We start from the raw sequence: 72089 nt of genomic DNA, 5'->3' as shown, positions 1-72089 counted from the left end.
GACAGTAGTAATCAAGCAACTTGGTGGAAGCTTGTCTTTGTCTGGTAAATCTTCTGAGATGTATTTGATTTTCTGAGTTGTGTGGAGGATGATAGTTAACACTCAGCTCATTTTGCCCTGCATTACTCAATTCAGTAGGTTCAACAACTGTAAGTTCAACTGGTTCATCAACTGACTCAGTGGGATGCATATCCTGTCTTTCAACAACCTGATCAACAGCAGATTCTGGATTTCTGTTCTCAACACTGGTAAAATTTCCATTATGTTCCAAAATGGTTTCTGTACCTGTGGAAGTGGGGATTAATGGTAATGAAGGATTAAGAACATGACTATCAACACTTTCAAGGTCAGTTCCTAAAGCCTGCTTTCTGAAGGGATAGGTTTTCTCATAAAACTTTACATCCCTTGATATGAATACATCTTTAACAACAATATCATATAAGATATAGCCCTTCACATTGGCTGGATAGCCCAAAAATATGCATTTTCTTGCCCTAGTCTGCATTTTATTTCTTCCTTGTGAAATGGTTGCCCCAAAACATAGGCAACCAAAAGATCTCATCTGCCCATAGTCTACACATTTCCCAGTTAACATCTCAAAAGGAGTCTTTCCACCAATGACCTCATAAGGCAATCTATTAATGAGAAAAGAGGCATGCAACACACAGTGTCCCCAAAATTCAGCAGGCAACCCTGAATGAAACCTCAAGGTTCTAGCTATATTTAAGATATGCTGGTGTTTCCTCTCTGCTACTCCATTTTGTTGTGGTGTATAAGAACATGATTTCTGATGAATAACTTCATTTTCATCTAGAAAGGCTCCCATTAAAAATTCAGTTTCATTGTCTGTTCTCACCATCTTAACTTTGGTTGCAAATTGAGTAGACACATAGTTATAAAAACTTTGGAATTTGGCTTTGACTTCTGACTTACTTCTCAACAAGTGTAGCCAGGTGAACCTACTAAAATCATCAACTATGGTGAGAAAATAATGGTCTCCTCTCAAAGATGCTACACTAAAAGGTCCCCACACATCCATATGCAACAAATCAAAGCTTTTCTCAGCTCCAGAAGTACTAACTGGGAAATTGGACCTCTTATGTTTACCAAAATGACAGGCATCACAAACAAAATCAGCATTTTTATTGACAAAAACAGACTTTATTCCATTCAAAAAAGGTATTCTGTTGACAGGATACTGACCTAGTTTACTGTGCCAGACCTCAACTGTCACACTATTGCAGTGAATATCAGCATTTCTATTCATAATCTCACTCTTTCTCTTTATAGGAGGATCTTCGATCAGATACAGACCATCCTTCTGCTTAGAAAAACCATCCATTACTCCATGAGTTCCCTGAATAGCACATGAATCAACCCCCATAACAAGCTTGCAATTGGACTCTTTAGTCAGTTTACTAGCATAAACAATGTTGAAAGCAAATGATGGGATGAATAACACATTTTGAAGTATTATGTTTTCATCAAGCCTGATCTGTCCTATATGAGTAACCTTCACTGTTTCACCATTTGGGAGTTTAACAGACAATCCATGGATTTTATGGTATATTTCAAGGTAGTCTAAGGAGCATGTAATGTGATCAGTAGCACCCGAATCTAATATCCACATGGTATGGGAATTCAAAACAGCACTAACATAAGGATTATAAGTAATGCTACCTTCTCCATGTATTCCCTCAGACCCTCTGAAATCTGATATGATCCCAGGGCTAGTGACTGTTACAGCAGCACTGCTTGAAGGTTGATTTTCCTTGTTTTGGTTCTGCAAAAGAAACAGTAACGTTTGAAACTGATCAGCAGATATACCTGTTTCCCCAACTTGATTCACAAATGCATTTGAAGGCTGCTGTGTGCCTTGGTACTGCTTGTTCTTAGTTTTATAGCCTGCTATCCATCTGGGAGGGTACCCATGCTTCTTATAGCATTTCTCAATCGTGTGACCATTCATACCACAGAAGGTGCACTTAGGTACGTTTTTCCCTCCATTAGCATTGAATTTCTTCTTATTGTTAAAAGTTGCAGCTACTACAAGAGACTGTTCTTCCTATGTCTGATTCTGAACAGCATTAGATTGGGCAAGGTCATTGCCCCTTTGGTTGAGAGTTCCTCTGATTTTCCTCTCCACTTTGAGAGCCATATTTAGAACCTTCTCTATGTCCGGAATGTGATCCATCACTAGAACTCCAGACGTAATAATCTCATATTCTTCGTTCAGACCTTCTAGGAATCTGATTATCTGATCTTCCTCTCTTTGCTTCTGCATTCGGCTAACAAGAGTGCATGACAATCTCGGTACACATTCACACAATAACAGGGGCCTTAGAGAGTTCATTTCCTGCCATAGAGCATTGCTCTCTGTGAAGTATTCATTCACCGTCATGCTTCCTTGAACGACCTTGAATATCTCATTCTGGATTTCATCAATTTTATGAGGATCTGACTGAGAGTATCTCTTCTCAAGTGCTCTCCAAATATCAGATGATTTATCGAAATACATAACACTATCTGCAATTCTAGGGCTAATCGATCGAAGGATCCACGAGGAAACAATACGATTGCATCTCCTCCATGATGCTATCCTAGGATCGGCTTCATCTGGAATTGGAATCGCTTCAGTTGCGAATCCAAATTTATTCTTCACTTCCAGAGCGATCCTCATCGATCTGCTCAAGGAAGCGTAATTGAGCTCGGTTACTGGCGGAGAAACCAGACTCAAGTTCGGATTCTCCGTCATGTGAAGATATATACAAAGGATCGTCAAACTCCTCCACCCGCTGATTAGGGTTCATCGTAGTCTGATTCGAAGATCCTGCCGCATTCTCCATCGGATTATTGTTTCCAGCTTCCTCCATCATGACGGCAGTAGTGTAGGTGCGATTCCTTTCTGATACCATGATGAATTGAGCAGAAACACATCAAAGCAAACACGAAGGAGGTGAAAGAAGAGTCTGATGGATGTTCAATGTAACAGTGTTCATGCTGGGCAAAACTTACAGAGCAGAGAATAAAAAAGAACTTGAGAGGAAAAAGAGCAGTCAAAGTTGCCTTTTATTACAAAGATAACTAACTAAGGACTTGAAAGGACAAGTATGCCCCTGGTTATTTAATTAGTATACTTTATCTCTTTTATGTGATTTATGTAACTATAATGGATATGGATTCCTTCATCACTCAAAACAAAAAAAAATATATAAAAAATATAAAATATAAAATATAAAATAGATCCTTATTTTTGCATTTTTTTTTTACGGATTGAAATCATGTACATGAGCTAAAATTTGCATCCTAATAATTTGAAATATGGGTTTTAGGGCTAGCCAACCCTTGTGTAATCTTTTCTAATCCTTAGCAAATTTCAACCACACTATGTTCTAGTTCGGTTCAAAGAGAATTTATGAAAAAGGAGACTATTTAAAAATTTGAAGGAGTTTAAAGAAGAATTTTTTGATATTAAAAGTTTTACTTTTAGTTTATGTTGGGTGTATATTGACCGCGAACATGAAATTAATAAAGAAAATATTTTAAATTTTAATTTTGAGACTGAAATTAAATAAGTTCATTTATGAATTTATGCCACGTAACACTAACTGCACCAACCAAAAAAAAAGGTAGAGGTTGAACCTCTCTTGTGAGGATTCCAAAAATATGTAGTCATTGATGCATCATGAATGGTGTCTCGTTATTTCGCCGCGACAAATATTAGCTTCCATTCAATCTTTCTTAAATGATTGTGGCCGGTATATAGTTTAGACAATTAATAAGACACTTATACAAAGTTATTTTCATGGAAATAATACTAATTATATATATATATATATATATATATATATATATATATATATATATATATATATATATATATATATATATATATATATATATATATATATATATATATATATATATGGTGCGGATCCCATGAGACCCCTATATTAAATGAGATCATGAGATCACATCCCATCCATTAATACATTTGTAATGGAAGGATGATATTGAATGAGAAATATAGTGTAAATAAGGCCATATTTTAATCAGAAGGGTTTAAAAGTAATTCTATTAATGTGTTAATTTTGGCTAGAATTAGATTGGAATCTTTGACATAATAATAGACCACAAAATTAATGAAAATAAGTAGTAATCAATTTTTGTTAGTAGCTGTACCACTCTAACCGTGAACACAGTGTGGTGAAGCGCAAGAACAGTCTAGGGGTCGTGGTTGGCGAGTAATAACACGAGTATGTGTTGTTGTTTTGATTTTGAAATTGATTTTGAACGTCGGTCTGTGCATTCTGGACCTACGACGTGTGCGTAAAAACATTTTACGCATTTGTTATTGTATTTTGTTGATGTGTTCTGAGCAATTAAAATGTAACTTGAACACGAAGGAATGAGGGGTGTTTGTTTGTTATTTTTATTAAAAAAAAAAAAAAGAATGCAAAAGCAGTTGGATAATGTGTATACTATTGGTGTGTGCGTGTGTTTAAATTGGCGTGTGTAGGTTCTAGATGAAGGGGGTTTAGAATTTGTTTTTCCTTCATTTTGTATCAAACATTAATATTAGGGGTGTCCGTGAAATGATATTGTTATTTCATTTTGAATGAATTAGACGGTATGAGTATTATTTGGTTGCTTTCCTATGCAATGCAGTTTTTTTCCAGCTGGTGTGTGCGTTTATGTGTGAAGGTGTGTGCAGCGTGCTGGGATAAGGCGTGGGAATGTTTTTTTTTTTTTTTTAGCCTGGCGGTTTATCTTGTAGAAAATTATTATTAAGATGTGTGCATAAACGATGGTGTTTTTCGTTGTTTTTTTTTTAAATGGAAAAGAAGGTACGAGGGGTATTTCGTTAATTTTTTGTTGAACGTAGTTGAATATTTAGGGTGGTGTGTTCGTACATGTAGTTCAGCGTGTGCATGAAACTAGGTTCAATAATGGCATGGGAGGTGTGTACAGATGTTTATTATGTTGCTGTGTGTTTTATAACATTTAAAGTGTGTGCATTTCCGTGGTATGGTGAGTGCAAATCGTAGGGTAAAGAGGTTTGCAACTTCCGTTAATTCATTTTTGTACACAGATTTAGTAATAGGGGTGGACATGGAATGAAATTGTTAGTTTGTTTTGAATGAAATAGACGAAAAGGGTATTATTCGGATGTGTTGATAGGGGGGGGGGGTGGTTTGTTTTGTGACGCTGGTGGGTGCGTATATGTGTTAAGGTGGGTGCACCTTGTGACGGATGCACACGCCAATACCCGACTACGCACAGACTATTGTGTCATATTACTTTGAACACACACAAACCTCAGTCACAGTGAAATGCAGACGCCAACATTCAACTATGCACAAACCAGTGTTAACACATCACCGATTAAAAATATTTGCATTCCGCGAGTAAAAAAAAAAAAAAAAAAAAAAAAAAAAAAAAAAAAAAACAAACAAACAAAACATTGGATCCCTGAGATAAAATGAATATGGAAAAACGATTAAAACTCATGCTCACTGTAAGCAACAAAGATCTGTAATCAAACACAAAAACATAAACATTATTATACAATCGACACACCAAAAACACGCATTACAGTACAATGCACAAACTGATAGTATTCTAAGCACAGACCATAAACCCAGTAACATGCACACGCCAATACAGAACTACGCACCGACTATTTGGTCCTATTACTTTGCACACACCATGGTACGCACACGCATAGACCATGGTGACTTAATCCGTTGTTATACCCCATTTCTCAAAAGAAATTGACATTAAAAATAACATTTGTACCATCCAGAATTGCATCGAAAACTTTGGTTTGACATTTTTATCAAGTTCATTAAATAAATTACGGGTTGCAACAGTCAGAAGATGAGATGAGCTATCCAGATCATTTCGTCTATCCGCATGAGGGAACCTAAGAGGAAAATGCACAAAACAAAATGTAAAACATGTAATAAAATCAATTAAACAAGCAAATCTGGTTCACTTCTAATAAATAATTGATCTCTATTAATAAGAATGAGAAGAACTCACAACCTAAGAGCAGACTTCAGTTCTGAAATAGAATGAAGGCATTGAACAGTAGAATTCCTGTAACATGTATTTCCTAGATTAAATAAGCTAGCAGAATGACCCTAGCTAGGAATGAAACATTACCACCCTATTATAATGTGTGACGCAAACTAATAAATTACGTTAAAGTAAATCCATTCATCATGATTTGAAGAAAACAACACCATAGAAGAAAACAAATACAAAGTAACAAAATTAATGTTACATGTATTGTGTGACAACCAAATCAAAAGAGAGATTTCTCAACACGAGAAGAAGCAACGTGGAATCATTACAATTAGCAATAGGGAATCATGTACCTCTTTTACTGTCAGTTTTGACCAATCTGCATCATCCTAAACGATGAAAGAAGAAGCAATTTCTCAATAACAGAAATTGAATTCTCTACCCAAAAAAAAAAAAGAAAAAAAAGAAATTGGATTTAGCACTAAAAGAAGCATTACAATCATCCAAGTAAAGCAATTAAAAATTCAAGTAAATAAAAGTTTCTAATACCTTCAATAAACCACCTTTAACCACAATCTTCTGCCTTTTAGGTGGTACCCCAATCAGATCAAATAGCTGGTATTTGAAGACATATGGAGGCTAGCTAGTATCAATTTCCACGGCAGGAAACACCTCCTTTTGCCACTTTACGCTCACTGCAATGCATACCAAGTTGAATCTTGTTGAATGCTCAAAAAGAAACTCAAAAAAATTAGTCTTCATAACGAATATATTTTTATTTTTATATTTTTCGAAAAGTCAGTTCTCTAAGAATGCAGCAATTTAACAATTTTCAAGGGAACAATTCCAACTATTATATGCAAATAGATAATACTGAATTGGGTTATTAACAATTCAAAACACTTCTACAGCCTTAGCAGAACATTTTCATAATCTGAATTGGGGAATCAAATCTAATTAAAAAAAAAAAAAAAAAAAACACACACACACACACACACATAGCTTCCCGCAGAACCCCCTCCCCCACCACCAACAACAACCGTCGAAAACGCCATGCAAACCCCCCCCCCCCCCCCCCCCCAGAACAAGACCCAAGCGGGAAAACGCAATGCATATAACAACTAAAAAAAAAGAAGGGAAAACCATATAAAAAACCTGGAACAAGGAATACCTCGAAGGGAACCTGAGGAAACGCCCTTACGCCGCTTAGACTACCTAATAGAAGATCCGGCCATGAGCACCACCTAGAGGACACGGAAGCACGGCACCGAAGAGGACTGAGCACGCCAAATCAAAAGAATCCGTTGACCCCTAAACTCACTGCGTGAAGAAGATTGAAAGGCGAAGAACTAAAATGATAAGGAAGGAGAGAGAGTAAATATTGAAGAAGATTTCAGCCCAAAAACCACGCTATCATCTATAGGCAAACGACGACAACAATTAATGGAAGGAAATAAATACACGAAGCAAAGACCAAAACATCCTTGGACAGATATATTGAAATCAGCGCATAGGACAAAAAACCATCAAATCTGGAACGTTAAAACCTACAAATAAACGGCCAAGATGTCATCTCACCTTACTAGGGGTCTCATTGGATCCAATATCTATATATATATATATATATATATATATATATATATATATATATATATATATATATATATATATATATATATATTAGCGCTCAAATGCGGTAGTGGCTTTAGGTGCGGCGGTGCGGCCATATCAGCATCGTCCATTCTGCTTAATCTAACGGTAGCGCTAATTTCTGAAGATTTAAAGACTTAAGCGCATCTTGGTAAGTGGGGGTGTTATGGTAATTGTAGTGATCATTTATATCGGTTGTTTGTCAGAATACACCAACAGTGTTAACAAAAGACACCAATAGTGTTAGGAAAAAGCACCACAATAAAATGCAAAAATACACCAAAAAACACACAACACACCCAAAAAATACACCATATAACTCACCACCCCAATGATGTATTTTTGAACACTGTGTGATGCTTTTATTCATACCTAATGATGTGTTCTGGTGATGTGTATCTAATTTGTGCATGTTTTTTTTGTGTGCATTTTCTAACACCGATGGTGTATATTTGTATAACTATTAGTGCGCCCGCATTGACCGCATGAGAAGGCGCGGGCGCACCTGAACTTGGCCCCAACACGAATCCCCAAATACACCACAGTAAGGTTAATAATGCACCAATAACGAACATAAAACACACAACACTATGATTTGATCTATTCTGGTGCCCAACAACGACTTTAACCTTGCAGTTCGCGTAGTGTGAGAATGTGCGCAAAAATATTGGAAAAGCCTTGATTAATGTGATTTGTTGGATTTATCTAATCTAATGGCCTACAATTAACCGCACCTAAGTGCATTGCCGCACTTAAACCTTCATATATATATATATATATATATATATATATATATATATATATATATATATATATATATATATATATATATATATATATATATAGGGTTGCATTCACATGCAAACACCATTAAAATACAAACATGTGGACATATACAGTGCACACACCGAAATGCGGGTATGCACACAACCATGGACGACAGTGCACACATCTAATGTAGTATGCATGTGTGAATCCACAGTATTTGGGCCGGCGTGAACACATCCATGAACGGCAGTGCGCACAGGCTGGCAGCACACAAAATCATAAAAATTAAACACAACCTTAGATACCCAAAATCCAACGATCCAGAAATGTCCACACGTTTGTATTTTAAGCCTTGTTTTTACATGAATATAATTCTATATATATATATATATATATATATATATATATATATATATATATATATATATATACATATATACATTTGTATATATATATATATATATATATATATATATATATATATATATATATATATATATATATGTGTGTGTGTGTGTGTGTATATATATATATATATATGTGTGTGTATATATATATATGTGTATATATATATATATATATATATATATATATATATATATATATATATATATATATATATATATATATATATATATACACACACACATATATATATATATATACACACACACACACACATATATATATATATATATATATATATGGGCGGGGCGATCAAGTGCATCCATGTTGTTAGCTATGGTCATACTGTCAATTACAGGCAATTAGATTAGATAGATCCAATGAATCACATTAATCAAGATTCTTCTAGTATTTTCGCGCACGTTTTCCTACCCATCGAACTGTAAGGGTAAACTCGTCATAGGGTATCGGAATAAGGAAAATCACATTGTTGTGTGTTTTAGTTTATTTGTGTAATTAGTGCGTTATTAGCCTTACTCTGGTGTATTTGTAGATTGCTATTGGTGCGAAGTTCAGGTGCGGCAACGCCTTCCGTGTGGTCCGTCCGGCTGCACCAATTGTTATACAAATTAAATATACGCCATCCATGTTATGAAATGCACAACAAAAAAATATACACAAATTAGGTACGCATCACCAAAACGCGCCACTAGATATGAATAAATACACCATACAGTGTTCAGGAATACACTATTGGTGTGTTTCATTGTGGTGTGTTTTATTACACTATTGGTGCATGTTGTCAGCACTGTTGGTGTATTCTGGAACCCGGCCGCTATAAATGGCCACTGTCATTACCATAACACCCCCACTTACCAAGACGTGCGAAAATTCTCAAATTCTCATAATTACCCACAGCCGTTAGATTAAACTGATTCAACGACACAGATACAATATTATCACACCATCACACCGTCACACCTAATGGTATGGCCACATATGAGCGCTCTTTTATATATATATATATACACACACACACACACACACACACACACACACACACCAAAAGTATAAAATACTCTTCTCATTATTTATAAATATACATAATTCCTTAGCTTAGCTTGTTCCCCATCACCAGCCTCAAAACTTCATACCTTAAAAACATCAAAAATAGAAAATGATGTTCCGATGCTAATTAAACATGTTTTATATATGATTAATTATGACAGGGCTCGGGAGTGAAGATAAGCAACATAAAGTATAAAGGCATACATGGTACATTATCAACGGAAGTGGCGATGACGTTCGAACGAACATGTTGCAGAGACGAACACGACATTTTGGGGAGCAATGTTGAAATCAACAGCATCTCTAGGACCTTCATGTTCTAGATGACGACATATCAACACAACAACCTGGTTACCTATACAAAATAAAATATAGATGATAAAATTATAATTAGAATAAAAATAATTTCATATAAATTTTAATCGAAATAATTTATACTTCAATCATTATAAAGATATGAAATTCATACCTGCCATTTTTCTTTAGGTAATTCCTACAAAAAAATATATATATATACATATCAGGTATAACTATTATAAAAAACACAATACAAAATAACAAATAAAATTTTACAAAATAAATAATGATAAAATAAACTAACCTTTAATTAACTCCGGATTGAAAATGAAAACTTTTATAGCCCACCTTGCAGCACCCACACTTCTAAAAACTCAACACACTACACGGTTAAAAACAAAACCATGCGTGATAACCCACATGGGTTGTCATAATGTGATGACATCTCATTATGACACCCACATGGGTTGGGGCTGTCATCGAAATGGGCTGTCATCTCGGCGACAGCCCATAGGGCTGTCAGCCCGGCTGACAGCGCACATGGGCTGTCAGCCCTGAGATGACAACCCATGCATTGTCATCTCACGGCTGACACTCCATGTGGGTTTTAACCTATATAATGATAAATTTTTACAACTTTAATTTTTTGGATGTATTATACACCTTGGATTATAAATTGTTCTGTTTGCATTCGTGAATTGAAACACGATATTTAATCATGTAGAATTACATGTTGTATTTTTCTCAATTTCAAAATAGCAAATTCCTATTTTTCGATTGGAAATTTTCCAAAATGTTAGAAATTTTATCACACTCTGATTCAACGGAGGATAATGTTGAATGTCATGCAATTAAGTCTCGCGAATGTATTTGAACCCAAGAGATGGAAGTGTGGAGCGATTCGGAAGGGAAAGGTTCCTTCCGCCATTGCTATTCGCCTGTTAGTTGGGTTTGAGGTTAGAGCAAGTGCTTGTGATTACGATCACAATCGTTTGCTCTTGTTCTGCACGGAATTGTTAGATTTGCGGTGACTTTCGAGCCAATTATTCTAAATTTTTTATACAATCTCTTTTTAATTTTTTTTTCTATAAATCTCACCTTTCCCACATCAATTCTGACATTTGTCTTCACACTCAATCTATTTTTACCAAAATATGGCGAGAGAGATTTTGCGAATATTTTCTCAGCTATCTCTAAACTTCTTTTCATCACTCTTTGTTTGTCAAAAACATCTTTATTGTCATTCGATTAAATCTCGCGCACTTGTGATTGTGATTAGGAATTGAAAGTTGCATATTTTCTTCCTAGGTTGTTGTTACGTTGACAAAATGCACCTCAATCAAAGTTCCAATGACAACGAGGGGTAGTTCTTTTGTTAATACAGCAGCCTAACAGTTCCGCCGACATACTCCTGCAATTCAAAATCCAAATGGGAGAGTATTCATTCGTCGCGGATAGCAGCCTGACAGTTTCGCAGACATACTCCTTCAATTCAAATTCCAAATGGGAGATTATTCATTCGTGGCGTGGCCTAGATTTTGTAAGCACACAAGTAATACGCCCCGACATGGGTTTACCTTTGTCAAATTTGTAACGAATATTTGTTTATTTGTTCAAAATATTATTAAATGTGTAATATCAATCTGTCAAAAGCTATGAAATTTTATATTCAAACTATGAAAATTGTAATAATGTATTATATTATTTATATATGCCATGTAATCGACAATTTATTTATTAACATTACGCAAAATATTTTAATTAAATACTATATCATGAAACGTGCATATACAAAATTTCATGCTTTATTTTTTATGGCTTTCTAAAAAAACCACATATTAGAAGCATATATTATGTTGCAGTTTCATACAACAAACACCGTTAAAATTCTTATTTTCTTATGAATTGTGTTCTCAAATTAAATTTCGTAATGTCTACTTTAATACACACATTAATTCCAATCAAAACTCTAGTCTAGTCTACTCAAGTTCAAAAAAGTATGAATATGTAAATGAAGACTTTCGGAAAACTACACGCACATTAGAGTCGCAAAACATGGATAAATATTGTGTGTGCCGGAAAAAGGGGTGAAATAGGACATGTAAGTAAATGGCCGGCCCGCCGAGGACAAATTCGCGTTTGGGAAATGCGTTTCGAAAAACGCATTTCCCAAACGCATTTTTGTCGCCGGCCAACCGGCGATTCTAATAGCATAGCCGCAATTGGGAAATGCGGCTATCGTATGCTATACGAAAGCCGCATTTCTCAAACGCGGTTATGCGTATACGACAACCGCATTTGGGAAATGCGGTTGTCAGTACCAAAGATTTGCAACCCACCCGAGTTTGGGAAATGTGGTTTTGACCCCAACCGCGTTTCCCAAACTCGTTTTTCCTATTCCTGTCAAAAAAAAAAAAAAGGTTCCATTATTGTTCACAATCATTTGTCTCTTCCCATTTCAGTCAAAAACCCTCATCTCCATGGGGCACCTTTGCCTCGAGTTCCCCAACCCCACAGCTCAGAAAATCAGTTGGAGCTGCTACTAGAAAGCATGCCGCCAAACAACAAAGAAGGATCTCCAGGTACACACTGTAACCGAGAAGGCGCTTCGAGATGAGGAGAAGCGGCCCCGAGCCGAACCTGCGGTGGAGACAGAAGAGGTCATTCTGGACCTCAATCGACCCGACCTCGCGTACCAACACCGACGGAAGAGCTTAACGGTCCAAGTCCGGTGACTTGGAGTCAAAGGGCCACCCTAAGGGGGCACGAGGTCCGACCTCGCGTACCAACCCCAACGAAAGAGTTTAACGGCCCAAGTATGGTGGCTTGGGGTCAAAGGGCTACCCTAAGGGGAGCCCGAAGTCCGACCTCATTCGCCACTCGGCAGGGTCTCGGCCGACTTCCGAAGGAGGTCTTGGCGGACTTTTCCGATGAGGTCTCGGTCGACCTCTCGAGGAGGTCTCGACCGACCTCTCGGGGAGGGCCCGGGCGACCTTTTGGGGAGGTCTCCGCCAACCTCTCAAGGAGGTCTTCGAGAACCTCTCGAAGAGATCCCCGCCGACCTCTCGACGAGGTCTCGGCGGACCTCTCGATGAAGTCCCGGCTGAACTCTCGGGGAGGTCTCCGCCGACCTCTCGAGGAGGTATCCGCCAACCTCTCGAGGAGGTCTCCGCCAACCTCTCGGGATGTCCCAGCCGACCTCTCGGGGAGGTCTCCGCCAACCTCTTGGGGAGGTCTCTGCCGACCTCTCGATGAGGTCCCGCTGACCTCTCGACGAGGTCTCGACCGACCTCTCGGGGTTGTCCCGGCCGACCTCTCGGGGAGGTCTCCGGACACCTCATGGGGAGGTCCCCGCCAACCTCTCAATGAGGTCTCGACCGACCTCTTGGGGTGGTCCCGGCCGACCTCTGGGGGAGGTCTCCGCCGACCTCTCGAGGAGGTCTCGACCGACCTATTGGAGAGGTCTCCAGCGACCTCTCGAGGAAGTCTCCAGCAACCTCACGAGGCTGTCTCGACCGACCTCTCGGGGTGGTCCCGGCCGACCTCTCAAGGAGGTGTCCGCTGACCTCTCGAGGAGATCTACGCAGAACTCTCGAGGAGGTCCTCGCCAACCTCTCGACGAGGTCTCGACCTACCTCTTGGGGAGGTCTCCGCCGACCTCTCGAGTAAGTCTCCGTCGACCTCTTGAGGAGGTCTCCGCCGACCTCTCGAGGAGGTCCTCGCCGATCTCTCGACGAGGTCTCGGCCGACCTCTCGAGGGGGTCTCGGCCGACCTCTTGAAGAGTTCTCGGCTGGCCTCGTGGTGCACCCTAGGGGCGATACGGATGAGTCGCGTCTCCCCATCGCCCGGTCGAAGGAGAGCATCAACGCCAACGGGGTCAATGTGAATCCTCTTTAAAGGGCCATCATCACAGGCACCTTGTAAAAGGTCTGAAATCATGTCCGGATGGGACGGAAGGTCCGTTGCCGAGCCCCGAGGGGAAGTCAGATGAACATCTCCATTGGCCACCTCCTTCGGGTCGGCAGGTGACTCCAGGTTCCCGAGGTCAGCCGGGAGACCCCACACCACGGGGTCGTGGGTCTCGTCTCTCTTGCAAAGAACAAACTAAACCCTACGCTGCATCACATACTGTCCCACATTGTACATGTGCAACCCCTGCACAGCCACGAGCCTTTTCCCAATTGGGTCGCGTAGAAGGTCCCTAGAGGGCTCCACCGCATGCTCGGCGAGGTGGGCCTTCACATCCTTGATGAACACCTCGGAGTCCTTATAGCTTAACAGGGCTGCCTTCAAAGCCCACCTCGAGATCCTTTTGGCTTGACAGGGCTGCCTTCAAAGCCCACCTCGGAGTCCCTGTAGCTCGGCACGGCTAACTTCAAAGCCTCCACATGCGCCCGGCGCTCCCGCACATGGTTGGCAATCAACTTGGCATACTTGCCCTCCAACTTCGCAGGCTTGCTCCCCATGGCTTTGTGCGCCGCCTCCAACTCTTTACGACCCCTCATCTCGGCCCAAGATGCGCCCGAAGGGTCCCCAACACGCTCTCCATGGACGTCTCTCGGGCAATAGCTTGCACAATAGCAAGCATAGACGAAGGATAGAGCGTTAAAACACGAGGGGGGCTCGTAATTATCAAGCGGCTTTCGTACTCTCTTGGGTTGACGATTTCTCGCAACCCCGAGAGTGGGGGACTGATCATGGAATAATTACAGAGCGGACCTGGAGCGAAGAAATATGGAGATGATCACACACGGCACCGAGCGGACTACAAACGCGACCGGACAGACCATGGAGGGGTCTACTACCCCGGGGTCCTCGACTACTACCACGGGGTCCTCAACTACAACCTCCCCGGGGTCCTCGGCTACTATCACGGGTTCCCCGGCTACTATGCACACGGGGTGACGAACCACCCCGGGGTCAGCCAACCTGGGCTCGGCCTGGCGGTGAGCCGACCTCCACAGGCTCGGCCTCGTGGGCTCGGCCAAGGACCGGGTCCTCGCTTGGAACGAGTGCTACGGCGCGGGCCGCGGCTCCTCCCACTTAACCTGGGCCCGGTCCGGCCGGGGGGTATAAAAACACCACCCGGTGTCCTATTCAATCATCTCCTACCTTTCATACAATACTCGTAACGTTATTACACGTCCCGAACCTCTGTAATAGCATTTTATGTTCAATTAATATAATTTATAGTTTTATTATCTATTTCTTATATTCAAACATATATACGGGTTGTATAATCCGGACCCCCGGGTTCATATAATCCATCATTGGTGCTCTTGTTGAGAGCGGCTGTAAAAGCTTAAGCGCCCTCTCCATTATCATTCATCCACAGCGATGACAAGATCCGGGTCCAAAACTCAGAACTCGCAGGGTTCACGCAACACCCGCGTCCTCTCCCTTGCCAACCACCCCAACGGGATGACGCGAGTCGGCAGACCGTGTCCGTGGGGACGGAAGGGGACCTCAGAGTTCAAATCAATGGGAACTGGCGGGGGACGACGGAGGACCTCCAGGGTCGGCTCACCAACAATCACCCGCTCAGCGGGACGGCGCCACCCGTCCCACCCCCGATTGCGACTCCCCAAGAGGAGGCCGCCGCACTCGAGCAGGCGGCGACCGCACTCAACCGCGTCGTGGCGGGGCTGCGACGGGGTGCCCCGGCACCTCCATCTCCGCCCCCTCCGAGGGAGCACGGCGCCCCCAGCAGCTCTCCCCGGTACGGACCCCGCTATCTGGTTTCACCGGGGACTCCATCGAAATACAGGGCTGCATCACCCTCGAGGTGCAGATCGGCACCCCGCTGCACGTAAAAAAGTGAGAGGTGGAGTTCATGGTGGTGAAAATCAGATGCGCCCATAACATCATCCTCGACCGACCTGCCCTGGAGGACCTCAGGTGCATCATCTCCATGGGGCACCTTTGCCTCAAGTTCCCCACTGGAGTGGGTGTCGCGCGAGGAGATTAGAAAATCAGTTGGAGCTGCTACTTGAAAGCATGCCCGCCAAACAACAAAGAAGGATCTCCAGGTACACACCGTAACCGAGAAGGCGCTTCGAGATGAGGAGAAGCGGCCCCGAGCCGAACCCGCGGTGGAGACAGAAGAGGTCATTCTGGACCTCAGCCGACCCGACAGGATGGTGAAGGTGGGTACAGGCCTCCCGACCGACCTCCGGGGTAGGCTCGTTGAGATCATCCGCAGCTACAATGACGTGATCGTCTAGGGTCCCGAGGACATGTCGAGCCTCAGCCGGGAGGTCATCACGCACAAATTGGCGGTGGACCCCAACGCCAAGCCGGTCCAGCAGCGGAAGCGCTATTCCGCCGCGGACAGACGAGAATTTGTGAAGAATGAGGTCGACACCCTCCTCGAGATAGGGCATATAAGGGAGGTCCTATACCCGGCAAGGCTCGCGAATGTAGTCCTCGCACCTAAACCACCTACGTGGAGGATGTGTGTGGACTACACGGACCTCAACAAGGCATGCCCCATGGACCCCTTCCCGCTACCGAACATAGATCAGCTAGGGGCCGAGACGGCGGGATGCGCGCTCATGAGCTTCCTGACAACAGGGTTCGACCTCGCTACTTTCAAGTCGGTGATTACGTCCGCCGCAGGGGGAAGCAAGCCGACCCCAGGACGGAGGCAAGTTTGCCAAGAAATGGGAAGGACCATATGTGGTCGAAGCCATAGTACGCCCGGGCAGCTACAAGTTGAGGACTCCATCGGGCAAGACAGTGGACTGGGTGTGGAACTCGGAACACTTGTTGAAATTTTACCAGTAGAAGCACATTTGTACGGCCTACCCCCTCCCCAATAACAAGCCGACTCCCCACAAAAATGTTTTGTTTTCGTTCGTAATGGAATAATGAATTTCGTTGAGCAATTATCCTACCCCGAATGGTGGAAGAGCACGGGCGCATGGGAGATCAGGAACTCGGGCACCGCGAGGTCGACCGGCGCGGGGTCGGTTGACGCGAGGTCGGCCGACCTAAGGATGGACGTGGCGGCTGCGTACGCGGGGGACCGCAATGGCCAACTTAGACGGAGCACATGCCCTAGGGGCGATACGAGGTCCGACCTCGCTTATCGCCAAATGGAAGGGTTCGGGGCGCGAGTCAAAGGACTCCACCCCAGAATTGCTAAAACATCCTAGGGGCGGTACGAGGTCCGGCCTCACCTACTCCCGAACGGGCGTAACGCAATCTTAACATCTCATCGAGAATATTACGTGGCCTTCCCTTTTTAACATCTCATCGAGAATATTACGTGGCCATTAAAATCCCCCTTGTTGCATTACCAATTCAGCTGTACACCTCTCAGCAAACATTAGAGCAGTTTTTTCGTACGTTAGCTTCACTATCGCCGACACGGGCAAAACACGACAATGCTTTTGACTGTTGTTGAAAGATTCCGAGCTGTTGGTCGTCATCAATCCATGTCTAAATCCCCCATCGTGACTTAGGGCCAAAAACCGAGCAGGGATTGCCATCAAGTAATTATATGATGCCTCGTCACTTGCCCAAATTATACTCATTACAGCCTCAAACCCCCTAACATCCATAGCACAACCAGCCTGCCAAAACAAATTTTTAAATTCCTTATTCTTAAACTTGGTCATCAAATTTGACCAATAATGTCGGAGGCAGTATAGACGCTGGACTCGCGCCTCGGCCAGTTCTGGTATTTCCCGAAATGCATGGTCGATGCCACCATGCCTATCCGAGATAATACATATGTGTTGAAAATCACCAAACACATTTTGTGCCACCAATCTCAAGAACCAACTCCAACTATCTCCTGTTTCAGCGTCAACAATTGAGTATGCAACTGGATGTATTTTTTTGTTGGCATTTATAGCTACTGCTAATAGAAGGTGGCCTTTGTACTTTCCGTACAAATGCGTACCATCGACCGTAAGTACGGGTAAACAGTATTTAAACCCTTCTATTGCGGGTTTGAATGCCCAAAAAACATACTTAAATCGGAACTCACTCGGGATTGCCGTTGCCGTGTTGACAGTATCAACAACGGAATCTGGATTTGTTTGTTGTATGGCCATTAACGTTTGTGGCAATATGTTGTAGGACTCATCCCACTTTCCATACAGCGTCTCCAACGCGATGACTTTTGCGTACCAAGCCTTCTTGTAATCAACACGAACACCCCATTTTGCCTTGACATCTTCGATGACGTATTTAATTTTGTATCGTGGATCATCTGCAATTTTTTGCAAAATTAGTTCCGAAATCACTTTACTGGTAAGGTTGTAGTCATCTCCGCCCTGCGTATAATCCACACAGCATCCGTGGATATTATGAAACTTTTTAACTATCCATCCTTCGGAATCTTGAATCTGCACAGCACTTATCATCCACGCACACTGTTGGGGATATAAACAGGTAGCCTTCCATTATTTGCTCTTCTTGGTCGCCGTTTTGAACTGCGTATGTTGGTCAAGATTATGTTGTGTCACCATATTCTTTAACTGTCGGTAGCTGTCGAACACCATTCAAACTGCAATGGACGAACTAGCAGTTCGAAAAGCATTCCCGAATGCTGTATAATCATTGTACCAAGCTGGATCATGTGCTTGCCGACGAGATGTCGTATCATGTATGGACGTGTTGGCGGACGATTCAACCTCTTCAACCGGCTCATAATCAGGGTCGTCATCATCATCGGAAGTAAACAAAAATTCATCCCCACTTGTGTTTGTTTCTTCGTCTAAAATGGCATTATTTGCGTCACAAATAAGATGATCCATTGGCACTATCTGTATGTGCTCTACTTGCGTGCTCTGTCCTGACCGACCAACACTACGCCTTCGTGCTTCACGTGTTCTAATTGGAATGTGGTCAACGCTAGTACCCCCTTGAACAATGTTTAGATTCAATGTTGAATGGAAAGGCATTTGAAGTTTCACAAAAACCACTAACGCCCCAAACGTGGACATCGCCCCCAAAAAATAAGACCACGTCTGATTATCTGTTATTGGAAATGGATAAACTACATCACCCAGAGATTGATTTGGCTGAAATTTCCCCCATAAAAATATTTCACCAACAGTGTCTCCAATTTGAAGTCAATTCTTTATCTCGGACACTAACTATTCGAACGAACATGTTGCAGAGACGAACACGACATTTTGGGGAGCAATGTTGAAATCAACATCATCTCTAAGACCTTCATGATCTAGATGACGACATATCAACACAACAACCTGGTTACCTATACAAAATAAAATCTCGTACATGATAAAATTATAATTAGAATAAAAATAATTTCATATAAATTTTAATCGAAATAATTTATACTTCAATCATTATAAAGATGTGAAATTCATACCTGCCATTTTCCTTAAGGTAATTCCTACGAAAAAAAATATACATATCATATATAACTATTATAAAAAACACAATACAAAATAACAAATAAAATTTTACAAAATAAATAATACTAAAATAAACTAACCTTTAATTAACTCCGGATTGAAAATGAAAACTTTTATAGCCCACCTTGCAGCACCCACACTTCTAAAAACTCAACACACTACACGGTTAAAAACCGAACCATGCGTGATAACCCACATGGGTTGTCATAATGTGATGACATCTCATTATGACACCCACATGGGCTGGGGCTGTCATCGAAATGATAGCCCAAATGGGCTGTCATCTCGGCGACAGCCCATAGGGCTGTCAGCCCGGCTGACAGCGCACATGGGCTGTCAGCCCTGAGATGACAACCCATGCATTGTCATCTCACGGCTGACACTCCATGTGGTTTTTAACCTATGTAATGATAAATTTTTACAACTTTAATTTTTTTGGATGTATTATACACCTTGGACTATAAATTGTTCTGTTTTCATTCGTGAATTGAAACACGATATTTAATCATGTAGAATTACATGTTGTATTTTTCTCAATTTCAAAATAGCAAATTCCTATTTTTCAATTGGAAATTTTCCAAAATGTTAGAAATTTTATCACACTCTGATTCAACGGAGGATAATGTTGAATGTCATGCAATTAAGTCTCGCGAATGTAGGTTGAATGTCATGCAATTAAGTCTCGCGAATGTATTTGAACCCAAGAGATGGAAGTGTGGAGCGATTCGGAAGGGAAAGGTTCCTTCCGCCATTGCTATCCGCCTATTAGTTGGGTTTGAGGTTAGAGCAAGTGCTTGTGATTACGATCACAATCGTTTGCTCTTGTTCTGCACGGAATTGTTGGATTTGCGGTGAGTTTCGAGCCAATTATTCTAAATTTTTTATACAATCTCTTTTTAATTTTTTTTCTATAAATCTCACCTTTCCCACATCAATTCTGACATTTGTCTTCACACTCAATCTATTTTTACCAAAATATGGCGAGAGAGATTTTGCGAATATTCTCTCAGCTATCTCTAAACTTCTTTTCATCACTCTTTGTTTGTCAAAAACATCTTTATTGTCATTCAATTAAATCTCGCGCACTTGTGATTGTGATTAGGAATTGAAAGTTGCATATTTTCTTCCTAGGTTGTAGTTACGTTGACAAAATGCACCTCAATCAAAGTTCCAATGACAACGAGGGGTAGTTCTTTTGTCTATACAGCAGCCTGACAGTTCCGCCAACATACTCCTGCAATTCAAAATCCAAATGGGAAATTACTCATTCGTCGCGGACAGCAGCCTGACAGTTTCGCAGACATACTCCTTCAATTCAAATTCCAAATGGGAGATTATTCATTCATGGCGTGGCCCAGATTTTGTAAGCAGACAAGTAATACGCCCCTACATGGGTTTACATTTGTAAATGAAGACTTTCAGATAACTACACGCACATTAGAGTCGCAAAACTTGGATAAATATTGTGTGTGCCGGAAAAAGGGGTGAAATAGGACACATGTAAGTAAATGGCCGGCCCGCAGAGGACAAATTCGCGTTTGGGAAATGCGTTTCGAAAAATGCATTTCCCAAACGCGTTTTTGTCGCCGGCTGATCGCCGGCCAACCGGCGATTCTAATAGCATAGCCGCATTTAGGAAATGCGGCTATCGTATGCTATACGAAAGCCGCATTTCTCAAACGCGGTTATGCGTATACGACAACCGCATTTGGGAAATGCGGCTGTCGTATATTATACGACAACCGCATTTCCCAAATGCGGTTGTCAGTTCCGAAGATTTGCAACCCACCCGAGTTTGGGAAATGCGGTTTTGACCCCAACCACGTTTCCCAAACTCGTTTTTCCTATTCCTGTCAAAAAAAAAAAAAAAAGGTTTCCATTATTGTCCACAACCATTTGTCTCTTCCCATTTCAGTCAAAAACCCTCATATCCATGGGGCACCTTTGCCTCAAGTTCCCCACCCCCACTGGAGTGGGTGTCGCGCGAGAAGATCAGAAAATCAGTCGGAGCTGCTACTAGAAAGCATGCCGCCAAACAACAAAGAAGGATCTCCAAGTACACACCGTAACCGAGAAGGCGCTTCGAGATGAGGCGAAGCGGCCCCGAGCCGAACCCGCGGTGGAGACAGAAGAGGTCATTCTGGACCTCAACCGACCCGACCTCGCGTACCCACCCCGACGGAAGAGCATAACGGTCCAAGTCCGGTGACTTGGAGTCAAAGGGCCACCCTAAGGGGGCACGAGGTCCGACCTCGCGTACCAACCCCAACGAAAGAGCTTAACGGCCCAAGTATGGTGGCTTGGGGTCGAAGGGCTACCCTAGGGGGAGCCCGAAGTCCGACCTCATTCGCCACTCGGCAGGGTCTCGGCCAACTTCCCAAGGAGGTCTTGGCGGACTTTTCTGATGAGGTCTCGGTCGACCTCTCGAGGAGGTCTCGACCGACCTCTTGGGGAGGGCCCGGGCGACCTTTTGGGGAGGTCTCCGCCAACCTCTCAAAGAGGTCTTCGAGAACCTCTCGAGGAGGTCCCCGCCGTCCTCTCGACGAGGTCTCGGCCGACCTCTCGAGGAAGTCCCGGCCGAACTCTCGGGGAGGTCTCCGCCGACCTCTAGAGGATGTATCTGCCAACCTCTCGAGGAGGTCTCGGCCAACCTCTCGGGAAGTCCCAGCCGACCTCTCGGGGACGTCTCCGCCGACCTCTCGATGAGGTCCCCGCTGACCCCTCGACGAGGTATCGACCGACCTCTCGGGGTGGTCCCGGCCGACCTCTCGGGGAGGTCTCTGCCGACCTCTCGAGGAGGTATAAGCCGACCTCTCGAGGAAACCTGCACCGACCTCTCGATGAGGTCCCCGCCAACCTCTCGGGATATCCCAGCTGACCTCTTGGGGAGGTCTCCGCCGACCTCTCGAGAAGGTCCCCACCGACCTCTCGACGACGTCTCGACCGACCTCTCGGGGTGGTCCTGGCCGACCTTTCGGGTAGGTCTCCGCCGACCTCTCGAGGAGGTCCCCGCCAACCTCTCGGGAGGTCCCAGCTGATCTCTCCGGGAGGTCTCCGCCGACCTCTCGAGGAGGTCCCCGCCAACCTCTCGATGAGGTCTCGACCGACCTCTCGGGGTGGTCCCGGCCGACCTCTGGGGGAGGTCTCCGCCGACCTCTCGAGGAGGTCTCCGCCGACCTCTCGAGGAGGTCTCGACCGACCTCTTGGAGAGGTCTCCAGCGACCTCTCGAGGATGTCTCCAGCGACCTCACGAGGCTATCTCGACCGACCTCTCGGGGTGGTCCCGGCCGACCTCTTAAGGAGGTCTCCGCTGAACTCTCGAGGAGTTCTGCGCAGAACTCTTGAGGAGGTCCTCGCCAACCTCTCGACGAGGTCTCGACCTACCTCTTGGAGAGGTCTCCGCCGACCTCTCGAGTAAGTCTCCGTCGACCTCTCGAGGAGGTCTCCGCCGACCTCTCGAGGAGGTCCTCGCCGACCTCTCGACGAGGTCTCGGCCGACCTCTTGAAGAGTTCTCGGCTGGCCTCGTGGTGCACCCTAGGGGCGATACGAGGTCCGACCTCGCCTATCGCCATACGGATGAATCGCGTCTCTCCATCACCCGGTCGAAGGAGAGCCTCAACGCCAACGGGGTCAATGTGAATCCGCTCCAAAGGGACATCATCACAGGCACCTTGTGGAAGGTCTGAAATCAAGTCCGGATGGGACGGAAGGTCCGTGGCCGAGCCCCGAGGGGAAGTCAGATGAACATCTCCATTGGCCACCTCCTTCGGGTCGGCTGGTGACTCCAGGTTCCCGAGGTCAGCCGGGAGACCCCACACCACGGGGTCGTGGGTCTCGTCTCTCTTGCAAAGAACGAACTAAACCCTTCGCTGCATCACATACTCTCCCACATTGTACATGTGCAACCCGTGCACAGCCACGACCCCTTTCCCAATTGTGTCGCGTAGAAGGTCCCCAAAGGGCTCCACCGCATGCTCGGCGAGGTGGGCCTTCACATCCTTGATGAACACCTCGAAGTCCTTGTAGCTTGACAAGGCTGCCATCAAAGCCCACCTCGAGATCCTTTTGGCTTGACAGGGCTGCCTTCAAAGCCCACCTCGGAGTCCCTGTAGCTCGGCACGGCTAACTTCAAAGCCTCCACATGCGCCCGGCGCTCCCGCACATGGTTGGCGATAAACTTGGCATACTTCCACTCCAACACCGCAGGCTTGCTCCCCATGGCTTTGTGCGCCGCCTCCAACTCTTTGCGACCCCTCATCTCGGCCCAAGATGCGCCCGAAGGGTCCCCAACACGCTCTCCATGGACGCCGCTCGGGCGATAGCTTGCACAATAGCAAGCATAGACGAAGGATAGAGCGTTAAAACACGAGGGGGGCTCGTAATTATCATGCAGCTTTCGTACTCTCTTGGGCTGACGATTTCTCGCAACCCCGAGATTGGGGGACTGATGATGAAATAATTACAGAGCGGACCTGGAGCAAAGAAATATGGAGCTGATCACATACGGCACCGAGCGGACTACAAACGTGGCCGGACAGACCATGGAAGGGTCTACTACCCCGGGGTCCTCAACTACTACCTCCCCGGGGTCCTCGGCTACTATCACGGGGTCCCCGGCTACTATGCACACAGGGTGACGAACCACCCCGGGGTCAGCCAACATGGGCTCGGCACCCCGTGGTGGTCGGCCGGCACACCCAGGGTCGGCCTACGTGGGGTCGACCACCCCGGGGTCGGCCTGGCGGTGAGCCGACCTCCACGGGCTCGGCCTCGTGGGCTCGGCCCCATGGGCTCGTCCAAGGACCGGGTCCTCGCTTGGAACGAGTCCTGCGGCGCGGGCCGCTGCTCCTCCCACTTGACCCGGGCCCGGTCCGGCAGGGGGGTATAAAAACACCCCCCGGTGTCCTATTCAATCATCTCCTACCTTTCATACAATACTCGTAACGTTATTACACGTCCCGAACCTCTGTAATAGCATTTTATGTTCAATTAATATAATTTATCGTTTCATTATCTATTTCTTATATTCAAACATATATACGGGTTGTATCAAACATATATACGGGTTGTATAATCCGGACCCCCGGGTTCATATAATCCATCATTGGTGCTATTGTTGAGAGCGGCTGTAAAAGCTTAAGCGCTCTCTCCATTATCATTCATCCATAGCGATGACAAGATCCGGGTCCAAAACCCACAACTCGCAGGGTTCACGCAACACCCGCGTCCTCTCCCTTGCCAACCACCCCAACGGGATGACGCGAGTCGGCAGACCGTGTCCGTGGGGACGGGATGGGACCTCAGAGTTCAGATCAACGGGAACCGGCGGGGGACGACGGAGGACCTCCGGGGTCGGCTCACCAGCAATCACCCGCTCAGCGGGACGGCTCCACCCGTCCCACCCCCGATTCCGACTCCCCAAGAGGAGGCCGCTGCACTCGAGCAGGTGGCGACCGCACTCAACCGCGTCGTGGCGGGGCTGCGACGGGGTGCCCCGGCACCTCCACCTCCGCCCCCTCCGAGGGAGCACGGCGCCCCCAGTAGCTCACCCCGGTACGGACCCCGCTATCTGGTTTCACTGGGGACTCCATCGAAACAGAGGGCTCCATCACCCTCGAGGTGCAGATCGGCACCCCGCTGCACGTAAAAAAGTGAGAGGTGGAGTTCGTGGTGGTGAAAATCAGATGCGCCCATAACATCATCCTCGACCGACCTGCCCTGGTGGACCTCAGGTGCATCATCTCCATAGGGCACCTTTGCCTCAAGTTCCCTACCCCCACTGGAGTGGGTGTCGCGCGAGGAGATCAGAAAATAAGTTGGAGCTGCTACTTGAAATCATGCCGCCAAACAACAAAGAAGGATCTCCAAGTACACACCGTAACCGAGAAGGCGCTTCGAGATGAGGAGAAGCGGCCCCGAGCCGAACCCGCGGTGGAGACAAAAGAGGTCATTCTGGACCTCAGCCGACCCGACAGGATGGTGAAGGTGGGTACAGGCCTCCCGATCGACCTCCGGGGTAGGATCGTTGAGATCATCCGCAGCTACAAGGACGTGTTCGCCTGGGGTCCCTAGGACATGTCGAGACTCAGTCGGGAGGTCATCACGCACAAACTGGCGGTGGACCCCAAAGCCAAGCCGGTCCAGCAGCGGATGCGCTATTCCGCCGCGGACAGACGAGAATTTGTGAAGAATGAGGTCGACACCCTCCTCGAGATAGGGCATATAAGGGAGGTCCTATACCGAGGTACCCTAAAGTCAAAACGGGGACGCGGACGTGCTCTCCAAGCTCGACATCGGCACCCCGGAGCATGTCTCTAAGATAACACGGATTGAGGACCTCCAGAGGTCCAGCCTAGAGGCCTACCCAGTCCTCCCCATACAAACTCAGCCCCCATGCTAGTTAGACTACCTGGTGGAGTACAAGAGAATCGTCACCCTGCCAGCAGATGAGGCGGCCGCCAAGGTAGTCAAGAGGAGGTCACCAACATACGTACTCCTTGGCGACACCCTTTACAAAAGGTCCTATAATGGCGCCCTCCTCCGGTGTTTATACCCAGACGAAGCCAAGTTCGTCAAGGAAGAGATACATGAGGGCACCTGCACGGCACACCAAGGAGCCTTCGCCATAGCGAGGAGGGACATATTGCAGGGGTACTTTTGGCCGAATATGGCCAAGGAGTGCGTGGATTACGCCCGGGGGTGCCCGACCTGCAAGCACTTTCACGCGGAGCTGGGTCGGCTAACAACCAGCTACACGCCCACTAGCACAGTGATCGCATTCTCAAGGTGGGGAATCGACATAGTCGGGGCCCTACCCATGGGGGTCCGCGAAGAGGAAGTACATCATAGTCGCCATAGACTATTTTACAAAGTGGGTCGAAGCCGAGCCCCTCGCTACCATCACGAGCACCCGGGTGCACGGAGTTCGTATGGAGGAACATTCTGTACCGCTTTGGAGTCCCCATGCAAATCATCTCCAACAACGGGCGGCAGTTTGAGAGCAAAGAGTTCAAGGATTTCTGCGACTAATGGTAAATAAAACACACCCGTGTGGCGGTGGCGTACCCGCAGGCAAATGGACAGGTGGAGAACGCCAACAGAACTATAGTGGAAGGCATCAAGAAGAACCTGGACGCAGCCGGTGGTACATGGGTGAAGGAGTTGGACACCGTCCTATAGGCGTACCGCACCACCCCAAGAAGAGCTACCGGGGAAACTCCATTTGCGCTAGCATACGGGTTCGAAGCGCGGGCCCCCACCGAGGCTGCAATACCATCCTATCGACTCGCGGTGTACGACCCCGACCTCAATGAGGAGCACCACGCCGCGGACCTCCACCTCATCGACGACAGAAGGGAGGACATCATGGTTCGCGCGAAAAATTACAAATGCTAGACGAAGGCATACCATGACAACAGGGTTCGACCTCGCTACTTTCAGGTCGGTGATTACATCCTCCGGAGGGGGAAGCAAGCCGACCCCAGGACGGAGGCAAGTTTGCCAAGAAATGGGAAGGACCTTATGTGGTCGAAGCCATAGTACGCCCGGGCAGCTACAAGTTGAGGACTCCATCGGGCAAGACAGTGGACTGGGTGTGGAACTCGGAACACTTGCTAAAATTTTACCAGTAGAAGCACATTTGTACGGCCTACCCCCTCCTAAATAACAAGCCGACTCCCCACAAAAATGTTTTGTTTTCGTTCGTAATGGAATAATGAATTTCGTTGAGCAATTATCCTACCCCGAATGGTGGAAGAGTACGGGCACATGCGAGATCAGGAACTCGGGCACCGCGAGGCCGGCCTCCCAGCGTCGGCCAACGCGAGATCGGCCGGCGCGGGGTCGGTTGACGCGAGGTCGGCCGGCGCAAGATTGGCCGATCTAAGGACGGACGTGGCGGCTGCGTACGCGGGGGACCGCAATGACCAACATAGACGGAGCACATGCCCTAGGGGCGGTACGAGGTCCGACCTCGCTTATCGCCGAACGGAAGGGTTCGGGGCGCGAGTCAAAGGACTCCACCCCAGAATCGCTAAAACGTCCTAGGGGCGGTACGAGGTCTGGCCTCACCTACCCCCGAACGGGCATAACGCAATCTTAATACCCTAGGGGCGGTACAAGGTCTGACCTCGCCTATCGCCGAACGGAAGGGTTCGGGGCGCGAGTAAAAGGACTCCAACCCCAGAATCGCTAAAACGTCCTAGGGGCGGTACGAGGTCCGGCCTCACCCATCGCCGAACGGGCGTAACGCAATCTTAACACCCTAGGGGCAGTACGAGATCCGGCATCGCCTATCGCCGAACATAAGGGTTCGAGGCGCGAGTCAATGGACTCCACCCCAGAATCGCTAAAACGTCCTAGGGGCGGTACTAGGTCTGGCCTCGCCTACCGCCGAACGGGAGTAACGCAATCTTAACACCCTAGGGGCGGTACGAGGTCCGACCTCGCCTATCGCCGAATGGAAGGGTTCGGGGCCCGAGTTAAAGGACTCCAACCCCAGAATCGCTGAAACGTCCTACGGGCGGTACGAGGTTCGGCCTCACCCATCGCCGAACGGGCGTAACGCAATCTTAACACCCTAGGGGCAAATACGAGGTCCGACCTCGCCTATCGCCAACCTCTCGGGAGGTCCCAGCCGACCTCTCGGGGAGGTCTCCGCCGACCTCTCGAGGAGGTCTCCGCCGACCTCTCGAGGAGGTCCCCGCCAACCTCTCGGGGTGGTCCCGGCCAACCTCTGGGGAGGTCTCCGCCGACCTCTCGAGGAGGTCTGCGCCGACCTCTCGAGGAGGTCCCCGCCAACCTCTCGACGAGGTCTCCGCCGACCTCTCGAGTAAGTCTCCGCCGATCTCTCGAGGAGGTCTCCGCCGACCTCTCGACGAGGTCTCGGCCGTCCTCTCGAGGGGGTCTCGGCCGACCTCATGGTGCACCCTAGGGGCGATATGAGGTCAATTGAAGCATGTGCTCCATCTCAACTAAAAGCCTAAGCTGATAGTTGGATACACATTAATGGATATATGCTCACACGCCCCCTCATGTGTACGGTGGATTCCAACCAACACGTGGACCAGTAAACCGTAATCGCTTATGAGTGGCGTTGAGATTCGAACCCATGACCTTTGGTCTGGCTCTGATACCAAATTGAAGCATGTGCTCCATCTCAACTAAAAGCCTAAGCTGATAGTTGGATACACATTAATGGATATATGCTCACAAGGTCTGACCTCGCCTATCGCCATACGGATGAGTCGCGTCTCCCCATCGCCCGGCCGAAGGAGAGCCTCAACGCCAACGGGTTCAATGTGAATCCGCTCCAAAGGGACATCATAACAAGCACCATGTGGAAGGTCTGAAATCAAGTCCGGATGGGACGGAAGGTCCGTGGCCGAGCCCCGAGGGGAAGTCAGATGAACATCTCCATTCGCCACCTCCTTCAGGTCGGCTGGTGACTTCAGGTTCCCGAGGTCAGCTGGGAGACCCCATACCACGGGGTCGAGGGTCTCGTCTCTCTTGCAAAGAACGAACTAAACCCTACGCTCCATCACATACTCTCCCACATTGTACATCTGCAACCCCTGCCAGCTACGAGCCCTTTCCCAATGGGGTCGCGTAGAAGGTCCCCAAAGGGCTCCACCGCATGCTAGGCGAGGTGGGCCTTCACATCCTTGATGAACACCTCGGAGTCCTTATAGCTTGACAGGGCTGCCTTCAAAGCCCACCTCGGGATCCCTGTAGCATGACAGGGCTGCCTTCAAAGCCCACCTCGGAGTCCCTGTAGATTGACACGGCTGCCTTCAAAGCCTCCTCATGCGCCCGGCGCTCCCGCGCATGGCTGGCAATCAACTTGGCATACTTGCCCTCCAACGCCGCAGGCTTGCTCCCCATGGCTTTGTGCGCCGCCTCCAACTCTTTGCGACCCCTCATCTCCGCCCCAGATGCGCCCGAAGGGTCCCCAACACGCTCTCCATGGACGCCGCTCGGGCGACAGCTTGCACAACAGCAAGCATAGACGAAGGATATAGCGTTAAAACACGAGGGGGGCTCATAATTATCAAGCGACTTTGGTACTCGCTTGGGCTGACGACTTCTCGCAGCCCCGAGAGTGGGGGACTGATGATGGAATAATTACGGAGTGGACTTGGAGCGAAGAAATATGGAGCGGATCACACACGGCACCGAGCGGACTACGCACGCGGCCGGACAGACCATGGAGGGGTCTACTACCCCGGGGTCCTTGACTACTACCTCCCCGAGGTCCTTGGCTACTATCACGGGGTCCCCAGCTACTATGCACACGGGGTACATGGGTGAAGGAGTTCGACACCGTCCTATAGGAGTTGGACATCGAAGGCATACCTTGACAACAGGGTTCGACCTCGCTACTTTCAAGTCGGTGATTACGTCCTCCAGAGGATGGAAGCAAGCCGACCCCAGGACGGAGGCAAGTTTGCCAAGAAATGGGAAGGACCATATGTGGTCGAAGCCATAGTACACTCGGGCAGCTACAAGTTGAGGACTCCATCGGTCAAGACGGTGGACTGGGTGTGGAACTTGGAACACTTGCTGAAATTTTACCAGTAGAAGCACATTTGTATGGTCTACCCCCTCCCAAATAACAAGCCGACTCCCCACAATAATGTTTTGTTTTCGTTCGTAATGGAATAATGAATTTCGTTGAGCAATTATCCTACCCCGAATGGTGGAAGAGCACGGGCACATGCGAGATCAAGAACTTGGGCACTGCGAGGCCGGCCTCCCAGCGTCGGCCAACGCGAGGTCGGCCAGCGCGGGGTCGGCTGACGCGAGGTCGGCCAACCTAAGGACGGACGTGGCGGCTGCGTACGCGAGGGACCGCAACGGCCAACTTAGACAGAGCACATGCCCTAGGGGCGGTACGAGGTCCGACCTCGCCTATCGCCGAACGGAAGGGTTCGGGGCGCGAGTCAAAGGACTCCACCCCAGAATCGCTAAAACGTCCTAGGGGCGGTACGAGGTCCGGCCTCGCCTACCGGCGAACGGGCGTAATGCAATCTTAACACCCTAGGGGCGGTACAAGGTCCGACCTCGCCTATCACCGAACGGAAGGGTTCGGGGCACGAGTCAAAGGACTCCAACCCCAAAATCGCTAAAACGTCCTAGGGGCGGTACAAGGTCCGGCCTCGCCTACCGCCGAACGGGTGTAACGCAATCTTAACACCCTAGGGGCGGTACAAGGTCCGACCTCGCCTATCACCGAACGGAAGGGTTCGGGGCGCGAGTCAAAGGACTCCAACCCCAGAATCACTAAAACGTCCTAGGGGCGGTACGAGGTCCGGCCTCGCCCATCGCCGAACGGGCGTAACGCAATCTTAACACCCTATTGGTGTGTTTCATTGCGGTGTGTTTTATTACACTATTGGTGTGTTTCATTGTGGTGTGTTTTATTACATTATTGGTGCATGTTGCCAGTACTGTTGGTGTTTTCTGAAACCCGTCCGCTATAAATGGCCACTGTAATTACCATAACACCCCCACTTAACAATACGTGCGAAAATTCTCAAATTCTCATAATTACCCACTGTCGTTAGATTAAAATGATTCAACGACACAGATACAATCACACCGCCACACCTAATGATATGACCATATATGAGCGTTTTTCTATATATATACACACACCAAACAAGTATAAAATACTCTTCTCATTATTTATAAATATACATAATTCCTTAGCTTAGCTTGTTCCCCACCACCAGCCTCAAAACCTCATACCTTAAAAACATCAAAAATAGAAAATGATGTTCCTATGCTAATTAAACATGTTTCATATATGATTAATTATGACAGGGCTCGGGAGTGAAGATAAGCAACATAAAGTATAAAGGCATACATGATACATCATCAACGGAAGTGGCGATGACATTCGAGTGCAGCAAAATAGAACCGTGTCATGGCATAACATTGGACGATGTAAACTTGATGTACAAAGATCACCCGGCTCAAGCGTCCTGCTCTAACGCCGGAGGGACGTCTTCCGTTTTAGCTACGCTTACGAGCTGCCTCTTAGCGATTTAAAATATACATGCTTTAGTTTAATTTTCAGATGATTGAATATAATTGAAGTAATTAATATAATTTAATTTAATTTGTCACTTACAGTTGAAGCTGTATGTTGGCGTTTGTGTTAGCCTCATTTGGCCTTACTACGTACAAAAATGTATACCATACTCACAATAATACTATATATACATTTGTCTTTTCGATTAATTTAATTATATTTTAAAAGAAATATTGTAATTTATGTCCCTCCATAATATGTTAATTATCAATGTCACCCCTGAATTATTAACGGTGTAAACATTGCCTTTCAATTTTCAAAACCATAGATATATTGTCCATCCCAAGTGTAAATATTGTCCCTCAATTTTCAAAACGGTACATATATTGCCCCTCCTGTACGGTACGTGAAGGGCAATATATGTACTGTTTTAAAAATTGAGGGGCAACATTTATACCACTAATAATTCAGGGGTGACATTGATAATTGACATATTATGAAGGACCATAAATTATAATTTTCCCTATTTTAAAACGATTGTCTTCCTTATTGCTTGTAATTGAAATGAGAAATTGATATTTTATCTATTCATTCCCTATTTTTGCAACTCAGTATCCTTTTAATTGATCATGAGACTACTGTACTGCTATTGTACTCCCCTATTTTCGTAGACAATTTCTTCTTCTTCTTTTTTTCTTCATTATATATACAACTTCATAATTATACATATAACTAGTTTTTTACGCGCATTGCGCGATTGGGATAATGCCCAATATTTTTTTTTTAATAAGTACTTTAAATATATCAAGACAAGATTATATTGGAATTGTTCATGCATAGATAATTGAATGTTAAATTTGCGTATTTAAATAGGCAATTCTAAGATTACAAATGCAAGATAATAGAGTCAAGATTGATTATAATTGTCAATAAAATAATTGTATAGGTATGGTTGAAACCAAATACGGGACATAAGGAGAGAAAATAAAAATTATGGCATAAAATATTAAATATATATTAATATTGAAGAGCTAATTGCTGATTGCCAAACAAGGACATTGCGAAATAGTTTCCCACTTCAATTTGTTCTGTGATTTGAATACTCTTGTTGTCCATAAATCCCCCAATTAGTTAATATGATTGGCTTAATTTTTTTTTATTTTTTAAAACAATTATTATTATTATTATTATTATTATTATTATTATTATTATTATTATTATTATTATTATTATTATTATTATTATTATTATTATACCCTTAGCTCATTTTACATGTTAATCTAAACAACTAATTTTTTCAAATATACTTTTACCAACCATTGATATAATTCGCTGGTCAAATTCGCTAATATAATCCGCTAACCGCTAACTGCTGATTGTCAAACAAGGACATGGCAAGGTAGTTCTCACTTCAATTTGTTGTGTGATTTGAATACTCAGATCTCTTTGTCAACAAATCCCTCAAAGTAGTTAATATGATTGGCTTTATTAATTATATATTTTTTAATTTTTTATGGTATTAATAAAATACTTGGTAAATAAATATATAACATTATTTTTGATGGATATATTGGACCCGGAACGAACCGACCCGGAGAGACGGACCCGAGAAGCCCCTCGGCCCAGTCAAGTGGGCCGTGGCCGAGTCGGCCCAAGGCATCTCGGCCTTGGGCCGAGTCCGGCCACGGGTGGGCTCGGTACACCCGAGCCCACCACCATGGACTCGGCCACTGCCGGGCCGGTCCATGGTGGACTCGGCAGCTCGGCCCTGCCGAGTCGGCTGGACTCGGCTAGGTCGAGCTCGGCAGCTCGGCCATGCCGAGTTGGCCCGCCTTGGACCCGGTCCCGGGGGGGGCGCGGTCAAGGCGGGCCGATCCAACTAACCCCGATTCTAGGGGTACGGTTGGGGAGTTTGAGCTGATATAAAAGGACTCCCTCTTGTCCTAACAGGGGACCAGATCATTACACAACACAATCGATTCCTAGATTGCTATCTTCTAGCCTTATTGTCCTAATCAAGCCTTGTAATAGCTTATTAGCGATAATTAATACAATATACGGTCCCTGCGACCTTATTATATCTCTGCGTCCTATTATTTATTTCGTACGTATACTTATCCGGGTTTAATAATTCGGGCTACCCCCGGGTAATTAAATCCATCATTGGTGCTCTTGTTGAGAGCTGCTGTACAAGCTTAAGCGCTCTCCCCATTATTGTTCATTGACAACGATGACGAGATCGAGATCCAACTCTCGCCACACCAACGGTTCCCGCGGCACCCAGCTCGTCGCAAACGGGAACGTCCCCAACAGGGCCCCCAGCGTCCAACCGGCCGCCTCCAACAGGTCGGGAGGAGACCTGAGGGCCCAGCTCACCAACCACCGCAGCAGTGGTGCACCACCCCCCATGGCTCCCGCTGCTACGGCTCCCGCTACCGCTCCAACTCGCGCCCTCATCCAGGAGGGGATGGCGGTCTTCGAACAAGCCTCCACGGCACTGGCCCGTGTTGCGGCGGGCCTCCGGGCAGAGGAACAAGCCGACCTAGGCGCCACCCAAGGGGGCGTGCCGCCGAGCGCCATACCGCCTCCACCTCTCTCCCGGGGGCGCAGCGGGCCGAGCGCCGTGCCACCTCCGGCACGGGCCACACAAGGAGAAGTCAACTCCCCCCGCCCGACGGACAGACGAGAAGGAGGGAGCTCCCGCCGAGACCGTCAGCACGGTGATGATGGAAGGGCCCCAACCCAAACCAGGCCCGCCCTGGAACGGTTGGGCGAGCGCGTGTCGGCACGGGACAGGTTGGGTCCGAGGCCGGCCGCCAATGACCCACCAGCGGCCGAATCGTGCTCCCGCAGGCCGCCACGACAAGCGGCGGGCACTCGGAGGTCGCCAAGTCACGGACCCCGAGCCCGACCGCCACAGGAGGCGGGCTCGCGTAGATCCCCAGACCGTGAGACCCGAGCTCCCCCGCGACGCGGACAGCCCGCCCAGGTGGAGCGAACAGGTGAGACAAATGGCCGAGTCCCGAGCTCCAACCCGGACGAGGTCAAGCAGTTACGGAGAAGGATGGACGAGCTCCAGAAGAAGTTCGATGAAAGGGACGGGTCCTCAGAGTCCAATGACATACTGTCCACCCCGTTCGTGAGTTCTATCATGGAGGAACCCCTGCCCAAGGATTTTCGTTTCCCCACCGTCAAAGCGTACTCGAGAACCACAGACCCGCGGTCGCACCTCACCAGGTACAGGGCCGCCATGATGATTACCGAAGCTACCGACGCCATCCTATGCAGGGGATTCTTTGCCACTCTGGACGCACAGGCACATGACTGGTTTGGGTCCCTCCCAGGGGGATCCATCTCCACCTTCAAGGACCTAACCAAGCAGTTCCTGTCCCACTTCGCCACCAGCATACCAAGAAAGAAGCAGATTGCCGACCTGTGCGACCTGAAACAGAAGAGCTCGGAGTCATTAGCCGAGTATCTCAATAAGTGGAAGAAGGAAGTCATGGGAGTCGCCAACTTCGATGGTAAGTCGGCTATACCAATTTTCAGGAACAATGTGAGGTCGGGTGCTTTCCACCAGGATCTCATCCGGTACCCCCCGAAGAACTATGCCGACCCGATGGACAGGGCGGCCAGATATGCTGACGCCGAAGCTGCCAAGAAGAGAAAAAGGGAGCAGGAAGAAGGGAGAGGTCGGAAGGACAAGGCCCCCCAGGAGGAACGCGGCAGGGCATCTCGGCAGCATCGTCGCAACCACGCCGAGGGACCCAGGCTGAACCCCACACATTTCCTTACCCCGCTGACGCACCCCGTGAGTGTCATCCTAGCCCACGCGGAGGACCAGGGGATCGTCGAGTTCCCGAAGGAGGAGTGCATGAAGATCTCGGCGAAGGGCGACCACAAGAAGTACTGCCGGTTCCATCGCCAAAAGGGTCATGACACGGACGAGTGCATCCTCCTGAAGAAACAAATTGAGGAGCTCATCCAGATGGGTTACCTGGGCCACTTCATTAAACGGCCCAGCCAACCCCAAGGCCAGGGCCGGGACAACGTATGGAAGAAAGGGAGTGGTGGCTCCGCGCCACCCAACACGGCACCCCGCAAGAGAGAGCACGGCCAAAGCTCTGAAGAGGACGACAAGACGACAGAAGACTCCCAGCCCCCAAAGAAGCGGTCCATTTATGTCATTTTTGGAGGACCCGAGGGTGGCGACACCCAAGCCGAACGGAAGAAATGGGCGAAGAGTCTATACGTCGGGGAGGTGACACAAGCCCCACGGGAGAAGAAGCTACGGAGGGAACCCATCACCTTCACCGATGACGACCTGCCGGATGGTCCCCTACCACACCGAGATGCCCTGGTGATCAAATTGGACGTCAACAACGTGGTGGTGCACCGAGTGCTCGTAGACACGGGCAGCTCGGTAAATGTCATGTACTACGACACGTTCATCCAACTCGGCCTCCCAAGGGACCAGCTGGAGCAGGTTAGGACCCCCTTGTCCGGGTTCACGGGGGACTCGATCGAGACAGAGGGGTTGATCAGCCTGGACGTGGAGATAGGCACCTCCCCTCACCTCAAGAAGTGGAGGGTCGAGTTCGTGGTTGTAAAAATCAGCTGCGCCCACAACATGATATTTGGCCGACCCGCCCTGGAGGACCTCAGGTGCGTGATTTCCATGGAGCACCTGTGTCTCAAATTCCCAACGCCGAACGGGGTCGGGACTGCCCGGGGGGACCAGAGGGTGAGTCGTAGCTGTTACCTACGGGCGTGCCGCCATATGGGCAAGAAGGACCTCCAGGTCCACACCATAGCCGAGAAGGCATTACGAGATGAGACGGGTCGGCCCCGTGCCGAGCCCATAGTCGAGTCGGAGGAAGTCGTCCTGGATCTCAACCGACCCGACCGGGTCGTAAAGGTTGGGGTCGGCCTCCCGGATGAGCTCCGAGCTCGCATCATCGACACGATCCGGAGTTACAAGGAAATCTTCGCATGGGGCCCCGAAGACATGCCGGGCCTCAGCCGCGAGGTGATTACACATAAGCTTGCTGTGGACCCCTCGGTCAAGCCAGTCCAACAGCGGGAGAGGTACCTCTCCACAGACAGGAGGGAGTTCGTGAAAAAAGAGGTCGACACCCTCTTGGAGATAGGTTACATCAGAGAGGTCATATACCCCACCTGGTTGGCTAATGTGGTCCTCGCCCCGAAGCCGCCCACCTGGAGGGTGTGCGTGGACTACACCGACCTCAACAAGGCCTGCCCCATGGACCCCTTTCCGCTTCCCAACATCGACCACCTGGTGGACGAGACAGCAGGGTGTGCCCTCATGAGTTTCCTTGACGCATTCAGGGGGTACCACCAGATCTTTATGGAGGAAGCTGATGAGGAGAAGACAGCTTTCACCACTCCAGAAGGGGTCTACTGTTACAAGGTCATGGCCTTCGGGTTGAAGAACTCGGGTGCCACCTACACCCGGATGGTAGCCAAGGTGTTCAAGCAAGTCCTCGGTTGCAACCTACAAGCTTATGTGGACGACATGATAGTGAAGAGCACCGAAGCCAACCTGCACACGGACGACCTAGTTGAGGTATTTTCAATTATGCAACGTTTTCATCTGCGTCTTAACCCCAAGAAGTGCACCTTCGGGGTCCACGGGGAGAAGTTCTTGGGGTACATGGTTTCCAAGAAGGCATAGAGCCCAACCCGGACAAGGTAAAAGCTATCCTGGACATGGAGCCCCCACGGTGTCTCCGGGAAGTCCAGCGCCTCAATGGGCGACTAGCGGCCCTCGGTCGTTTCCTCTCGAGGTCGGCCGAAAGATCTCTGCCATTCTTTGGAGTACTCAAGAAGACCAAGGGGTTCGAGTGGTCTCCGGAGTGCCAAAAAGCTTTCGAGGATCTCAAGACATATCTGATGTCGCTCCCCCCACTAGCCAAACCCGTCAAGGGGGAGGTCTTGTACTTGTACCTCGGCATCTCCCAGGCCGCGGTCAGCTCTGTGCTGGTCCGGGACGATGACGGGGTCCAACGGCCCGTGTACTACACGAGCCGAGCTCTACGGGGAGCGGAGATCAGGTACACGCCCGTCGAGAAAGCCATATTTGCGGTAGACATCACCACAAAGAAGCTCGGCCATTATTTTCAGGCCCACCCCGTTCACGTCCTTACCAACCAGCCCCTAGATGCGGTGTTGAGGGCCTCGGGTCGGCCAGCAGGTTGGTCAAGTGGGCCATGCGGCTTAGCCAGTATGACATACAATTTCGGACCCGCCCAGCCATCAAGGGGCAGGCACTAGCCGACTTCATAGTCGAGTGCACTGCCCGGGAAGCCACCGAGCAGGCCCGAGATGAAGACGAGGAGTGGTGGACTCTGTCCACAGACGGAGCTTCGGGACCAAAAGGCTGCGGAGGTGGGGTCGTCCTCATCACACCCGAAGGGTTCAGAGCCTACTACGCCCTTCGTTTTGCCTTCAAGCTGTCCAACAACGAAGCCGAGTACGAGGCGCTCCTCGGAGGGCTCCGACTAGCACTAAACATGAGGGTCGAGAAGCTCAAGATCCGATGTGACTCTAGACTAGTAGTGGGCCAAGTCACAGGAGAGTTCGAGGTAAGTGACGAGAGGATGAGGAGGTACCGGGATGTGGTGCTCCAGCTCCTGGGCCAGCTAATAAACTATGAAGTCCTACAGGTACCCCGAGTCCAAAACACGGATGCCGACATGTTGTCCAAGCTCAGCCAGGGGGCCCCGGAGCACATCTCAAAAATTGCCCGAGTCGAAGACTTCGAGAGGTCGAGTCTGGAATTCTACCCAGTCCTACCCATACATAGCCAACCCCCCCCCCCCCCCTGTTGGTTGGACCACCTCAAGGAGTACAAACAGACAGGTACGCTACCTCCTGATGAAGTTGATGCCAAGCTAGTGAAGTGGCGTGCCCCCACATATGTCATCATGGGGGACACGCTTTATAAGAGGTCGTACAACGGCGCCCTACTCCGCTATTTGTACCCGGACGAAGCCAGGTCGGTCATGGAAGAAATCCACGAAGGGACCTGCTCCGCCCACCAGGGCGCCTTCACCATGGCCCGTCGAGCCATCCTGCAGGGGTACTTTTGGCCGAGAATGGCCAAAGAGTGTGCCGACTACGTAAGGAGTTGCGAGACATGCCAGCACTTTCAGGTCGGCCCCGGCCGACCCGCCACGAACTACACACCGATCAGCTCGGTCATCCCCTTCTCCAGGTGGGGGGTGGACATAGTAGGGGCCCTGCCTATGGGGTCGGGCAAAAGAAAGTACCTCATAGTGGTTGTCGACTACTTTACCAAATGGGTAGAGGCGAAGCCGCTGGCAAGCATCACAAGTGCCCGGTGCAAACAGTTTGTCTACCAAGACATTCTATGTCGATTTGGGGTCCCGATACAACTCATCACTGACAACGGGCGCCAATTCGAAGGGCAAGAGTTCGAGGCATTTTGCGCCGAGTGGCGCATCAACCATAGCCGAGTCGCCGTTTGCTATCCACAAGCCAATGGGCAAGTGGAGAACGCCAACCGCACCATAGTAAACGGTTTGAAGAAGAAACTTGAATCCGCAGGAGGAGCATGGGTGGAGGAGCTCGATGCCATCCTATGGGCCTACCGCACCACCCCCAGAAGGGCCACCGGGGAGACACCGTTTTCGTTAGCTTACGGCTTTGAAGCCCGAGCCCCCGCGGAGGCGGTCATACCTTCCCGGCGAGAAGAAAGAATATGACCCCGACACCAACGAAGAACGCCATAGCGCCGACCTCCACATGATAGATGATAGAAGAGAGACAGCTTCTATCCGAGCTGAAAATTACCAGCGGCAAACCAAGTCCTACCACGACAAACGAGTGCAACCCCGTTATTTCCAAGTAGGGGACTATGTGCTCCGAAGGAGAGAAGCAAGCCAACCCCAAGCCGGAGGGAAGTTCGCGGCAAACTGGGAGGGCCCCTACATGCTGGCAGCGGTGGTCCGTCCCGGCAGCTACAAACTCAAGAACCCCAAAGGGAAGGAGATACCTAGAGTTTGGAACTCGGAGCATTTGTTGAGGTATTACCAGTGATCCACCGCAGACCAACTCGACCGTACGGAGTTAGCGTCACCTCCATTAGTGTTTTGCAAATAATGTCATAGGAGGCGGCAGGCCCCCTCCATTGCTATGAACAGACTAAAAGTTATGTAATAAGAAACACCTTTTCTTGTTCACCCATCGCGAAGGAAGGAGTTTTTGTACCCGACTTCCCCAAACATACCCAAAGGGGGCACGAGGTCCGACCTCGCGTACCAACCCCGACGGAGAAGCCCCCGGGTCCAGTCTAACAAGGACTCGACTATCGTGGCTAGCATACCCTAAGGGGGCACGAGGTCTGACCTCGCGTACCAACCCCGACGGAGGAGCCCCGGGGTCCAGTCCAACAGGGACTCGACTATCGTGGCTAACATACCCTAAGGGGGCACGAGGTCCGACCTCGCGTACCAACCCCGACGGAGGAGCCCCAGGGTCTAGTCCGACAGGGACTCGACTATCGTGGCTAACATACCCTAAGGGGGAACGAGGTCCAGCCTCGCGTACCAACCCCGACGGAAGAGCCCCCGGGCCTAATGTTCAAAGATCCCACTCGGGCAAGGCCGAGTTGCCAGCGACTCGACCACGACCGAGTCCCAGCAACTCGGCCAAGGCCGAGTCCTGGCAACTCGGCCACGAGGGTCTCGGCTACGGCCACCACTCGGAGGGTAGAGCGGAAGACGGAACCCATATGATAAAGAAGGGATGACGCTAATCAAGTCGCTATCAAGTCTAATCCTTGAGGTTGGGGTCGGCCACGTTGGGGTCGGCCACGTTGGGTTCGGTCACGTTGGGGTCGGCCACGTTGGGCGGCAGGCCACGTTGGGGTCGGCCACGTTGGGGGGTCGGCCACGTTGGGATCAGCCACGTTGGGGTCGGCCGTGTGGGGCTCGGACCCATGGAGTACGACTCGTGTTTACTCTCCTTCATTAACGAACCTCGGCCCAAGACGCCTCGGCACAAGGCACCTCGGCCCAAGAGGGGCAACCTCATGAGCTCACCCAAGAGGAGGACGACTACCTCATGAGCTCGCCCAAAAAGTGAACTCAGAAATCAAAGTCTCATACACGATGTCAGGGAGTCCAAGACTTGTTAGTGTTCTTCCGGAAGAGAAGAAGTCCCGATTGCGATGGAGTCACACCAAAGTCGGCCAAAGAGGAATGCGGAAGAGAAGAAGTCTCGCTCATGATGGATATATTATGATTGGAGCAAACCGACCCGGGAAAGCGGAACAAGGAAGTATGGAATAGACCCGGGACATAGTGGTTGGGCCCCGTGCTTGGCCCAAGGTGCCTCGGTCATGGTGAGCTCGGTCACAAGAGGTCGGCTAATTTTCAACTCGGGACAAGCGCACAGGAGTCGGCTCGCAAGGTGTCTACTCTCTATCGTTGTCGACTTATCACAACGAAGAGAGTGGGGGACTCGTGATGGATATATTGGACCCGGAACGAACCGACCCGGAGAGACGGACCCGAGAAGCCCCTCGGCCCAGTCAAGTGGGCCGTGGCCGAGTCGGCCCAAGGCATCTCGGCCTTGGGCCGAGTCCGGCCACGGGTGGGCTCGGTACACCCGAGCCCACCACCATGGACTCGGCAGCTCGGCCTTGCCGAGTCGGCTGAACTCGGCTAGGCCGAGCTCGGCAGCTCGGCCATGCCGAGTTGGCCCGCCTTGGACCCGGTCCCGGGGGGGGCGCGGTCAAGGCGGGCCGATCCAACTAACCCCGATTCTAGGGGTACGGTTGGGGAGTTTGAGCTGATATAAAAGGACTCCCTCTTGTCCTAACAGGGGACCAGATCATTACACAACACAATCGATTCCTAAATTGCTATCTTCTAGCCTTATTGTCCTAATCAAGCCTTGTAATAGCTTATTAGCGATAATTAATACAATATACGGTCCCTGCGACCTACGGTCCCCGCGACCTTATTATATCTCTGCGTCCTATTATTTATTTCGTACGTATACTTATCCGGGTTTAATAATTCGGGCTACCCCCGGGGAATTAAATCCATCAATTTTGTATTATAACTTTGATCTTTAATTAAAAAATAGTGCACAAAAAAGATAATAGACAATATAGTGAATATAATCAATTGATGAATTTGAACGTAAAGAATTTTTACATTGGAGAAATATAAAGACAATATAACTAATAAAATTATTTCTCTTAATTAATTTATTGATAATGAATAATTTTTTTTTTAAATAAAGCACTGTAGAGACAATGTAGCGAATATAATCAATTGATGAATTTGAATGTAAAGAATTTTTATATTGGAGAAAAATAAATACAATATAACTAATGAAATTATTTCTGTTATTTAATTTATAAATAATGAATAATTTTTTTTGAATAAAGACATTGTAGACACATAATTCTAAATTAAAGAAAGCATATGTATTATTTGTTGTTGTAGCTACTAAATTATTACGGAGTATTTAATAAGAGTAAAATAGAGTACTAATTATGCCAACTGTGATTGGGATGAGGTTCGACCTAAGACCTTTCTTATATTGAAATCAATGAGTAAGTTAACGGTGAACTAACAGACATTAACGGAAAAGATAATATTTAACGGAAAAGTTAACGGAAAATCATATTCATTAAGGATAAATTAGGAAATCTTAAGGAAAAATTAAAATCTGATCAAACTGAGTCATTCATTTGATTAAAAAATTTAACCGCCATTTTTTCTGCCCATTATAGGCCTAACTCTCTTGAGCTCTTATTAGTATAGTAGATAGTAGATAACTTACCCATATGTACTCGATTGCAAAAATTGTGAGTACAATAGTAGTTCACGTATCAAGTAATAGAGTACTAAACTACAAACATAAGAGATGAATATATTGAAAATATGATTTATCCATTTCTATATTAATATTGTTTAGCGTTAATTTCAGTCCAAAATAACATCTAATTATCCATGAAGGACTAAATAAGCCACCACATTGATGACTAATTAGGGATATTATTACAACGCTATATTATTAATTATACTTGCCCTATAACTCAAATATTAAACGAATTTGGTTGGCATGACTGTGCACTCTCATCCTTTAAGAAATCTCGGAAGTTCAAACTTTCTTCTCATATGAAAAAATCAATCTAACTAACACTTTGCCCCTTAATTGGACTCGTCTGGTGCGAATGGAAATTAGTCTGATATCTTTTATAGTTAGGGCATGCTCATTACATACACAATCATTACTCCATGGACCATGGTTCACACATTTGTGTGAACCATAAATAAAAAGTATATTATTTGTAATTGTATACATAAAGTACATTATTTGAAAGTACATGATTTTTTATATATTATCAAATAATATAAGTTTAGTATGTTAAAATTGTATACTACATTTATAATTCACACAGCTATGTGGACCATGGTCCACACAATAATTTGTTGAACACACACCTAGTGCTCTTAAAAATATCAAATATTAAAAGCGCAATTTTCCCTTTAAAATAATATATTTAAGAATGAAAGACACATGTGTGCATGAGACGATTAATTCAACTGTGGCATCTGCAGGATGACAATATTGCAAATATTTGCGCGCATGAGCAAATCAGTTAGTCATAGGGATAAAATTTGGAAAGAATGATCAGAGATTGAGTCTCACCAGCGACAGCCTGGGAGCAACTTTAGCTCTCAAAGTGAACGGGCTCCTTGTGCGCAGTAAGCAAATGTCTAGCTTCTGTGATTCAGTTGAGTTACTATGATTTACATACTCCCATATGCTCTATCAAGCCGGGGTATGGAGACCCTTGAGGTTGAGGATTCAACTTTTTTTTGGAACAATATTTCGATTATTTGATATGAAAGTAACGGCACAATAAGGCAGCAATACAGTCCGCCGTTAACGTACAAATTAAGTACCTTTACATGCTAATTAATTCCCTTATTTACTGATTTTATTTTATTTTAAATGATACTTTTGATTTATAACATGAAAAATGATAACTGTAATTCTAGTGATAAATTTTTCATATAATGTAACATATCGTGATTGATTAACTAATATAGGAACTTTAATATGAAAATTAATTACAATACTTTAGAGAAACCTGATTGATTAAGTTTTCTGCAGCTTTTAAAAGAGGAAGTGATAGTTATTATTTTTATTGTAAATTTTTATAATTTCTTTTTATAATTCATTAGTTATTTTAATTAATTATGCATTTATTTTGTTTTATGTTAATAATTAATTAATGTTGTTTGGGTATTTTTATTATTAGTTTAGTTTTAGTTAATAAATTGTAGTCTTTAGTCCATTAGCCCGCAAATTATGCCATGGAATCGTGTTCACCGAGAATGGTGAACACAAGGCAAAACGACGTCGTTTTTAGGCCAAAAAAAAAAAAAAAATCGCGGATGTGGAGTTAACGGCGCGCGTTTGATCAAATTATGAATTTTCTGTTATGAGATTATGAATTTTATGAAAATTCATAATCTCATAACAGAAAATTCATAATCGCATAACAGAAAATTCATAATCTCACAACAGAAAATTCATAATCTCATAACAGAAAATTCATAATCTTATAACAGAAAATTCATAATCTCATGGTTCCAAAGTGAATGTGTAGGCATGGTTCCAAAGTGAATGTGCAGGCATGGATTCATAATTTATGAATGTCCGTGATTTCGGACGGGAATATGTAGGCATGGTTCCAAAGTGAATGTGCAGGCATGAATTCATAATTTATGAATGTCCGAAATTATGAATGTAATGAAAATTCATAATCTCATAACAGAAAATTCATAATCGCATAACAGAAAATTCATAATCTCATAACTGAAAATTCATAATCTCATAACAGAAAATTCATAATATTATAACAGAAAATTCATAATCTCATGGTTCCAAAGTGAATGTGTAGGCATGGTTCCAAAGTGAATGTGCAGCCATGGATTCATAATTTATGAATGTCCGTGATTTCGGACGGGAATGTGTAGGCATGGTTCCAAAGTGAATGTGCAGGCATGAATTCATAATTTATGAATGTCCGAAATCTTTGTTCACCTCAAATTAAAGTGAAACCACAAAATGTGAAAATAAAGAAGAAAAGTCACGCAATTAACTTAAAAAAAAATTAAAAAAAAATAAAAAAAAAAATAACGGTGTACTAACACCGTTAGAACCGTGTTCACCATGAATGGTGAACACGGTTCCATGGCATAACGTCTGCCATTAGCCAAGCCCAATCAATTAACTTGTCTTTATTAGTATTTTGTGTCAAGTATTTAGCCCAATTCATTTAAATCCCGTCGTTATATCGTGCACCACGGTGCATAATCGATAATGCACTGCGCGTCAAAAAGGCATCGTTTTTACAGTTATAATGGAGTGACACTACAGTGTGTCTAAACTGACACTGTCTCACGTATTATTTTTATATTATCAAATGAAGCTGCAGTTATATCAAAATGATACTATAGTTGTGGTGAAATGAAACTACAGTATATATAAAATGAAACTGAATAACATTTCACATATTTGAGTGTATATTGTACAATGAAGCTGTAATTATATTGAAATGATCATGTAGTTGTGTTTTAAGGAAACTATAGTGTATATAAAATAAAATTAAATAACATTTTCACATATTTGAGTGTATAAATATTGAACTGAAACTGCAGTGTATACAAAATGAAACTGAAGAATAAAGTTATTTTTTGCGAAGATTCTGTTTCTTTTCATTAAACAAAACAACGTTGTTTTGATGCGCGGCGCATGATCGATCATGCACCGCGGTGCACGATATAATTTGCGATTTAAATCTATACTGTTCTTCTTCTTTCGCTAACAACATCAGCGATAGAACGAGAGATATCCGATGCAGAACCTTCTATTCCGTGGCAAATTATACTGGGCACCTAGGCGCACAATGCATTGTGCACCCTGGCCAAAAACGATATCGTTTTGGACCTTTTCGCGTGTCTGCTATTAACTCCTTAAAAAAAATTCATGTTCGAATGTACAAAATTGTATAATAGAATACACATAATTTTATACCTGAAAACACAGAATTTTATACCTAAATATACAGAATCTTATACCTGAAAACACAAAATTTTATAACTGAAAATTCTCATGTTTAGAATGCACAAAATTATATAATAAAATGCACAGAATTATATAATAGAAAATTCCCATATTTCGAATGTACAAAATTATATAATAGAATGGACACAATTTTATACCTGATATTCTGGAAGGCGCGGGGCGCACATTGCTATGTGTGCCCTAGTGCACGATATAACGAGCTATTCTGTTGTTAATCTTTCTTGATGTCATTTCTGCTTCCTCGTAATTTATTTGCTTATTAGCCTTTCTTTGAGTTTTGGGTTTAATTATTTTGCATTCGGAATGAATTTTTTTTTTTTTTTTTTTTTATTACAAAGGAAGGGGGATACCCATACAATCTATGCCTACACTGAGGCTCGAAACCTAGACCTCCCACATAGGGGAGCAATTCGATACCAGTGGACCACAAGCCACCGGTAGCATTCGGAATGAATTTAATTATCTTGCACTTGAGTTGATTATTTATCTTTGATATTTATTTCTAACACTTTTAAATTGTTACGTCAGTTAATTTAATTGTCTTTTTTTTTAAAGAAATTTAATTGTCTTTAAGTCTATAAATTGTACTATATGAATTCCCTGTGAGTTCGATCCTTGCTTTGCACGCTATCACTACAATTGACTTGTGCACTTTAACGACATTATAATTAAAATTGTCCATCAGAAAAAAAAAAAAAAAAAAAAATAGTTGGTAGTTGGCGACTACCCAAGACAATGCATCTGCATGTGTCCACTAGCTAGGCAACATTAGTGAACGCGCACCATCACCTTAAAAAAAAACAAAAAAAACAAACAAACAAAACAAAAACTTTTTACAAAAATTTTGGATGAAAAATCATGTTAGCAAAAGAACCTCACCAATCTCTCATCTCTAGTTCTTTCTTCGTCACACGAGACAAATTGTAGAAAATCCTAAATTTCATACAAAAAGATTTATATAATGATTTAACAAATGTTGTAATCGCTTAATGTATCGTCTCCTTCACATCAAAGAGAAATTTCACAAGACAAGTTGGTCAGACTATTAACTTAATAAACTTAAGATTACAAGTTCAACATTCTCATTTTTGAACAAAAAAAACACCTTAAACTACTAACCAGTCTTATATATTCTCAAAAGAGAATCAAATCACATTTGATTTACATAAACTTATGAGCAATTCTATTCCTACTTGAATTCAGATAATTGGGACTACATATTCTGCAACAGAATGATGCTCTACTTCAAGATTAAGTTATTGCGTTTAAATAAAACTAAATATCAAAAACTATATAAAAATTAATAATAATACTGTATTATAGTACCTTTTAATTAATAATGTAATCTTTGCTAACAGTAACCCTTTCTAAACATCTTGAGCATAGAAATCAATGATGTCTCTGAGGTTGAGCTGAAACAATGAAGAACAATCATTTTGCATCAACCACAACATGTGCTCAAACAAAATTGCATCCACATCCATAAATATCACTTTATTATGTTTAGACCCCTCAACATAATTAACTTTCCTCCCATCTTCTTTCCTTAGCATGTCAATCAACACCCTAAAAGGGTTCTCTTCCAGCACAAATGGATCCAGCAAGAACTCCCTCCTCTCTTTCCCGACCACCACCGTGACTGGACTATCTGATTCTCCGAAAACATCCTCAGACAGTGGCTGATAACCTAGCCGATGGCTCGAGAATCGCCTTTTCAAGATTGAAACTGGCAAGGCTATGCAGTCCATCATGAGGTCGAGCTAGAATTGAATTTGTGTGGATCGTTGGAGCAAGTTCTTGGACAAGAATGGGTATTTATAATACCTCTAAGCAAACTTTTTTGCCAATATTAAACTTGTTGGGTGTTTATGAAGTGGTGTTGGACTTGGTGTGTTGTTGTAATATAATGCTTGTTTGGGAGTGCAAGAAAGGGAAATTAAAGTTTTTGTTATTATAATGAGGTGAGAAGGTGTTGAATTGGCCAGCCAACGGCTAGTGAAGATGCATATGTAAGTATGCAACAAAAGACAAGAATACCATGTTTTACTTTTTCTTTTTTTTTTTTTTTTTTTTTTTTTGATATTTGTTTTACTTTTTCTTTGATGTGTACTTTTATATTAACATAATCATCAGTAGTTTTCATGGTAGTTCCATTAAATTGTGTTGATTATACCGTTGCCGAATGATTTTTGTTTTTCATAATTTTTATAAAAGTAATGTGAGATGTATCTTGTATTAATTACCAAATAATAACACTAAACTCATTATTAAATTTAAATATAATTTTAATACAATCTCATATTAAAATAGCATTATTTTCAGCGACAGTTAACTCTCGTGTAAAGAACGAATGGGAGAATCAAGAATAAAGTGGGGAAGAAAACAGATTAAAGAGGAGGTGTGTGTGTGTGTGTATATATATATATATATATACTTTAGAAGTAATAAATATTGTAACTTTGTGAATTGAAGCAACAGCATCATAACGATCAATTTACTTGCAATTGAATTGTGATAAACGTACAGTTATTAATTAAAGCAAATACAGTACAATAGATTGAGATCTATGTAATGAATATTTATCATTTATTTGTTATTAACAAATTGGACATATGACTCATGGAATTGCAACAATAAAAACTAACATACGCAAAATCAGGTGTCAGCATCTCAGAAGAATAGAAGATAATGAAAAGTTACTATCAACAACCTGTGTGTTATTTGTGAAAAGAATTATTTTTCATTAAATGATAACATTTTTGTTTATTGGTAAAAAGAAATCATATTCAAAGATTTAAAATTTGACAATTAATAGGTTTGTATATTGTTATACCTCGCTAGCTGTTTTAGTTTCTACCTTTTAAAGTTACAAAATATAATAAAGTTGTGTTTTTAATTAGTCCTACTTAGAGTATGAACATCAATAGATATTTGAAAGTTTTTGGAACAATAGAGTATGACATGGTGGGGAGGGAAATGGAAAGAGAACAATTTGTATGCTTGGCAAAACAAAGTTATTGGAACAGTAAAGCAATCAGACAAAGAAACAAGGTTATGCGCGTTTCGCGCACAGCAAAGTCAAAGTCGGGTGCTTGCATTTTTATTTTTTTTTAATAACAGATCAGTTTGTGTTTTTTTTTTCTCTTTTTTCTTTTTCTCTTTTCATCTTCTCTTTAATTTCCGAATCACACTTACAAAAACTCCTCAAAAAATCACAAAATATCTCCACTATTATGAATGTTCATAGCACACAATTCAAGTTTGTTCTCGTACAAAACCCAAACAAGGAAATCTTAAAACCTCTTATAAAAAAAATGTCATGTGTATGTAACTAGACTAAAGTTTTGGGTATTATTTGTGTTTTATAAGTTCCTTACCATTTACTATTGAGATAAATTAAATCTCATAAAAATTAAAATTTTGTTTAAAAAAATATTATGATGATAAAATATAAAATTAAAGAAAGACTGCATGAATTGGTCTTGAACCAGAAGGCGAGTGGTATGTATAGGTAGCTTAGCCATCCGGACAAGGCTGGTACGGTTAAATTTGTATAATATACGTACTATATGGTCACATTGTTCCATACATATCTAGTCATACAATATCTATCTACTATATTAATAAGAGTTAAAGAAAAAATATCTGTCAAATTATCAAATTAAATGAATAGTTTAGATTGTTCATTTTTAAATTTTTCCATGAAATTTCTTAATTTATCCTTAATTATATAATTATCCGTTAATTTTTTCATTAAATATTATCTTCTCCATTAATATTATTATAAATCCCATTAATTCACCATTTATATTGCCTATCACGTGAAAATGGGATAATATTAAAGTCTAATATAGAATTATAATTACAACATTAGTCTAATTCTAATACTAAAGTCTTATCTTAAAAGTCTTAATAGAATTGTAACCCACAAATCCTTATAGAATTATTACTACACCATTAATCTATATATACTAGGGTTCCAATGACATTCTTATATATGAATGCCTCACTTAAATTATTCATAGTAAAATTTCAATTGGACCTCTCACCTTGTGCTCAGATGACATGTAGTGACATCTCCCATGTGGAAGGTCATGAGATCGAGCTTCAGTCGAGGCGTTGTTGACTCTGTGTGCTTCATTAGGTTGAGTCAGTCTTATTTCTAGTGAAACTTTTTTTGTTGAGTATGTAGTACTAACTCTGTTATAATGTATGTAGTATCTCTTCTCTCATACACAAAAAGTCAATATCATACCTCTATTGAAACACAAAAAAAGTCAATACCGCTCTCACTGAGATTTAAACTATAACTTCCCATTTAGAAGAGTCAATAATTCATGTCACCGACCATAAGGGTCATTTTTAGTGAAACTTAATTAAACTTATAACTAAAGATTTTCATAAAAGACTTACTAATAAAACCTTGCGGTTTTTTTGGAGTCAAAGTTTAACATGAAAGTCCATGGTTAGGTTTCCGGCTAACCAACACCAACCGCCGCCGTGGAGGGGTGCGCTGTGATTGACGCGTATTAAGTATCACGTGTGGTGGACTCTGTCAGTCAACCCTAATTAACCACCAATCTTGGTAGACTTTAAGTTGAAATGTCTATATCAATTTCATCTCCCTTCTACCCTCCTTTCGGCCAACTGGCAAATGGATTACGCCAAAGTTTGGACTATATATAATTTAAATGATCGCTTTTAATATAAGTATAATTATATGGACAAATCATACCTTATAGAAGCCGCGCGTATATTAAAAAGTTTGAACTAAATTTTTTCGAGTAAAAGTCAAACTCCGTGGGTGTCAATCGTTATTGTGTAGACCGTAGTTCACATAGTCAAAACAACGATGTATCCTCATTTAAGAAGAGACGGCACCGTTAATTTTTTTTTGATGTAAACCACAATATGGTCCAAGTCTTTCTCTATCCGTTTAATAGTTCAGGTCCACCCGATTCGCTCCGAGAGGCATAGAAGTTGGCACAGAGGGAATCGTCACTTGTGGGAATCGAACCCAAATTATCTCTGAATTCTCCCCCACAAAGAAAGCTCATTTGCCACTTGAGCTACCCTGTTGGGTTGCAGAAGGTTCTTTATTCTCACACATAAAGTACATTATTCTAACTCATAATGTCTATTATCTTAAAACATAATGGCTAGTTCATCAACATCTGAGAGCTTACTAAAAATACATTTTTATAACTCATAAAGTACATAATTTTAAAACATAAATTACATTATTACAAACCATAGACAATTGCAAAACTTACCAAAGGTAAAATCCTGCTTGTCATTTTTGTTTCTCAGATTTCTCGACAGTATTTAGCGAAGGTTTTGCATAAGAGTAGCGTATATATGAAGACTCATGGATCAGAGTTTTAAAATTTTTTACAAAATAATCAATTTGCCTTTTAGTATTTGAAATTTAAAATAAATTGTTAATGTTAACAAAATCTATAAGTAATGGGTTGAAATTACCTCTTTCAACATAATTAATAAGAATTTTGTATAAAGTAATAATTTATAGACTGAGTCTACAATTTTAGTAAAACTAATGAACTGGAACTGCCATTTTCTCAAGGTGGTTAGAAGAAAATTACTTTTGTTTCAATTTGTTTGTTATATTTATTCATTGAACTTGGATTTCGGAGTCTAAGGACACCTGGGAATATAATAAGCAACGTTGCATATGTTAAATAGTTAGTTGTTAGACTGTTATAATCCCCCAAACTATTCAATTGCATATGTTAGATAGTTAGTTGAGTATGTGGCGGGAGAAATATAGAAGAAGAGTAACCAAGCAGGCAAAATAAAAAATAAAAAATCACACGACCAAGTTGAGTGCCAACTAGGCCGAGTTAGGCACCGACTCGGTAGAGTTAGGCGCCCAACTCGGCGGATTTAGGTGCTCAACTCGACTGAGTCGGCGCTTATGGGTTAGTCTGTCAACCGACTAAAAGCCGCCTAGGTCTGAAATTGCCTAGGCCTAGAGCACCTAGCGACTAGTCAGTGCCTAGGCGACCGCCTAGGCCGATTTTTACAACATTGATAATAAGTCTAGAATATAGGGACTACCAAGCAATAAGCTAAGAATGCTAGGTTCCAAAAATTGACTCACAATGAGAACAACCTATTGGCCTTCTTAGTTTGTGTCGGTTAATTATGGACAAGTTAGGCTGATTTACTTCCTAGTCCTTTATCAGGGTCACAAGGTAGGGTGTATTCAATGCACACTTTTGTGCTTGACTTTAGCAATTAGATTTTGTGCTTGGTAATAGCAATTTATGAAGTGTAATAATTTTGAGGAAAATATAATATGTTTACATTTTAATTTAAAAGTATTATATTTTTTCTATGAGTAACAAACATTTTATTCTTGATTAGTATTATTTTTTCAATATAAGTATTACATTTCATTTCGATATAATCCGTAGTCTTACCGTTAAGGATCCGTGAGAGTTGAGACAATCACAGGAGAGTCACTCATGTTAGACATGAAGATAAATGATTTTAAAATATTTTAATCACGTCGTGGTTTTAATTCTCCAAACTAAACAATTAATGTAATTCAGTCGTATTTAGAGATTTAAAATATATTGATTTTCTATGTGATATATACAAATTAAATACGAAGACAAGAAGCAAATTATTGTTACAAGCTAAGTCTTCAATTGCGGTGGTTACACGTCTTAACTTAGACCTTAAAATCGCGGCGTGATGTTTTGCCGGAAAAAGATTCCGAAAACGGCCGACCCAACTCCTAAACACCAAACGACAATCATTGCCCAAATGCCGCTTTCTTCATGTTTGTTAGGTCAGCTGCTAAATTTTGCATTACTTAAAAAGGGAAATTTATTATTTCAATTTTTTTGGTTGCCAAGCGATCTACAAATTAGGTTGCTTATGTGATAGCTAAGCATGTTATTTCTTTGACTGATCGTATGGAATGGCTTTCATTCCTCATACTTTTATTTAGGATATATTTATTTCTCATATGATTTAATGAATGTTATCCTTTGTTTTATATGTTATTTTGTATCATACTATACTTAAATTAATCCTCGTTCGAACCAAATCGACTCAATTAAAGAACAAAGTGCTAGTCATATTAATTTTTCTATACAACAGGGGGATTTTGAACTCTCAACCTTTCTTAAAAGATGAAAGTACAGTCACTCGCGCCAACTAAAATTAGTTAGGCCTTTACATGCGGATTGTACCATTTGATATGCATAAATGCATAACATATTCAAGAATGTACAAATGCACCACAAAAATTCACAACCCTAGGACATGTGATCATGCACCATTAGATATACATAAATGCACCATATCATATTCAGAAATGCACCAGAATAAAATACACAAATGCACCACCGTAATGCATTCCTAAACACATAGTAGTTCATTCTTGGATACCTAGTGGTGACATGACCACACGTCCACATGGATACTTTGGTAAAGATCTACTTTGGTAATGCATTAAAATTGTTTTAAAGTCCAATTATTATCAAACCATATATACAATTTTCAATACAATAGTATACTGCTTATATGAAGTCTGATTTTCTTTTAACAAGTAAACATAAATATATCGGTGTATATTATGTGTTTTAAATATACTTAACTATTAATCTTATTATTTAATGCTCTGTTATATAAGATTACTAACTTATCAATACAGCTCAAACTACATTGAAGTTATATATATATATATATATATATATATATATATATATATATATATATATATTTCAACAGTTAACATCTATTTTTGCTTTTTAGCTTACAATCCTTAATAATATTTCACAATTTGCTAAAATAAATAAATATAAATACAGAGAATAACAAATAACAGTGCATTTCATGTAAATTTCACCCAAAGTGCACACATGCTGCACATAACATGAAATTTCACCCAAAGTGCACACATGCTGCACATAACATGCACTCACTAGACTATCAACTAACAATCGCTCTAATTATTTTATTTATTTTTTAATTTCTATCTTCTTTTTAATTTCGCCCGAATCCCACAAAAAAAAAACTCTCCAAAAACTTAATCAAATAATTCAAAAAATTAAGTTATGGCCCTAAAAATAATCCCATGGCTGCTGGTATGGAAACTATATTCAAGCCTACTTGAAAGACTTACAACTACAACTCCTAAAACATGTTTTACAAAGAACAATCACATACAAAACATTCAACCATATGTCAACTAAAAATGCAAACACAGATATCAATATGTCGCCGCAAAGAAAACCATTCTCGGGCTCTCGGTGAATCTAGGGAAAACAAAAGAGTAAGAGTAACGATGGGGAAGGCAATATATAGATTAGAAGTTGAATGAACATACACCTGTTAGCCTTTTTTTTTTTCCCCGCCAAGATCATCTAACTAGTCGAGCAAGAAGGAATTAAGGATGATGCATCTTGACGGTGGAATTTGGCCAGCCCATGTTTGCATACATCTGCATCGTCGGAACTGGCTGGTTAGCGTTACCGTACGTTGGAGGCCCACGGTTAAGAGGAGTCCCACCGCCATTGTCGTCAGAAGAGGCGCTCGAGGCATCCTCGGAAGGGCTGGCGGCTTCTGCAGCTTGAGCGCTGAAATTTAGCATATTTGATTGGGCTTGGGGCAGTGGTGTGGAGGACGGCTTATACTTGGGCTTTTTCCCGTCAGCTATGAAGCTGCCCACAATCAGCTGGTAGAGAATCGCACATTAGACTATATGAATATCATATCGACAAACCGAAGAAGAGTAGACACTACAATACCTGTACTTGTGACGCCGCCTTCAGCGTCCCGGCAACTCCGCCACCTACAACTTTGCCATCGGCCCCGGCCAATGACACACTCAAGCCACTCGGCATGCGGTGGCCATCGCTCTCCGAAAATAAGAACGAGCCTGATAACGAGATGATTTCAAACTGGCCCTGCAGGTAAGAAATTAACCAACATTTCTCGTCAGACTAGTATGCTAAGAAAAGCTGCAGATCTGCACGACAACTGCACACAGGATATCATCAATACATTGTGGAAACCAAAAAAAGCGGATGGCCTCGTTGAATAAATTGTTACAAGCTTTTTGGAACTTGCCATAGACAACAGAAAACAGTAATATAAAGTTGGAAACACGTTAAAACAAATGAAAGAGAAAGAAACAAATTTAGAATGTCCCGAAAAGAAGCAATTGTTTTATTTTGATTAGCATTTTTAACTTTGTACCTAATATGGCTCCATCTATTAAAAGTAGGTTGCTTTTGTAAAGGGGAAGCCCAGGATTATTGCTTTCCTCGATACAAGTAAATAATAATAATAATAATAATAATAATAATAATAATAATAACAACAATAACCGAAAGTGTACAATGCAGATCGGCACGTGTCAAGGTACAAAACCCATATAGTTGTACCCAGTACAAAACACACAAGTGCCAATCAACACCTTAGAATTTGTCATAATAATACAATGAAAAATATTATGACATATAACACACTAATCAAAAGATTTTTCAAAGATTGTAGTTTGTTGGAAATCTATAAGCAGATCTGTAAAAAGAAACCGTAGGGGACTCATGTATAGATAGAAGTTGCCGCCTAAACTAATTATGGTACCTTCTAATTTTGGTGTAATGAGTAGGGAAAAAACTAATATGTTATCTATATAAATATCGGCAAAGCTCAAACTTCTAACTTTAGCACAAAGGCATACCGAGCCCAACATGAGGACATTAAGCATGACTTGGCAATATAAATTCTATAGTATATCCTTATATAGAAACGTCAAAACAGATGTAACTGCAAACAGACCTCTAATGTCACAGTGCCACCGCCAGTTGACGGTTGACGAAGGGTAACGTTGCAAATGGCACCGATTGCAGAAAGAATGCAAACTGTTCTCGGTCCTTGTTGTGAAAATTCCATTATCTTTAAAGCTACATCCTGCAATATATAACAACAATCCTCGGATTAGCATCAAATCATATGCCAGAAGATCGAGGTAGTAGCATTCAAGTTACATAATGCATTATCGATTTGACACTCTCAAACTCTGACGAAAAGTGAAATCTAAGAGCAATAGAAACCCAACCAACAAGACGCAATATGATGGACAGCAATCACAGCATACATTTTTTTTTTTGGCCAGGTCATGAGGTGTCCAGAGCAGACCCTAACTGTAGGAGACACCTTTAAGCCCGTACCATACTCAGACTAATCCCCATTCGCACCGGGCCGGCCCAATTAAGGGGCAAAGTGCTGGCCAGATTGGTTTTTCCATACGAGAGGGGGTTTGAACTCCCGACCTCTCTTAAGGGATGAGAGCGCATGGCCACTCACGCCAATCAAGCTGGTTATCACAACATACATTTAACTAAGAATAACAAATCTTTTATTTTATTACTCATTGGCAGAGACGGCTAGACAACCAAAGGTCTTCCTTATGCAAGAGGCAAATCAATCTTCTCGTTTACCAAATAAACCAACAAGCACGCAGTGTATGTCCCATGAAGGGAAAAAACCGCTTTCATACAAGTTACCCTTTGCATCTAGTGTCCACACCTAATTACCTAAATCATTAAAATCACACGCCAAACCAATCAAAGGATCACAATACAATGAACCTATTAGCATGTAATGCTTACTCCAGTTAGACAACCAAAACTTCCACAAAACACTACAAACAAAATCAGGGATGAATCATGGATCATAATGGCTAAAAGATAGTCAAACCAATCAAACAATCATATAGAAGTGATTATCAAACTTATGGAATTGCTTCTAAGCAAAAGGTAGAAAAGTAGAGTAATTGGATCAATAGGATCAAATAAGCAAAAGGTGCAATCAAGTAAATAAGTATGCAACTGTATCAAGCCCTATAAAAATAAAGGGTAGTTCACAAGGTAGTCTACATGCCAAATTACAAGCAAAGCCTAAAAAACGAGCAGGTTACACACACCAAATTACAAGCATTTCAAACTGACCTCGAGAAGACCACTGTCTAAAAGATAGTGTGTTAAATAGCATGTTGCCATAATTTGACCAAACAAAACCATTTGACTTGTTTAACAGCAATACTATCGGGAGTAGAAACTAAATTGCAGACAAGTGGCAGCTGTTAATTTTGCAAATTAAACCTCTTCCCTCAACATGCTTGAAAATAGAACAGTTATGGACATGTGGTTTCAACTTTATAAATGCAAAAAATTGTTGTTTGCTCCTTCACTCAGGCTCCACTTTGAACACACTGATTGTGGAAAAAAAAAAAAAAAAACCAATTCACAAGTACAAAGAAAGATGGATCTATTAGCACCAAAAGGAAATGGAAAACGCATGTCTGTTCAACTTACTGATAAGAAGCAACGATACACATACACCAATGAAGTAATTAGAGTAGAACAGCAGGGGATACTTCCCCACTTCTTGAAAAATAATAATAAATAAATAAATAGAAGGAACACTTCCCTCGCCCATCTTCCTCAAACTCTCACTTGACAAACCATTTTATGAAATCTGAAGTGAAACCAGTATGAATATTGATGAGAATATTCAATGAACTTGAGACTTCCAAACGAAAACGATTCAGTTCCTTGGTGTTAATTACACTGACAAATAGCTGCTCCGTAAAAGGAGGAAAGGACAATGAAAAGACTAACCAAACCTACAGACTCAACACTTCCAAATGAAAATTGTTTGGTTCTGCATATCTAAAGACTAAAAAAAGCCAATGAAGTGAGCCAGAAAACTACTAATCTTTTCAGAGCAAAAATCAAATGCAACCAATGTAGATCCTTTATTTCTCTCACCCAGCCAAGTAATATGCACAATCATAGTAATTACACTTCTGTTTCCATATTCCACTGACCTCATAAAGTCATAAGTAAAGGCATTTCCTTTACTTATCAGATGAAAAATAAGAAAACAATTGAATAAGATACAAGCAAATGCAACAAAGGTAGATCCTCATCAAGCAAATACAGAAACATACAGTTTCAGTCTTTCAGATAATAGATACATTTAGTAGATTTGAGCAAAATAAATGTGTATCTATCATCATCATGAGAAAAATTTTACCTCTCCGGGTTCTACAGTAATTACATGGGGTGTGAAACCAACTCCAGCAGAACCTGTGAACCAAAAACAACTCTCAATCATAATTTAAGGTATTAACTATGAAGTCACAACCAAATTTAGGGAAATAATAGTCAGCATACCAAGAGCGTCCATTTGTTTCTTTACGGAGCCCGGAGGCCGACCTCGAGCCTTTTTGACCTGATTCTCCGAGGAGGGAGTGGCGGCGGCGCTAGAGCCGGCCCCGGCGGCCGCAGAGTCAGGGTGGGCTACCATGGATGAAGAAATCGGAGTGACCGGCGTAGGAGAGAGGCCCAGAGCAATGTTACCATCAGGGGAGTACTTCCTAGGCCGGCCCCTCTTCTTCTTGGCGGGCTCAATGCTGAAACCGGAAGCCCCAGGGGAAGAGCCATCGGAGTAATCCATGGTGGCTGCGGCGGCGGGTTTAGGAGCGGGACCCGGACCCGAACCCGCACCCATCATGGAATTGAACGGAAAGCGAGGGTTTTGCTGAGATTGCTGCTGCTGATGATGATGCTGCTGGTGCTGCTGGTGGTGCATCATGGCGCTGTTGTGGGCGGAGACGTTGTTGGGCATGGAGGCGTAGGAGTTGGGTTGTTGGGGTGGCGCCACCATCATGGTGGGCCCCCCGGGTTGTTGTTGGTGGTGGTTTTGTTGGTGGTGGTGGTGGTGGAATTGCGGCTGCGGGTGGTGGAGGGTTGGGGGGTGATGGTGGTGGTGGTGGTGGTGGGGCAGGGGGAGTTGGGAATCTTGAGAATCCATTTTTGTAAGTACAAAGAGAACAAAAAAGAACAAAAAAAAAAAAAATCAAAATCAACTGCTTCTACTTCGCCTTGAGAAAGAGAGAGTTTTGTTCTTTCTATGACTGTGAAAACCAAAAACAAAAACACATATATATAAATTAATCAGAAAAAGAAAAAGGGGTTTTGAAATGCCGGTTTGGAGATCGTGGATTTGGGTGTGGGGGCAGGGCAAGGGCGACGGTGCGGGCGGGTTGTTTGGATACTCAAAAAACCTAAACACAAATTGAGTTCACATTACAGATGATGATGATGAGAGAGAAAGTTCCATTGCATTTTTAACACTTCTATGTTAATGTCACCCCTTAATCTACCTAGTTGGCATTTTCAAAATCTAATCTTCAAAATCTAACATTGAATCCAACAATTGATTTTGTAAATCTTAATTTCCAAATATTTCCATTTAAGTAAAATTGTAATTTCCAAATTGTATGAGAAAAAATAAAATACATTTTTAATTATTCAATTGTTTATCATGTTGAAACGTAAGACTAATATTTTAATTTATTCAAAAATTAATAATGTTATTTTTCGAATTGTGGTCCCGTAAGAGCTTTATTGTAATCGTCTTAATCTCTCCTCATTTTCCGTTCCTCTTTAATGGAGCTCTTTAAATATAATCGACAAACAAATGCAAGGATTTCGTGAATTATATTACTCAGTAACCATGATGTGGAAGTTCGAGAAAATCATGATACTTTTTTGAAGAGTGGCGTGTTCACACATTGAAAAAGTATTAGAGAAATGTGAAATTACAAGAACATCCTCATAAAGCGATGATTAGAAATGATGTTACTCAATTCCTTCACATGAGAGATCAAATTGACAACTTGCATAACAATTCAGATGTAAATATTTAAACAAATTAAAAGACAAGTTCTTTTACAGTTTTACTTCAACATGTTAAACAATTAAGAGACCAAAAATGCATTTTTCCTTTATACAATAAAAAATGACATTTATTAGTTGTTCACGTGTTCCAAACGTTATTTCAAATGGTGGTCCCATAAGGGTTTTATTGTAACAACCCTATTCTTTCCTTCTTTCGCAATCCCTCATAATTGAGCTCTTTAAGTATAAATGACAAAACAAGTGCAAGGGTAACATGGATTTGTCATAAGCGTGATGTGGAATTTCAAGACTTTTTTTAAGGGTGGGGTGTTAAGACTTTGAAAACGTATTAGATAAATATGAAATTCCAAGAACACCATCATACAAGCGATGATTTGAAACAATGTTAGTCACTTAATTCACATGAGAGATCAATTTGACAACTTGTATAACAATTTAGAGATACTCCGTAATATTTAAATAAATAAAGATACAAGTCCTTCTATTTCAACATGCTAAACAAACAAGAGACCAAAAATTCATTTTTTTCTTTTGTACAATTAATTTTTTTTTTAAAAAAGACATTTTATTAGTCGTTCCAAATGTTATTCCCAATCGCGGTTTCCTCGGGGCTTTATTGCAACGGCTCTACTATCTCCTTCTTCTTTGATCCCTCCTTAATTGAGCTCTTTAAGTATAATTGACAAACAAGTGCAAGGATTTCGTGAATTCATTGTCAACATGATGTGAAACTTCAAGAAAATCATGATACTTTTTTGAAGGGTGGCGTGTTAATACATTGAAAAAGTATTAGAGAAATGTGGTATTACAAAAACATCCTCATAAAGCGATGATTAGAAATGATGTTACTCAATTCCATCACAAGAGCGATCAAATTGACAACTTGCGTAACAATTTAAACAAATTAAAAGACAAGTTCTTTTACTTCAACACTAGTATTTTTGCCCGTGCGATGCACAGAATGGATTTGTTAAAATATTTGGATCGATATATAATTATATAAATTATTACATCGAATATTATATAATGCAATTGAAAAATTGAGTTGAATCGAATGTATTGTCTGATGTTATCATTGCTTGAATTTTATCAAATAATTGCCCAATTAATAGTCAATGTGTAGATGTACACATTCGTAGTAAATGTGTAAATGTATGCATCCGGTGCTAAAACTTTAGAGATTTTAAATATCTGTTCAGTGAATTATATATGGGGATCATTTTAAACACTCCTATGTTAATAGTGTCACCTCCTCAATCTACCTAGTTGGCATTGAGAAATCTAATCTTCAAAATCTAACATTGAATCCAATAATTGATTTTGTGGATATTAATTTCCAAATATTTCCATTTAAGTAAAATTGTAATTTCCAAATTGTATGAGAAGAAAATACATTTTTAATTATTCAGTTGTTTATCATGTTGAAACGTAGCCTAATATTTTAATTTATTCAAAAGTAAATAATGTTATTTTTTGAATTGTGGTCCCGTAAAAGCTTTTTTGTAATGGCCCTAATCTCTCCTCATTTTCCGTCCCTCTTTATTTGAGCTCTTTTAAGTATAATCGACAAACAAATGCAAGGATTTCGTGAATTACATTACTCAGTCAGCATGATGTGGAACTTCAAGAAAATCATGATACTTTTTTGAAGAGTGGCTTGTTCACACGTTGAAAAAATATTAGAGAAATGTGAAATTACAAGAACATCCTCATAAAGCGATGATTAGAAATGATGTTAATCAATTGCTTCACATGAGAGATCAAATTGACAACTTGCATAACAATTCAGATGCAAATATTTAAACAAATTAAAAGACAAATTCTTTTTACTTCAACATGTTAAACAATTGATAGACCAAAAATGTATTTTCCCTTTGTACAATAAAAATGATATTTTATTAGTTGTTCACGTGTTCCAAACGTTATTTCGAATGGTGGTCCCATAAAGGTTTTATAGTAACAACCTTAGTCTTTCCTTCTTTCTCGATCCCTCATAATTGAGCTCTTTAAGTATAACCGACAAACAAGTGCAAGGATTTCGTGAATTACTCATCAGCATGATGTGGAATTCAAGAAAATCATGATACTTTTTTGAAGGGTGGCATGTTAATACAGTGAATAAGTATTAGAGAAATGTGGTATTACAAGAACATCCCCATAAAGCGATGATTAGAAATGATGTTACTCAATTCCTTTACATGAGATATCAAATTAACAACTTGCATAATAATTTAAACAACTTAAAAGACAAGTTCTTTTACTTCAACACTAGTATTTTCGCCCGTGCAATGCACGAAATGGATTTGTTAAAATATTTTAAGAATATTTGGATCGATATATAATTATATAAATTATTATACCGAATATTATATAATGCAATTGAAAAATTGAGTTGAATCGATTGTATTGTCTGATGTTATCATTGCTTGAATTTGATCAAATAATTGCCCAATTAATAGTCAATGTGTAGATGTACGCATCCGTAGTAAATGTGTAGATGTATGCATCCGGTGCTTAAACTTTAGAGATTTTAAATATCTGTTCAGTGAATTATATATGAGGATCATTTTTAACACTTCTATGTTAATAATGTCACCTCCTCAATCTACCTAGTTGGCATTGAGAAATCTAATCTTCAAAATCTCACATTGAATCCAACAATTGATTTTGTGGATCTTAATTTCCAAATATTTTCATTTAAGTGAAATTGTAATTTCCAAATTGTATGAGAAAAAAAAATACATTTTTAATTATTTAGTTGTTTATCATGTTGAAACGTAAGACTAATATTTTAATTTATTCAAAAGTTAATAATGTTATTTTTCAAATTGTGGTCCCGTAAGAGCTTTATTGTAATGACCCTAATCTCTCCACATTTTCCGTCCCTCTTTATTTGAACACTTTTAAGTAAAAATGACATACAAATGCAAGGATTTCGTGAATTACATTACTCAGTCAGCATGATGTGGAACTTCAAAAAAATCATGATACTTTTTTGTAGAGTGGCGTGTTCACACATTGAAAAAGTATTTGAGAAATGTGGAATTACAAGAACATCCTCATAAAGCGATGATTAGAAATGATGTTACTCAATTCCTTCACATGAGAGATCAAATTGACAACTTGTATAACAATTCAGATGCAAATATTTAAACAAATTAAAAGACAAGTTCTTTTACTTCAACATGTTAAATAATTGAGAGACCAAAAATGCATTTTTCCCTTTGTACAATAAAAATTGACATTTTATTAGTTGTTCACGTGTTCCAAACGTTATTTCAAATGGTGGTCCCATAAGGGTTTTATTGTAACAACCCTAGTCTTTCATTCTTTCCCGATGCCTCATAATTGAGCTCTTTAAGTATAAATGACAAAACAAGTGCAAGGGTAACATGGATTTGTCATAAGCGTGATGTGGAATTTGAAGACTTTTTATAAAGGCGGGGTGTTAAGACTTTGAAAAAGTATTAGATAAATATGAAAATGCAAGAACACCATCATACAAGCGATGATTTGAAACAATGTTAGTCACTTATTTCACATGAGAGATCAATTTGACAACTTGTATAACAATTTAGAGTAAACAAATTAAGATACAAGTCCTTTTATTTCAATATGCTAAACAAACAAGAGACCAAAAATACATTTGTTTCTTTTGTATAATTAATTTTTTTTTTTTTTAAAAAACATTTTATTAGTTGTTCCAAATGTTATTCCCAATTGTGGTTTTCTCGGGGCTTTATTGCAACGGCTCTAATATCTCCTTCTTCTTTGACCCCTCCTTAATTGAGCTCTTTAAGTATAACTAACAAACAAGTGTAAGGATTTCGTAAATTCATTGTCAGGATGATATGGAACTTCAAGAAAATCATGATACTTTTTTGAAGGGTGGCGTGTTAATATATTGAAAAAGTATTAGAGAAATGTGGTATTACAAGAACATCCTCATAAAGCGATGATTAGAAACGATGTTACTCAATTCCTTCACATGAGAGATCAAACTGACAACTTGCGTAACAATTTAAACAAATTAAAAGACAAGTTCTTTTACTTCAACACTAGTATTTTTGCCCGTGCGATGCACGGAATGGATTTATTAAAATATTTTAAAAATATTTGGATCGATATATAATTATATAAATTATTACATCGAATATTATATAATGCAATTGAAAAATTGAGTTGAATCGATTGTATTGTCTGATGTTATCATTGCTTGAATTTGATCAAATAATTGCCCAATTAATAGTCAATGTGTAGATGTACGCATTCGTAGTCAATGTGTAGATGTACGCATCCGGTGCTGAAACTTTAGAGATTTAAATATCTGTTCAATGAATTATATATGGGGATCATATTTAATTTTGAGTAAATTATTAAGGAGTTTTTTTCCGAAATGGTCCCTCAACTATTGCTCATTCTCAATTTTGCATTTCGACTTTCAATTGCACCAAATCTGGTCCCTCGACTTTCAAAAACTCTCCCAATTTGGTCATCCGTTAAGTTCTCAGTCAACTCAATGTTAAAATGGAGGGTATTTTCATCCTTTTACCTATTGTACACCTAATATACACTGAGAAATTGTCAAGTGACCATTTTGAGAATAGTCAATGGAACATTTTGAGAAAAACTCTTTTTTTTTTTTTTTTTTTTTAATTTCATTGTGTATATTTTCAATTTTAGACTCTATCAAATTAGAATTGTTTTAGATTTTTTTCACAAATATAAATAGTTAATATCTCACAATCCAACTTCAAAATTTTTTAACTTTCTCTATAGACTTTTTCCTCTGTCTAAACATACAAATTTTTCCTCTATTTTAACCAAATGTTTTACAATAAGTTCCGTAAATTTCATAAATACTCATATACGTTTTATTTTTATCTTTAAATAAATAAATAAATAAATAAATATATATATATATATATATATATATATATATATATATATATATATATATATATATATATGTAATCATACTAAAAGTTCAATAGCCAATCGATCATTATGTATCACATTAAATATTATTTATATCGTTGAAAACAACATTTTTATTTTTTGAACATACATTGGTAATAAAGTTTCGTTTTCAAATGTACGTTTATTAATGGAATGGAACTAATATAATGACATTGCAGGCTAAATTATGTCAATTTTTCAAAAAAAAAATAAAAAATCTTACCATTTTGTCATTGACTGAGAAGTGAAGTGTACTTTTTAGTTCCGAGAAGTGCCAAAAGCACCTCTCTGACTGAGAAGTGCGCCATCGGCCTTGTGACCAAAAAGTAAACTTACCTTCCGGTCTCATTCCTACTAATTCTTTTTCTCCCTACCAAACAATGTAATTTGAATTCCAAGGTATTTTTTTTCGTCTGTGATTGGAAGGTAAGTTTACTTTTTGGTCACAAGGCCGATGATGCACTTCTCAGTCAGAGAGGTGCTTCTGGCACTTCTCGGAACTAAAAAGTACACTTCACTTCTCGGTCAATGACAAAATGTTCGAATATATATATATATATATATATATATATATATATATATATATATATATATATATATATATATATATATATATATATATAACGTATATGAGTACATATTGTTACCGGGTACGCTGATTCAGATATGGAAGGAAACATTGATACCACAAAATCTACTTCAAGCTATCGAATTACCTATGCAGGGGAGCAGTGGTTTGTTTTTCTATCCCCGGGATGGCGATATCTTCCACATAGTCGGGAGGGGGAGTTTGTTGGATTTTCCACGTAAATCTTGTGCTCTTTTCGTTGTTATTTATTTTGGGCTATTGTGTTATTGTATTTGTGGACCATGTCTGGTCTGTGATTTTCATTGTCACAGTAAGTGAGATTTTTCCCAACACCTTTGTCCCATATCAAAAATATAATGAATGTGAGTTTGTACTAGTATATATTCCATCTGTCCAATTTTATCTATAATACTTACTATTCATTGGTCAACCCAATTTTTTCTTCTTTGTTTATTTTCTTTATTATTTTTTACTTATTTTTAAATTTGATTGGTTGTGCTTAATAGTACTTTTAGTGTAATTTCTAAATATATAAATTTTATATACTAATACTAAATTTAATATTTTGAAAAATTGGATTAAAAATAAATTCAATCAAGTCTCATTAACCGAACTAGATACATAAAATGGGATGGAGGAGTATACAATTACACTTTTTGAATAATTTGAATTGTCTTAATTACATGAATGTTCGTCCAATTTGCCAACTATCTAGCAAACTATGTAGCTTTGACTAGGGATGGCAACGGGGCGGGGCGGGGGCGGGAAATTGAAAGTAGCCCCCATCCCCGTCCACGCGGGGAATTAGGCGGGAATGGGAAATCCCCATCCCGATCAACTCTTAGTCTAAATCTAAAATTAGTGTAAAAAATTAAAAACTTAAATCTTAAATCTTAAATCTTTTATATATATATATATATATATATATATATATATATATATATATATATATATATATATATATATATATATATACACTTGAGTTCAAATGAGGACAAGTATATTATAGAGGATTGTGAGGACAGATGTAGTGTGTACCATTAGCATGTATGTCGTGTGCATGGCCGAATGAAGTTGTGTGTCACAGTTTGTATGTCGCGCGCATAGATTTGTTAATTAATAGAGCCTGAGTTCGAAACCTGATGTTTACATATATTCTTGTGTGTCATTATGTATTAAATTGTGTGCCTGATATTAAATTGTTGTGTGCCCATTATTTGTCCTCACAGTCCTCTATATATTGTTGTCCTCATTTGAACTCAACCCTATATATATATGTATATATATATATATATATATATATATATATATATATATATATATATATATATATATATATATATATATATATATATATATATATATTTATTTATTTATTTATTTATTTTAATTAAAATAATTATTCGGGGACGGGGCGGGGCGGGGAGGGGTATCCCCATCCCTGTCCCCGTCCCCGTCGGGTCGAGGATCCCCGTTAGGGACGGGGCAAATTTCTATCCCTAGCTTTGACCAGGGATTGAGTCTCACCAGCAGCAGTGTGGGAACAATCTCTCAAAGTGAGTGAGGTTCCTTATGTGCAGTGAGCAAAAGTTTAGCCTCTGCAGTTCATGTTCAGTTGAGTTATCATAATTTACATCATTCCAAATGTTTTGTCGGGTCAGGATATGGGGGCCCTTAGGGTTGGGGTTCGAATGAATAGCTTTCACCTATTTTATACAAACTATGAACAATTAAATTGTTGGGCAAGCCTAATATATGGGTTACGTTAGGGGGATAACGTACCCCAACAAATTGAAACTCAAATAATCTTTTATTATTTGAAAAAGATACTTAAGTGCTAACTAGTAACTAGACCATATAAATTCTAACTATTACTATTTCAAGGGCGACGGTGCGGGCGGGTTGTTGGGATACTCAAAAAACCTAACCACAAATTGAGTTCACATTAGAGATGATGATGATGAGAGAGAAACTTCCATTGCATTTTTAACACTTCTATGTTAATTCACCTCCTCAATCTTCCTAGTTGGCATTGATAAATTTAATCTTCAAAATCTAACATTGAATTCAACAATTAATTTTGTAGATCTTAATTTCCAAATATTTCCATTTAAGTAAAATTGTAATTTCCAAATTGTACGAGAAAAAAAAATACATTTTTAATTATTCAGTTGTTTATTATGTTGAAATGTAAGACTAATATTTTAATTTATTCAAAAATTAATAATGTTATTTTTCGAATTGTTGTCCCGTAAGAGCTTTATTGTAATGGCCCTAATCACTCCTCATTTTCCGTCACTCTTTAATTGAGGTCTTTAAGTATAATCGACAAATAAATACAACGATTTCGTGAATTATATTACTCAGTCAGCATGATGTGGAACTTCAAAAAAATCATGATACTTTTTTGAAGAGTGGCGTGTTCACACATTGGAAAAGTATTAGAGAAATGTGAAATTACAAAAACATCCTCATAAAGCGATGATTAGAAATGATGTTACTCAATTCCTTCACATGAGAGATCAAATTGACAACTTGCATAACAATTCAGATGTAAATATTTAAACAAATTAAAAGACAAGTTCTTTTACAGTTTTACTTCAATATGTTAAACAATTGAGAGACCAAAAATGCATTTTCCCTTTGTACAATAAAAAATGACATTTAATTAGTTGTTCACATGTTCCAAACGTTATTTCAAATGGTGGTCCCATAAGGGTTTTATTGTAACAACCCTAGTCTTTCCTTCTTTCCCGATCCCTCATAATTGAGCTCTTTAAGTATAAATGACAAAACAAGTGCAAGGGTAACATGGATTTGTCATAAGCGTGATGTGGAATTTCAAGACTTTTTTTAAGGGTGGGGTGTTAAGACTCTGAAAAAGTATTAGATAAATATGAAATTGCAAGAACACCATCATACAAGCGATGATTTGAAACAATGTTAGTCACTTCTTTCACATGAGAGATCAATTTGACAACTTGTATAACAATTTAGAGATACTCCGTAATATTTAAACACATTAAGATACAAGCGTTATATTTCAACATGCTAAACAAACAAGAGACCAAAAATACATTTTTTTCTTTTGTACAATTAATTAAAAAAAAAACATTTTATTAGTTGTTCCAAATGTTATTCCAAATTGTGGTTTCCTCGGGGCTTGATTGCAACGGCTCTAATATCTCTTTCTTCTTTGATCCCTCCTTAATTGATCTCTTTAAGCATAACTGACAAACAAGTGCAAGGATTTCGTGAATTCATTGTCAGCATGATGTGGAACTTCAAGAAAATCATGATACTTTTTTGAAGGGTGGCGTGTTAATAAATTGAAAAAGTATTAGAGAACTGTGGTATTACAAGAACATCCTCATAAAGCGATGATTAATAATGATGTTACTCAATTCCTTCATATGAGAGATCAAATTGACAACTTGCATTACAATTTAAACAAATTAAAAGACAAGTTCTTCTACTTCAACACCAGCATTTTTGCCCGTGCGATGCACGGAATGGATTTGTTAAAATATTTTAATAATATTTGGATCGATATATAATTATATAAATTATTACATCGAATATTATATAATGCAATTGAAAAATTGAGTTGAATCGATTGTATTGTCTAATGTTACCATTGCTTGAATTTGATCAAATAATTGCCCAATTAATAGTCAATGTGTAGATGTACGCATCCGTAGTCAATGTGTAGATGTACGCATCCGTTGCTGAAACTTTAGAGATTTTAAATATCTGTTCAGTGAATTATATATGGGGATCATTTTTAATTTTGAGTAAATTATTAAGGAGTTTTTTTTTTCCTGAAATGGTCCATCGACTATTGCTCATTCTCAATTTTGCATTTCGACTTTCAATTGCACCAAATCTGGTCCCTCGACTTTCAAAAACTCGCCCAATTTGGTCCTCCGTTAAGTTTTCCGTCAACTCAATGTTAAAATGGAGGGCATTTTCGTCCTTTTACCTATTGTACACCTAATATACACTGAGAAATAGTCGAGGGACCATTTTGGGAATAGTCAATGGACTATTTTAAGAAAATCTCGTTTCTTTCTTATTTCATTGTGTATATTTTCATTTTTAGACTCTATCAAACTAGAATGGTTTTAAAATTTTTTTTTCACAAATATAAATAGTTAATATCTCACAATCCAATTTTCCAAAAAAAAAAAAAAAATCTAACATTTTGTAATTGACTGAGAAGTGAAGTGTACTTTTTAGTTCCGAGAAGTGCCAGAAGCACCTCTCTGACTGAGAAGTGTGCCATCGGCCTTGTGACCAAAAAGTAAACTTACCTCCCGGTCTCATTCCTAATAATTCTTTTTCTCCCTACCAAACAATGTAATTTGAATTCCAAGGTAAGTTTTTTTCGTTTGTGATCGGAAGGTAAGTTTACTTTTTGGTCATAAGGTCGATGGCGCACTTCTCAGTTAGAGATGTGCTTCTGGCACTTCTCGGAACTAAAAAGTACACTTTACTTCTTTGTCAATGACAAAATGTCGGAATATATATATATATATATATATATATATATATATATATATATATATATATAATCCGGATCAGGTGAGGACCTAATCTTAGGTGAGGACGTGAGGACTAATCTTGTGCGTTTGTTTTTTTATTTGGATGGTCCAGATTTGAGTTCTTGAGATGACATGGATTGATCTTTTTTGTTAAAGTGGGATAATAGTGTCTTTTTCTATTTTTTTTAAGTGTGAACGCATGTATAATCCTTGGCCAAATTGGTTTCCTATTTTCTTGGATCATCACCGTTGCAATTTGGAGCCGCAATTTCTTCATCATTGATTGAGTGTTCGCCCATGCAAACTAATCAGTATTTTTTATTTTTTTTTCGCATGTTCTTTTGAGTATAATATTGTCTATATTTGGATTGTCGTGTATATGTATAAATGTCTGGGTAGTACGATTGTGCATTCGTGTGTGCTAATTGTGCAACCTAGTATTGTAAGTTATGCACTATAGGCTAGGGAGTTGTGCATTATAGCACATAGTTCAATGCATTGTAGAACATTGGATGTTCACTGTATGATTTTTTGGCGGGGTTTGAATGCACAACAATGAAGTTATTGATGCACAACACTCAGTATAAGAATGCACTACATTTTGTATAGGAATGCACATCTTTTAATAAGATTGATTTACCCTAAATTTATATATTTTAATATTTTAAAGGGATTTGTTTTCTTAATCCGTGTGATTTGTTTCTTTTGATCTCAATCATACATCATTCTGATTTAATGGTCTAGATTAGTCCTCACGTCCTCACCTAAGATTAGGTCCTCACCTGATCCGGACCCTCTATATATATATATATATATATATATATATATATATATATATATATATATATATATATATATATATATATATATATATATATATATATATATATATATATATATATATATATAAATGTGTGTGTGTGTGTGTGTGTGTGTGTAAAATAAAACGTATATGAGTATTTATGAAATTTATGGAACTTACTGTAAAACTTGATAAGAATAGAGAAAAAATTTGTATGTTTAGACAGAGGGAAAAAGGCTATAGAGAATGTTAAAAAAAAAAAATTGAGGTTGGAATTTTTACTATTTATATTTGTGAAAAAAATCTACAACAATTCTAATTTGATAGAGTTTAAAAATGAAAATATACAGAATGAAATTTAAAAAAAAAAAACGAGTTTTTCCCAGAATGGTCCCTTGACTATTCCGAAAATGGCCCGTCGACTATTTCTCAGTGTATATTAGGTGTACAATAGATAAAAGGATGAAAATATCCTCCATTTTAACACTGAGTTGACGGAAAACTTGACGGAGGACCAAATTTGGTGAGTTTTTGAAAGTCGAGGGACCAAATTTAGTGCAATTGAAAGTCAAAATGCAAAATCGAGAATGAGCAATAGTCAATGGACCATTTTGGGAAAAAACTAATTATTAATATTCATTACCTTTTCCAATTGGTCTAATTTGTTTTCCATCTTTAAACAAAATCTTCCTTACACATTCTATACATAATTACACATCTTTATATATACCCATTGTAATGAGGTCCCATAATTTTGGATAAAGATGTGCGCTACAAAATCAGTCATAATTAATTTCTTTTGAATCATTCATACATATTGCAAGAACATTTCCTTCTTTAATTACACAAATTTCCTTACAAATTGTGGATACTAAAAGATTCTATTCAATTTTCCATTTGTAAATATATATCTTTACATAACCATATTTCCAGTAACATATATATACAGATTTTTTAAAATATTTCTAGTAACTTTACATTTTATAAAATATATAATCGAGATTAATATTTTTTCCATCCCAACTAAACCTTTTTTTTTTTTGACATACTCGACTAAACCTTATAATTACACAATCCTTATATTCTTAGTATAAAATAAAATTTGGTGTAAAAATTATTTATTTCCATCTCGATTAATATTCAATTATTCATTCCATTTCGGCTAATCCTTATATTTCCATCTCGTATTGCAAAATCTTTTCCATTTTTTTTAAAACAACCTTTTTCATCTTTAATTACAAAATTTTCCTTATAATTCGTGGATACTAAATGATTCTATTCCATTTTCCATTTTAAAATATATATCTTTACATAACCATATTTCAGCAACATGTATATACATTTTTTTTTATATTTCCAGTAACTTTTATTTTATAAAATATATAACCGAGATTAATATTCTTTCTATATACTAAGTCAGTTTGGAAGCATTTTTCATTTTCAGTCAATTATTAGTAGTCATTTTCTATTTCAATTGACCTAAATTTCATGTCAATTTTATTCTCAGTCAATTATTTCTTTTTAATACATATTAATTAATTAGTTAATTATTAATAACACTTTTTTAATATATTTTCACTAACTTTACGTTTTATAAAATATATAACCGCGATTAATATTTCTTTCCATCTC

General features: G+C 41.4%; 6 protein-coding genes across 6 annotated transcripts; 3 read left to right on the top strand and 3 right to left on the bottom strand.

The window, feature by feature from the left end:
• The first annotated feature begins 16455 nt into the window (after window positions 1–16455).
• LOC109176676 lies at window positions 16456–17040 on the top strand. The gene has a single exon (XM_019326082.1). It carries the CDS (start codon window positions 16456–16458, stop codon window positions 17038–17040), a length of 585 nt encoding a protein of 194 aa, XP_019181627.1.
• A 456-nt stretch (window positions 17041–17496) lies between these two features.
• Window positions 17497–18594, bottom strand: LOC109176675. The gene has a single exon (XM_019326081.1). The coding sequence runs from the start codon at window positions 18592–18594 to the stop codon at window positions 17497–17499; it is 1098 nt and encodes a 365-aa protein (XP_019181626.1).
• A 16119-nt stretch (window positions 18595–34713) lies between these two features.
• Window positions 34714–37344, top strand: LOC109176674. The gene has a single exon (XM_019326080.1). It carries the CDS (start codon window positions 34714–34716, stop codon window positions 37342–37344), a length of 2631 nt encoding a protein of 876 aa, XP_019181625.1.
• A 535-nt stretch (window positions 37345–37879) lies between these two features.
• LOC109176673 (uncharacterized protein K02A2.6-like) lies at window positions 37880–39397 on the top strand. Its single transcript, XM_019326079.1, has one exon. The coding sequence runs from the start codon at window positions 37880–37882 to the stop codon at window positions 39395–39397; it is 1518 nt and encodes a 505-aa protein (XP_019181624.1).
• A 7782-nt stretch (window positions 39398–47179) lies between these two features.
• On the bottom strand, window positions 47180–47560 carry LOC109176672. Its single transcript, XM_019326078.1, has one exon. The coding sequence runs from the start codon at window positions 47558–47560 to the stop codon at window positions 47180–47182; it is 381 nt and encodes a 126-aa protein (XP_019181623.1).
• A 6373-nt stretch (window positions 47561–53933) lies between these two features.
• Window positions 53934–58981, bottom strand: LOC109176689 (AT-hook motif nuclear-localized protein 8-like). Its single transcript, XM_019326101.1, has 5 exons — window positions 58034–58981; window positions 57894–57946; window positions 55632–55763; window positions 54596–54754; window positions 53934–54522 (listed from the first exon to the last, which is right to left on the bottom strand). The coding sequence occupies exons 1-5, from the start codon at window positions 58671–58673 to the stop codon at window positions 54235–54237; spliced, it is 1272 nt and encodes a 423-aa protein (XP_019181646.1). The 5' UTR covers window positions 58674–58981; the 3' UTR covers window positions 53934–54234.
• Window positions 58982–72089: the final 13108 nt, after the last annotated feature.

This window comes from Ipomoea nil, unplaced genomic scaffold, assembly GCF_001879475.1.
Source record: "Ipomoea nil cultivar Tokyo-kokei standard unplaced genomic scaffold, Asagao_1.1 scaffold0728, whole genome shotgun sequence".
In the NCBI taxonomy this organism is placed as follows: domain Eukaryota; kingdom Viridiplantae; phylum Streptophyta; class Magnoliopsida; order Solanales; family Convolvulaceae; genus Ipomoea; species Ipomoea nil.
Note: the sequence above shows the minus strand (reverse complement) of the source record. Positions and strands in the feature narration are given on the sequence as shown.

Bases quoted from the DNA above. Each gene is read 5' to 3' on its own strand.
- LOC109176676 (XM_019326082.1), top strand. From the start codon at position 16,456: ATGTCGAGCCTCAGCCGGGAGGTCATCACGCACAAATTGGCGGTGGAC.
- LOC109176675 (XM_019326081.1), bottom strand. From the start codon at position 18,594: ATGATAAGTGCTGTGCAGATTCAAGATTCCGAAGGATGGATAGTTAAA.
- LOC109176674 (XM_019326080.1), top strand. From the start codon at position 34,714: ATGGACGAGCTCCAGAAGAAGTTCGATGAAAGGGACGGGTCCTCAGAG.
- LOC109176673 (XM_019326079.1), top strand. From the start codon at position 37,880: ATGCGGCTTAGCCAGTATGACATACAATTTCGGACCCGCCCAGCCATC.
- LOC109176672 (XM_019326078.1), bottom strand. From the start codon at position 47,560: ATGGACTGCATAGCCTTGCCAGTTTCAATCTTGAAAAGGCGATTCTCG.
- LOC109176689 (XM_019326101.1), bottom strand. From the start codon at position 58,673: ATGGATTCTCAAGATTCCCAACTCCCCCTGCCCCACCACCACCACCAC. The intron at 55,764-57,893 runs GTAAAATTTTTC...TATATATTGCAG, and splicing joins TTACTGTAGAACCCGGAGAG to GATGTAGCTTTAAAGATAAT. The intron at 54,755-55,631 runs GTCTGTTTGCAG...TCTTACCTGCAG, and splicing joins GTGGCACTGTGACATTAGAG to GGCCAGTTTGAAATCATCTC.